The sequence below is a fragment of the Hippopotamus amphibius genome, chromosome 7, assembly GCF_030028045.1.
Source record: "Hippopotamus amphibius kiboko isolate mHipAmp2 chromosome 7, mHipAmp2.hap2, whole genome shotgun sequence".
NCBI lineage: Eukaryota > Metazoa > Chordata > Mammalia > Artiodactyla > Hippopotamidae > Hippopotamus > Hippopotamus amphibius.
This window is the reverse complement of record NC_080192.1, coordinates 71,739,626-71,809,275: the sequence shown is the minus strand read 5'-3', so window position 1 is coordinate 71,809,275 and position 69,650 is coordinate 71,739,626. Positions and strand designations below refer to the sequence as shown.

The 69,650-nt window shown below is 52.3% G+C and overlaps 1 protein-coding gene across 1 annotated transcript; it reads right to left on the bottom strand.

The window, feature by feature from the left end:
* Positions 1–9,871: 9,871 nt before the first annotated feature.
* On the bottom strand, positions 9,872–64,353 carry PAX8 (paired box 8). Its single transcript, XM_057743360.1, has 13 exons — positions 64,191–64,353; positions 63,715–64,129; positions 63,249–63,409; positions 35,353–35,542; positions 33,263–33,460; positions 31,662–31,750; positions 31,242–31,367; positions 30,818–30,993; positions 26,500–26,620; positions 25,838–26,044; positions 18,695–18,796; positions 12,070–12,156; positions 9,872–10,616 (listed from the first exon to the last, which is right to left on the bottom strand). Exons 1-13 carry the CDS (start codon positions 64,351–64,353, stop codon positions 10,540–10,542), a joined length of 2,112 nt encoding a protein of 703 aa, XP_057599343.1. The 3' UTR covers positions 9,872–10,539.
* Positions 64,354–69,650: the final 5,297 nt, after the last annotated feature.

Genomic DNA, 69,650 nt, shown 5'->3' with positions numbered 1-69,650 from the left:
CCTCACCTGGTCCCCTTCACACCTGGCACACTGGCCTCCAGCCACCGCTTTCCACTCCTGACCCTCAATCATCAAATCGAAAGTCTTCTCAGCTTCCACAGCCTCTCACCTCTCAGCGACCTTTGGCTTCGTCCACCCCATGATCTGTGGACCTCGCACAAGGCCCAGCGTGATCTGGCCAGTTACCTAGCCTCCTGTGCTTCCGTTTGCTTTTCTATAAAATGGGGATAATAGCACTACTTACCTCACAAAGTCCTTGTGAGGTTTAGGTGAAATTACGCACGTAAACAGCTCCGAACAATGCCTGGCGCAGAAGGAGGGCTGGTTAGCTATTAGTACCGGCCTTGCCGGCCTTCGTCAGGCACTCTCCCGCCTCTGGGCTCCGGTTGACACCCTGCCCTCAAACACGGGGTCCTGCTCTGAGGCTGGGCCTCTGCACTCAGCCCTCCCTCTGCCTGCACCTTGCAAGTAACAAATGTCAACTCGCACAGGCCTTAGCAGAAAAGGACGTTGTTTGGCTCTAGTAGCTGGACAGTGTGTGTCCAGGTCGGGCTCCCCAAGGACCCGGGAGCCCCTTCCTCTCTTACTCCTTTGGGCTCCATCTCCCAGGCCTAGGAGGCAGGAGCAACCCTCACGGTACCGAGGTGGCCCCAGGAGCTCCCAAGACTTCCTCTTCTTGATACAAATCTAGCACACAGAGGAAATTTCCGACTGAAGTCCAGTATAGGGCCTCTTTAGGCAGCATCCCTTGGGCCATGTGTCCATGTCTGAGCCAATCCCTAGGGGCTTAAGGTAATCAGAGGCCTCCTTCCGAGATGGGGTTGGGGTGTGGAGGCAATGCCACCCAAAGGATGGGGACTGGGACCAGATGCTGAGAAATTCTGAGTGCTAGGTCTGGGAAGGGGCAAAACCCTTTTCTGTCCACATGCCACCTCCTCCACGAAGCCTTCCTTGAGTCCTCTTCCCCTGTTATTCCCTATCACATCAAAGCCTAACTTTCTACAACCCTCCGCCTCCTGTCTTTCCTGTCTCTCTGTTCCTCCCAAGGGCAGGAACAGGGCAGGTTGTTTTCCATCGTATCCCAGGGCTTTATCCAGGGCCTGACTTCTGGTGTCGAAAAATGTAAATTTCAAAACTTTATCCTCCTTGGGCTTCTGGTACTCCGTTTTCCTGGTTCTTCTTCTACTTTCTTGCGTGTTCTTTTTTATCTTTCCTCTGCTTGTTCCTCCCACCCGTGAAATCAGCCTTTTCAGAAGGTGGAGCCTCAGGGATCTTGCCTGGCTGACTGCAGGGCTGTCAGTTTAGCTTCTGGAAAAAGCCTCCAAATCGAAGCTTTCAGCCCTGATCTTTGCTCTGAACTTCAGACCTGGAGTTCTGTCTGCAGGATGTAGTCCCTCGATAAATCCTCCTGAAAATGGTAAATTTCTATATGGTTGTTACTTATTACACGTGAAAGTGAACTTGGGATCATCTCCCCTAAACCCGTCCCCAGCTGACTGCTGCTATGACGGAGTCTGCGACAGGTCGTCCATTGCTTTAAAAGACAGCACGCCAGGATTAGGAGGAGATTTGAGCCAGATGGGCCTTTGCCTCACCTTGGGTGTCAGGTAGGAACTTCTGGTTTTCTGGTTCTCTTTGTCCCCATCTGGTGGGATGCGGACGGCGGGGTGGGGGGGGGGGGAGTACATGCACAGAGAGGTGCTGACTCCCTCATTGAGCGAATGATACCCAGTAAGTGACCATGAGAGCCCTTTCACCCGGCCACCAAGAGACTCCAGGCCGATTTGCAGCTCAGCTGCAGCCGCTCAAGACTCACTCTTTCACCCATTCTATATCTTCTGTGGTCTTGATGCTTTATTTCTTATATGTATTTGACTCATTTATTGCATACATTTCCTGTGAGCTGTCTCAAATCCTCTCTGGAACAAGGTGCGGAATACATTAATATTTAAAACAAAATAAACAAAATCTCAGCATGTGTGTGTGCGTGTGTGTCTTAGGTTGGAAATTCCTTAAGGGCAGGGACCATGTCTGTTTATATAGCACCTGGCACAGTGTCAAATCGAGGCTTAACAAATGAATTTTGATGAAGATGAGAGAGGAGCTGCCTGCGCGAAGATGCAGAGGTTTAGACCTCACCCTCCAGCAAAACCCCACCCAAACCCCCTTCGCGCAAGGGGTACCCTTCCTCCGGCCCCACCCGAACCCTCACCCTGTTCCCGATCATCCAAGCTCCTGCCTGTCACCCCTGCCCATCCACACTCCCCATAACCAACCCCGTCCTCCCCCACACTCTGCTCTCACAAAACGCTCCCCTTTCTCCCCAGCCATCCCTCCCTCGGGGCTTCACCCCAAAACACCCAGCCCACCCTTCCACCCTTGGACCCCGTGCCCCAGCCCCACAGGCCCTTCCCAGGCTGGACCGCAGCACATGGGGCTAGGAAATGCCACCGGCTGCGTGTTCGAGGTGCCGTCCCCACGCGTGCCTCGGCCCCGTGGGGGCCTGCAGCCAGGCGGGGACCGGGCAGAGGGAGGGGAGGGGGTGCGCTGCCTCAGAACTCCAGATGCAGCCGCTAAGAAGAGGACAGAGGCAATGATCCTTAAAATTGCCACATCTGTATAATCTGCCTTTTATTTTCTGCTTCATGAAGTTTTATTTCCTATTATTTATTCACCGCCCCGCCCTCGCCGCCCCCGCCCCCACTCCTCCTTAGCAGGCGACATGCTCAGATGGGCCCCGAGCCGCGGCCTGGGTCTCGGCCCACCCCCACCCAACCCCCACCCTGGGCTGGCTGCTGGGAGAAGGCACCTGCTCTCCCTCCCATGACTCCCTCTCCCCCGCCTTCATTGTATTTCAGCCCCTACATGTCCCTCCCTCTATCCTCCAAGTAGAACTTGGGAATGTGCGTGGAGGAAGGGGTCACGTGGGTGAGGCCTGTCCCCAAGGCCTGGGTCCCTGTCACCACCCTGAGCCAGAGCTTAGGAGGAGGAAGAACTCAGGAGAGGAGATGCTGAACTCACAACCAGATGGTGTCTCCACCCCACGCACTTTCCGTGTGCCTCCTCTCCTGGGCCTCTCCCCGACCCTCTCTACCCAGGACCTTCTTTCTCCTCTCGTCCCTCCAGTTCTTGGACCTGCGGTCAGGGAGCTGGGCTGGGCCCAGCCTGGTGCAGGGGGTTATTGAGATGGGGAGGAGGAGGACCAGCTGGGATTGCAGGGAAGTGAGCTTTCTGAGGCCCTGAGCATCCTCTCATGCCCACCGCCCACTTCACTCCCACTGTAGGAACAAAGATGCAGCTCAGAGAAAGACCCGGGCCTGCCGGTCAGGTTCTAGTTAGCCGTGGCGGGCAGGAGAAGGCGGGCCCACAGTGGCTGCAATGGGGTGAGAGGGTGTTTGGGAAAAGGCGCTTACACTGAGTCTTCTTAACATGGAGTCTTCTTGCCTAGGGCCCTCTTTGGCCTTCCCTGGGACACAGAAGCTCAGGACAATTGCCCTTTTCCAGGAAGAGGGGTCCGACTTTTAGTGTCTGCCGTTGGTGTTCCTAGAGGCTGCTTCTGGGAGAAGCTGTGGATGCTTGAGAAAGGCCTGGGAGGGGCATGAGGGATTTTGCAAATCTTATCTGGAACTTTTTTTTTTTTAATTTATTTGTTTATTTTGGCTACGTTGGGTCTTAATTGCGGCACACAGACGCTTAGTTGTGGCGTGCGAACTCTTAGTTGCAGCATGTGGGATCCAGTTCCCCAACCAGGGATCGAATCTGGGCCCCCTGCCTTGGGAGCGCTGAGTCCTACCCACTGGACCACCAGGGAAGTCCCTGACAGCACTTTATATCACCTCTCTTTTGGCTTTTATCCCGTTCCCATCTTGCTCTGTAGTGACTTTTATAAAAGTCTGATTTCTAAGCTCTGAAGTTTTTTGTTTTTATTTTAGGTGACAGCAGTGGCAGTGGTGTAATCCTGTCCAGCTCATCTCGTATCCTGCTAGGTGCCTATTACAGCGTCTGGCCCAGAGTACGTGGTTAGAGCTACTTTCGAATGAATGACTGAATCAATGAATGTGGGACCTTGGCCTTCTCACGGCCCAGCCTGTATTAACTGTGGCGAATTCGCTTCGCTCTTGTTTCTGATGTCTGCTGCAGCCTGGAGTCCTTTGGCCTGGCCTTAGCCCAGCCAGCCGAGGCAGGACCCAAGTGCCCTGGGTGGGTGGGGCACCAGAAGCCACGCCACCCCCACCCCAAACAGCGACTGGATTCCACACATGGAAGGTGTTTGCCTGATGGAAAGTTACCAGGGGAATTTGGGAGAAAGACGGCTTCATACCTGAACCAGTCAGATGAGTCCCGTAATGCCTTTGACTGCCCAGGTGACCACTGAATCACAGTGTTAGGAGCGGACATCATTCTGGCCCGAGCCACGTGTTCTACGGCCGAGGAAGCTGAGGAGTTCCTTGGGGTTGCCAACCGGGAGGTGACCGGGGCAGGGACACAGCCTCACACCCAGGCCCTGGCTCTGGAGCAATGCCGCCGTCTCCCAGGGGGGTAAACAGAGATGTTATGATGACCATACTGACAGCTCCAGGGACCCCCACAACTTCAGCCCCTAGAATGACTGGCGAGCAGGACCTTTCCTTCGTCATCAGCAAAGACGGTGGTTCTGGGAAGGGCATGGCTGTCCTTTCAACAGGCACAACCTCCGTTCTCATCAAGGCCAACAAGCCTTGTCCTGCTTCCTTTTTTCTTATCCTCTTCTCTTTCTCTTACTTCTTTCCTTTGATGGAGAAATAAGTTTCCATTCATATCAAGCTCATCCGTATTTATGGGCAATGTCTTTCCCGCAGCAAAGTCCCCTTGGGGGGCACGTGGGTGGATTGGGGGATGCTCTCTGAGCTGAGCCCACTGGGGTGCACTCCTCTCCCCAGGGGATGTATGGGGGGAACCAATGTTGCTCCCAGCTGGGGGCCTCCACTCAGGGCTCCCCAGGAGGCAGGAGTAGGATGTGAAAATTGGGGCCTGATGGCAGCAGAAGGATGGGGTGGAGGGGGTGTGAGTTCCCAGGCCTGGGCTGTTAGGAAAGCTAACTAATGCCCCCTTCCGCGTAAAAAAAACAAACACATCTAAAACAAACAAAAAGATTTATTTGTAAATGAACACGGCTCTCCTTCAAGGCTGGAGTTGGGGCAGCAGGCGGGGCTGTGTGTGTGACTGTGTGCACGCACGTGTGGGCTTGGGCTCCCGTTACAGGGGGAGGATGCCTTGGCTGGGGAGGAGGGGAAGGGGAGGCCTCAGAGGAGGGCGGGGCGCTGGGAGGTGCGGTGGGGGGCGGGTGTTGGCTCCATGCTGGTACCAGTTTGATTTATCCCTAATGAGTTTCAGCACACGGCTGCTCCCGGCTCACTCCAGGGGCCAGCGCTGCCTCCCGCGGGCCCCAGCCCGCTCCCGACTCCAGAGCAGCCGCCACTGGCTCAGAAAAGAGCCAATTTCCACACTGCACAGTCTGCTTCACTCAAGGGGAAATCACATTTCCCTGAGAGAGCCGGAGGCAGCGCTCCACTCCCCAGCCTGGCCGGCTGCCACCGTGCACAGATGCGGAGGAGCCGGGCCTCGACCACCCTTCTCCCTCAAAACAAAGCCCCCCTTCCCGCTGCCCACCAGACCCGGCCCTCGCCCCAAATCTCGGGGCAACCTCTCGGCAGCTGGGATTAGCCTTTGCCACTCAGCGAGAGAAGGAGGAAGGGTGATGTCCAGGGGAGGATGCTGACCGGGAGGGGACCGGCCTTGCCTGCTTCCTCCAGCTTCGTCCGAGGAGCCAGGCACCTGGTTTTGTTTGAGGGGCTTAGAGATGTGGAGGTGGGGTTGCTGGGGGGGGGGGGGGTGTGCGCGTGTGCGTGCGCGTGCACACGCGCGGGCGCTGGGGCAGAGAGCGGTGGGGAATTGGGATCTGCCATTAGGAGATAAGAACCTCCAGCATCCGTGTCCCAAGTGCCCCCAAGAGCCAGAGGAAGACAAGAAAGTAATGAGAAGAGAAAGAAACCAGAAGGAATGGAGGGAGGAAGGAGATGCTTCCAGCATTTCCTGAACAGGTGCGGGGAACTCTAAGTCCTCCCGAACACTCACTGGAGACACAAAGACCTCTCAAAAGAATAACTGTTTCAGACTCAGCAGAAGAGGGGCTGGAATAAGAAACTAAAAGAGGTGGGAAAAGGAAAGAGAAAGGTGAGAGGGAGAGAGAGGAGGCGGCCTTTGTGAGACGGGATGCTTTTACCACAGTCACAGCCGTGGGCAGTGAGGCTGGATCACTCCCTGTCTACGGGTAACACACAACCTGGGGCGGAGAAACAGGCAGATCCCCTGCAGGTGGAAATGCTTTAGGACTCTAAAGGCTGGAGATCAGAGGCTGCCAAGGGACGGCCTGGGGGTCGATTTAGGGTCAAGGATGGAGGCTCACCCAGCACTCTCCTCTGGCCCCAGCCCTCCTTCCAGACCGGTAGGCTGACCTCTGGGCCTTTCATCCTGGGCTATTCCCCAAGTTTGGAGTGTGTGGCAGTGCCCCAGGCGGCCTGATGGGAGCCTGAGGTTTCTGCAGAAGCCTGGCTGTGTCCAGCTATTCAAGGCCTTAGACTGGGATACATATTTGGTCTTAGATTAGGGGTCAGGCTCCGGTCCCAGCTCCTCTGAATGACCTTGAAAAATCAAGTCACCTCTTGCTCTCAGGTGCAAAATGGCCCAATGTTCAGAATCGGAGACAAAAACGGATTTGAATGAGTTTCCTAAAGACAGAAACTAAGCTTAGTTTCTTAGGCTTAGTTAAGGTTTATTCTAACTTATGAGGATGAGGGAGTTCAGGGAGGCCCAGGGACGGAGCCCCAATCCCCGTGAAGCTCAGGGCACTGACTAGGGGGCCCCCGAGGTCTCCAGCTCCCTTGTCCTGTGCCCACCCCCAAAGGGCGCGCCTAAGGAAGGCTTTGGTGGGAAAAGGGGTGCGTGTTTGGGGAGGGAGGCAGGAGGATGGGGAGGGCAGCGGGAGAGGGGAAACCTTCTCAAGACTCTCACCTTCTCCGGCCTCCTACTTCCCCATCTGTAGACTGTGGCCACACACCCCCCTCCCCTGAGGCTGTCGGGAGGGTCAAGTGTGTGTCTGGCACACGACGGGCAGAAGGTTCACGACTTCTAGTAACAATCAATGTCAAGAATATTGAGAAGCGACGCCGGAACCAGCCTGGGGGCTGGGCTTGGAGCGGGACTCCCAGCTGCCTCCCGCCGCCCGCAGGCCCTGGGGTGGGGGCCCGCAGCTCCAGCCCACCTCAGAAAGATGGGTTCCGCCCCACCTGCTGGGCCCAGGTAGGGTTCTAGCGGCTCTGTTTCCCAGCAGGAAACCCACCCCGTGCAGGGGTGCCTGGCCCACACAGACGCCTGAGCTCCAGGCTAGGAGGGCAGGGGGGACTGGAGGAGGAAGGGTGAGGATGGCGGACCGGGGAGAACGGCCTGGAACGCTGAGGAAGACTCTCCACACGGGCAGTGAGAGGGAGGGTTCCAGGGTGCAATGGGGGTGAGGCTGGGCCCTCACTGCGCGGGGAACACCTCAGGCCCAGGCCTCATCTCCAGTTCTGCCAGCCCACACACTACTCCCACATGCCTTCACAGAGACCAGGGCCTCGACGCTGCTTCAGAGGAAAACACCCCTTCCCACTTCCCACGCAGCTACCCATGCAGGCTTCCCACACTCCCCAGCAAGAAAGCACCTTCCTGTTCATCTGTGCCCCCCCACCTCCAGCTGTCCTCCCATCCTTCTCATACTCCTTCACCATGACCCCCTCATGTACCTCCCCAACTTGTCCCAACACCACCCCTGATGTCGGGGCACCTCAGATGGTCCCTCTCTCCCAGCACATAGATGGCTATATTTTCCAAGCCCCGAAGGGGGACCTGTGGTTTGACCATGGACAGAGTGTCTAGAGAGGTACTGGCCAGGACCTGCCGCACGTGGGCATGTCACACACTCACTGCCTGACACCTGCTCTGAGCAGAGTGTCCTGGGGGGTTTAGCTCACCTCCAAGAAGGGGAGAGCTGAACCATGGTCACCCAGCAAAAGCACAGCCCAAGTCCCCCTGTCATGCAGGGCTTGGAGAGGCTGCCAGGGCACCGACTGTTCCCAGAAACTCGAATACGAAGGATCGTTCTGTAGGCTCCTGGGGGTGCCACGCATCTCAAGGTGACTCCTGGGTGGGGGCTGTCTTAGGGTGCTCATGAACCCAGAAGTTTGGGATCGTGAAGAGCCTCAGATATAACGGGATTCAGTCCTGCTGCCGAGCTCGTGGCTGGACGGAAGTCTTGTTATTGAAAAACGAGCCTCATCTCAGATCTGCTCAGAAGACACGGGGACCGGTTTTCTTCGTGGAGAGGGGGGTCCACTCTATCCATGCCATCCTCAGCGAGCACTCCTGGCCTCTTCATACTTCAGCCTCTGCCCTCCCAGCCTGGGGGTCCCTGGTGGGGAGGTGATGGTGAGGAATCCCTTCCTCCACCTGACCCGAACCCAGCTGTTGTCTGCCAGCTGTTGGCATTAACCCGGGCATCCTGCCCCCCACCCCCACCCTGGCTCCAGCTGGGTTCCTCTTGCAGAGGGTCCACGCAGACACCAGGCAGCTGTTGGTGGGCCACGCACCCTCTTGGGGCAGAGCCCTTGCAGCCACCATTGCATCTCCCACCTTGTTCTGCAAAGTTTTGCAGAAGAGGGTTGTCCTAGGTCCCTACAGCAGCTCCCTCACCCCTTCCTGGCCCCAGCGTCTCAATTGCACAGTCTGGCCAAAACTTAGGAACCAAATCAAAAGAAATTAGAGTGTCAGTGGCCAGTCCCAGAATCTCCCTTGGCTCTAGAAGCCCCTGGCATCCCTGATGGTGTTGGGTGAAAGTGCTGGGCTTGGTAAGAGGACTTGACTGAATCTACCACCTCCTGCCTTGGACAAGGTATTTCATTGTTTTCTGAGCCTCTGGTTCTCCATGTGTAAGATGGGGGTGAATTCCAGCTTAATTAATGTGAGACCCCCACACAGCAGAGCCTGGGAACTGTCTGCTCCCTTCCCTCCTCTCACACCTCGGGGATCCTAGGAGCTGTTTACGTGCGCTCCAGTGTAGAGCTCTTCCCGGATCTGCCACCAGCCTTCCTGGCTGGTTCTCCGGCTTCTGCTGATAACAGCAGCAACTACCTGTGGGGAGTCCGCTTGGCCAGGCACCGGGCCACGTGCTGATTTTGTGCTTTGTATTTACTCAGAGTTGGAACAATCAAAGCTTGGGATACGTGGTTGGCCCGGTGCTGAACATCTCTCTGGGGCAGAGGGCGAGTGCTAAGTCGGGGCTCTCTCAGGCATGCACGGTCCTTCCAACGCCCGGCCCCAATGTGAGCTCACTGGCCACTGGGCTCTGAGGTTCTCTGGAGAAAACCCAGTCCCGGGATGCCACCTTCCCCAGCCAACCCCAAAGCCGGAGACCAAGAGTAATGGTTTATTGAGCTATGTGGCAATGGTGGGTTGTCTTTAAAAAAAAAAAAAAGAAGCATCAAGGAGAAAAGCCCGACATGACAGGGAGACGATTCACTGAGAGGAAAAGGGCAGCGTGACTCAACAGAGCCTCATTTACAGTATTTACAGTCAGGCCCGGGGGGCAGGAGCTGTGGGGGCCAGAGAGGGAACCTCCATGGCTGGCTTTGGGGGGATGTCTCAGCGTCTCTTCGGTAGCTGCGGGCTTGGCAGGGCTGCTGGGAGCGGCAGGCGGGTCCCCAGCCCTTGTACCTGGCTCTGCCCTGGGCAGGGCTGCCCCCCACCCCCAGGAGCCCGGGGTGCTTTGGAATGTCTGTTTCAAGCTGTAAGAGGCTGGGCTGCCTGCCAAGGGGTGCATCCACGGTGGGGCGCACTTGGGAGGATGGAGCTAGTGCATTCACAGCAGGAGGTAAAAGGAAGGCGGGTGACCACCTTGACCACAGGGTGGAGCTCCTGGTTGGCTGGACCCAGTGTTCAGCCCATGGCCAAGAGGCAGAAGCAGGAAGAGTCAAGCAGGCTGCATAGAGAAGGTGGTGCCTCTCAAGGTGGCGGCGAGGGAGCGCCTTCACGCCCGCTGTGGCTTGTGGGCTAGACAGAAGCGCTTAGAGCCCACGGCTGCTAGAGCGTGTCGGTGATGGAGCCAGAAAGGCGCCTCTGTGTGCCCCTGACCCCATCGTGGGCCCCGTGTGCCATCCCTCTCCAGCCCCTGGCCGTCCCCTCTTCTCTCCACATTTCTCCTCCAATTCTGTCTCTTCGCAATGGGACGGTTCCATACCCCTGGGACTCCTGCCCCTCATTAAGGAGTCCTGGAGGACAGTGTGGTCTTCTCCAACATCGTTCTGTCTCTCACGGTTCATTAAATCAACCACACAGGGAGGGAGCCGCGGTGCTGGATTTGTGGTTATTTTTCATGTAATAAATAAAGATTCCTTTGTGTGACTCTCTGGGGCCTGTCCCAGGCCGGGTCCTCCTGTTGCTCGGTCGCTCCCACGGTCCCCATGGCAACTACAGATGGTCAAAGGCCGTGGCGGTGGTGGGCGGCGCACTCGGCCTTGATGTGGAACTGTAATAATACGGGGGACCTGGACACAGCGGAGAAAAGAACAACAGCAGTGCTGGTCAGAAGGGGAAATTGCCCCACAGCCTCCCCCTGCTTTTGCTAACCTTGAAGACAACACAAGTTAATCATTGATCCCTGGGCCTATCTGATCATCAAAGATTAACTCCTCTCTGGCCCTATTTCCTCCTTCTCTGGCCTCACCTTTGAGTTTCTGGCCAGAAGGAGAACAGTGGCTTCTAGCCCCTCCCCCCACGACTCCTTTGACCTTCAACACCGTTGCATCAGGGAGAGGGCAAAAGAGAGTCGTTACATTTGGAACCCTGAAGAACCAAGTACACGCTGGGGGATCCCTGGGGCCTTCCCCGGCCCTGCCCAAAAGGTAGGCTGTCGGAGGATCTTCTTCTTAGGAACCAGGGCGATTGGGTCCTGACTGGTCAAGGGGGATGTGCCTTTGAGGGCCTCCACCGGGTGGCTCTGCACCCCTGCAGGATAGGCAGCCTGGGAAAGTTCCGTGGGAAGGGCACGTCTCAATGCCCTCATCCTTTCGGGCTAAGCTGAACTCATCTGGCAAAGATAGCCCAGGTCAGCAAGCCTCCTAGTCATTTCTGGAACATCAGGAGGTAATGGGAGGAGATGGGGGGTCTCGGGAATGGACAGTCCTGCCAGGCCTGTGATGGCGCCCTTGGGGTTGGCCGCACGGCACTGTGGCTTCTGTCTGGTTCAGGTCTGCTCCGAGACCCTCAAGGTCCTCCCTCAGGGAGACTCCAGGGGGATCCCTCACGTTCCCCAATTATGGGGCTTGGTCTTCTGAAAAGCCTCTCTACCTGGCCCAGGCCCGGGGGAGAGAGAGGTGATGAGCAGCCCCGCAGCTCACTCTCTGGACCTCCATCCTGAAGGGTGTCTGCATCTCAAGCCAAATGTCAGGAATGTGGTGGAACGGAGGATTTCTGCGTAAGGGCTCTGGTGCTGAATCATGAGTATTTCTGAGTCACTGAGATGGTTAATGTGGGCAACGGGATGGCGTTGTTTGCAATCAGCACGCTCCCTGGCAGGAGGGCAGCTGGCCCTCCCACAGGCGCCCCTGTGTCAGTGTCGGCAGCTGTGGGACTGTAAGTCCCTGAAGGCAGGGAGCCCCCTTCAAGACTTTTCTGGAGTCCACCGCCCCCCACCCCTTCCACCCCCAGCCATCCCAAAGCCTGAGCTCTGAATTTTACGCAAAACAAAGATTTAATAGACATGGCCTTGGGATGGAGAAGGGAGAGTGATGCACAGAAGTCTCTCTTTTTTCTGCCTCTGCCCCCAGGCAGCCTGGTACCCTGCCTTCCCTCTATTTGCTTGGATTATGGAGAACACCTGTCTTCCAGGGCCCTCCATCTAACTGGGACCTCCCAGCTCTCAGATAACTTTTGGCCCAGCCTTGCACCCCGCCTCGCCCCGCACAGCAGAGGGCCTGGGCGGCCCCAGAGGCGACTCACTCAGCAAGCTGGAGTTGGGGAAGCGCCAGGCCTCGCTGTAGGAAGAGTAGGGGGTGTGGCCGTAGGCGTTGCCAGAGTATTCGCTTCCTGTGGGAGGCACACAGGTGAGAGACACGTGAGGTGGACACAGCAGTGGAGGGCTTGGGATGGGGGGGGAAGGTCTGCATGGCTGGTATCCAGCGAGTCCTGCGGGTCAGTGGGAGCTCAGGAGGCCCCTCCATCCACCCTTCAGGGGCCCCTCGGTCTGCATCATTTGGGACAGTGCCTTTTCCGTCAGGGACCAGAGGTACTGCCCTGACAAGATCAGCCCTCACAGGAACCCCCTGAGGTAGATGTTATTATTACACCCACTTTCCAGATGAGGAAACAGAGGCTTGGGGATCTGCAGAAGCTCACACAGCTGGAGGGTTTGGTGGAATTTGGAAGCTGTGCTGTGACTCCAGGGCCCAGGTTCTAACCACTTCTGCTGCTGCTTGGACCTTCTGTAAAAAGGTCCTTCCAGGACGGGCCAATGGGAGTGAGAGGGGTTAGAGGCCATGGAAGGACTCAGTAAGTATAAACTTTGTAGCCTCCCTAAATATGGTTTGTTAGGGAGGGATATGTGTCTGTCTTAGTGGCGGGGGGGGCAGTGCTGAGGATGAAGGGGAGGAGGGGGAGGGGCCTGGAGGGCATCTGTGTCCTGGAACTTGCTCCGAAGAGACTCTTGTCCCATCTCAAATCTTCCACTTCAAGCAAACTCAGTGCACGATTCACACAAAGCAATGAGGTCACCTCTTCCTGTGAATGGACTCTTGGCTTCACCAAAGGAATCACTTACCAAAGAAATTACCTAAGAATTCCCTTAAATAACAAAGCAGACCACCGCAGTTATCGTTGGGACTCAGGACGGACTTAAAGTTGGCAAAACACTTTCCCACACACCATGCGCCTCTATTCTCACAACCTTCCTACGAGGCGCTCATCAATACTTGCCAATTTATAGAAGAGGAAATTGGAGTACAGCACGCGTGAGGAGCTGGCCTCAAATCACACAGCTGGGAAGTGGCAGAGCAGAAGTCGACCTGAGGACTCTTAACTCGAAATTCCAGATCATCCACTTATGTATTTAGGAGACCACTCCATCCGCAAAGCTAGGTTCCTGCCAACCCTGAGCTCCGGTGGACGTCCATACCGTCTTGCAGAACCTCATCTGCTGTTGAGAACCAAGGGCCTTCTATGGCTCCTGGTTTCCTTCCCAGACTCTGGAAGGGAGGCTCGAAGCTGCTTGGCTCTGGAGCTGGCCTGCCTGGAGCCAGATCCCCGTGACCCACTTCCTTGGACAAGTTACTGAACCTCTCTGAGCCTTGGTTTCCTCATCTATAAAATGGGGCAGATTACTGTCCCTATCTCATGGAGTTCTGGTGAGGATTCAGTTTGATAACACACATCAAATGCTTATGAGTACCATGCTTGGAATGTAAGAAGCAGTCAAGAAATGCCAGCTTTTATAATTTTCCCATTAGGTAGGCGCTAAAAGAAAGCTCACTGGTGGACTTCCCTGGTGGCACACTGGTTAGGACTCTGTGCTCCCAATGCAGGGGGCCAGGGTTCGATCCCTGGTCAGGGAACTAGATCCCACATGCATACTGTAACCGAGAGTTCGAATGCCACAACTAAGGAGCCGGTGAGACTCAACTAAGGAGCTCACCTGCTGCAACTAAGACCTGCTGCAACCAAATAAATAAATAGATATTTAAAAAAAAAAAAAAAAAAAAAGCTCAATATAACCTGACAGCAGTCATCCAACCAGTGTTAAAGCCTGAGTTGGGGTCAGTGGGGGCTGCTTCCCTGCCAGAGAAGAAGGCGATTGCACAGGAGGAATAGAAGCAAGGAGGAGGAGGAGCCTGAAGCAGAGGAAGGCTCCTGGGTCCTTGTCCAGGGAGTCAGTGATAGGCAGTAACACATGAAGTTCCTTAGGGGCAGGGACTAAGTCTAACATAGGTCAAATACACAACAAATACATGTAAAAAAAGCAAAGGGATAAAAACAGAAAGAAGAAACTAAGAAATGATCTCAACCAACCATTCACTTCACAAATGAAACTGCTGTCTAGAGAGGGAAAGATTTTTGCCCAAGACCACATGTTCCATTAGAACCCGTGTGAGGACCATGGTCTCTAGCATCTCCTCCAGCACTCCTTCTTGTATTCACAATGTGAGCTGCTCCATTTACTGCTGTTGTAGCCCTCACCTCCCTGGTTTCAGTGCATCCTCGGAGGAAGCCGATTCTACCTTGGCCACACAGCAATGCCCTCAGGCCTTGACCCCACCCCACCCAATGCCAACCTCAGCCGGCTCCAAAGGACAGGAAGAGAGGTGGAAAATCCAATGTATTTGCCCTCTCACTGTGTCACTTGCTCATGTATTCACTTATCCAACACACACTTACAGAGTACCTATCTGCTTTGGTCACATAGAGGCTGGAGTAGGGGTGGGGGCTAGGGAGGTGGTACACCCCTGGGTGCAGCATCTTCCCACCATCAGATCCGGCAACCCACCTGCAGCCACAGCAGATGAAACATCCCTGCACCCATGAAAGGCCAACCCATCCTCTTTACTCTGCATCCCACCCCACTCACCTTTCCAAGGATTTGGGCCCTACCATTTATCCCTTCTCTTTATGCTTTATCACCATCTCCCTTTCCAATCCATCACTCCCTTAGCCAGCAAACGTGCTCTGCCATTTTCTCTTTTAAAAATCCTCTTCTTACCCCACATCTTCTCCAGCTACCAGCCCTTCTCTGCTCTCTGGTCTCTGCCCTCACCACCTCAGCCCCCTCCAATCAGGCCAATGCTGATCCCCTCAAATCCCCACACCCTCTACCCCAATCACTTCAACCATGTCCATCACTCCCCTCAACCTCTTAGCCTACTTTGATTCAATTCATCACTCCCTCCATGCCTTTGGGTTTCATGATGCCAGTTCTCCTGGTTTTCCTCCTAACCCAAGGGCCTTTCCTACTCACTGGCCTCGCAGGTTCCTTCTCTGCTGCATCTTTAAATGTTGAAGAAACCCAGGGCTTAGTTTGTGAGCCTTCTGTGATTTTCCATTCACATTCTTTTCCTAGTAATCTTGTGTAATCCCTTGGCATTAAATAACAGCTCTGTACAATGGCTGAAATTTATGCCCTCGTCAGGATTCTTTCCTGACTTCAGACCTACATCATGGGCTTACTGACATATTAAACTGGTTATCTAGGAGGCGTCTCAATCCTAATATGGCCCAATAGGATGCTCGACTTCCACATGCCAAATACTCTACCTCTTCCTCTTCTAATCTCTCTAACATACACTTGCCACCACCATCCAGGCTGTTCTCCAAGCCCCAAACTAAGGAATCATCCCTGTTTCCTCTGTCATTGAACCCCTTCGGCCAATTCACTAGTAAGTGCTGTTGGCTCTACCACCAAAATACACCCTCAGTGTCTCTTTTCTCCTCCTTCCCTGCTACCTCCATGGCCCATGCCACTGTCATGTCCTGTATGAACCACTGCAATTGTCCTTCAATTGGTCAACTGGTCTCTGTGCTTCCTCTTTTGACTGTCTACAATCCGTTTTCCCAGGGACCTGAGTAGTCTTAAAATTTGACTCATCCACAGACAACATCTCCTCATTCTGTAGTGCTTTTCCCACTCACTCACTGTTCTCAGATATACTCACCCTCTTTCTGTATGTCATCATGCTAAACTAGTTCCTGCCTTGGGGCCTTTGCACTTGCTGTTCTTTTGGGCTGGGGATGGTCTGCCCCAGTTTATCAGTTGGTTGACCACTCTGAACACCTTCTCAGAGAGGCCTCTCCTGATCACTCGATCTAAAGTAATCTTCTCTCCCAGTGGCTCTTTATTGTATCATCCCATTTTATTGTCTTCTCAGTGTTTATCACGCTCTGACATTATCTTGTTTATTCACTCATTGACTTGTTTACTACCCATTTTTCTCCACTATTAGGCTGTAAGCTCCATGAACAGAGGGACCTGTCCTGTTCACTGCTATATCCCCAGCATCCCATAACACAGATCCTCAACCACTATTTGTTAAGTGAAAAGTGGTGAATGGATGGAAGGTTGCAAGGATGGTTGAAGGGGTGGATAATGGACAGATGAAAGAATGGATATATGAAAAGATGTATGGAAGGATGGATAGAAGGATGGAGAGATGCAAGGAAGGATGGATGAAGGAAGGATGAATAGAAGGATGAATGATAGAAGGATGGGAGAATGGATGAGAAGATACATGGATGTATGTCAAAATGTGTGTAAAGACGAGTGGGTGGAAAGATGGAGAGGTGAATGGGTGGATGTATCTATCAGAGTTGTCAGTTCAACTCCAGAGCTGGTAAGAGGGTCATTAACTGTATTAACAGGACAGGAACAACAACAATTAGAAGGCACTACAGAAGATGAATGGACAAGAGAAACCTGTGCCCTGGTCCAGTTCCTACGTTGCTCTCCTATAGCCTGTGTCGTGACTTCTGGTGTGGCGGGAGGCAGCGTAGTGTAGAACGCTAGATGTGAAAGAACGCTAGATTTGAAATCAAAAGAATTGTGTTTGAACAACCCAGCCACTTAGTATGGTTATGACCCCGAGCAGACCACTTGGCTTTTCTAAGCTTGCTTCCTCATCTACATAAAACTAAGATCATACCAGCTTCCCAGGCTTCTGGTGAGGATTAAACGAGAAATAAACTTGTATCTATGAATGGCCAGGTACTCAGAAAGTGCATGACAAATGATCTCTTCTTTCCTTCCACAACTGATGGAAGAATGTCATTGGTATGCCTTTCTCTGAGCGTTCTGTATGCATCTAGCACACAGCAGGTGCTCAGTGAAGGTTTGATTTTAATGGACGGAATCTCCCTTCAGTCAACTAGGAGATTGTAACCACCAGTAAGAGATGGACAAGTAGTTTTTCTACCAAAGAATTCCTTAAGAATTCATTTACACCTTGGAGTTACTAGGAACCAGGGCATGCATTTAAATAACACTGCATTTCCTGAAAGCTGTTTTGCATGTAACTTACTGGGAGCCCATCCACCTCCCCAGGCAAGCCCCTTCCTGGAATTCACTTGCACTCTCTGCTGTACTTGTGTTACTTCTTTTTCTTTTTTCCAGAACACCCACTCAGGATGAGGTCTTTATGGAAACAACCTGGGGGCCTTTGATGAGAGGCCCAAGCCTTCCAGCTACCTCACAGGTCAGCTCCGGGCCCCAGGCACCCCTTGCCCCGGGCCGGCCCCGGGGAATGATTCATAATTAAGAGAAAAGCCCTGTACTTTGCGTCTCTTCCTCCTCCTCTCAGCAGGCGGCGGGGAAAGGTGCAGAGGTTGGAAGGGGGTTGGGGGAGCTGAAGGGAGCCTGGGATTTTGATTGAGAGGCCTCATTATCCACACTCTTAAAAAAATAACCGCATCTTTTCCTTTTTTATCTTGACCAATCTCATTTCACGCTCCAGAAGAGGAAGGGAGGGAGGGAGGGAGTCTGGGGCCAGGAGGGAGAGAGGAGTCGGTATTCTGTATTTTCAACGCTGCATTAAGCACATTGCCACGGTAACCGGGCAGCAACAAGTGCCAGCTCAGCGGGTTCCCAGGGAGCGCAGGGCCTCCTTCCCTCCCTCACTCCTCCCTCCCCTCCCTTTGCCCAGGAGAACCCAGCCCACCTGCCTTGCACAGGGCACTAGAGTGGGTGGCTGGTAAAGAATAACCCCTGCCAGTGGGGCAGGGAAGCAAGCCTGGGTGAACGCCTTGAGTCTCTGGAGTCAGGGCCGGGGAGGCTGGTCCAGGGCTGGCAGGAATGTCACAGATGCCCTGATGCAGAGCCCCTTCCAGGAGCTCCATGTCCTCAGGCCTCTCTGGGCAGTGCAAATGGCTCTATTCTACCCTATCCATCCTTGGGTCCTTCCTATATGGTTCCTAAAAGAGTGCGACTCGCCCAAAGAAACTCTCATTGTCCTCACTTGTCTAGACCTTGATACCCCAGGTCACTGCTGCGTGGTGATCACAGTGGTGGACAAAGGGACCCAAATGACTGGCAGGGAGTATCCCAGGGCAGTCCAAGTGTTGACAGAGAAATACTCACAGCTCGTCTCATCTGACACTCTGTAGTACCCACACTCGGGCCGTGGGTCCTGCCCACGCAGGGTTGAGCGAGTGTGAGGTGTGAAAAAGGATATATTTCAACCATCCTCATGGCCATCAGCACCAACACCATTCAGACTCAGAGTTTACAGAAAGGGTAAACTGGGATTCATCAGGGATAAATAACTGGGAGACCATGGGTTGCTTAAAGGTTGGGCTTAGGTTTAGCCCAGAGGGCTCTCCATTAGGGCTCATTGACTCCCTGGAAGAAGTGGCAGAGCTCAATTTGAACACAAGTCTGTCTCAGCCCCTCCCTTTTCCTCATGGTGGATAAAACGGGAGCATCTGGGAAGAAGGGGGCTGAACTGAGGAGAATGAGGAGCCAGGAGTGCACTGAAGTCTTTTCTCCAGGCATTGACGAGAAGATGCAGCCCTCGGTCCACCCTTCATTGCCCTTCGGGAAGTCTACTTCCTCTTTGCAATGCTTCCCCTCCTGCCCGGCCCCTCCCCTTACCTGCCACCATGCCTGCGATGGCAGAAGAGGCATAGCTGCCCTGTCCACTGGTGGGGATGTGGGGTGGGTATCCAGGCAGCGTGGGCCCCACCATCTCTCGCCCTGGAAAAATACAGCAAAGCATCGTCATCAGGTGGGCTGTTGTGGGCTCTTGTACTTACTGTCTTGCTCCTCTGAGGCTCAGCAAGCCTTCCCTCTGCCATTCCCACTCTCTCCCAAGCCAGTCTCCAAACCCACATCCCCCCGTCTCCTTCCTCCTCTGAGCCCAAGCTCCTCTCTCCTCGGCTGGCCCTGACCAGGCCACAGGCTCCACCACGCAGGGGCTCCTGGTTATTGCAGTCCTCTGCTGTGCCCTGGTTTCCAATGATTTTATTTACATGAATCTTATTCATCTATAAAAATGTCACGGTATTGGGGGGAGGCTGGGTCTCTGTGGTACTCCACGGCATCCACATAGCAGCCGGCACAGCTTGGCCTAAATAAATACGTTAGAAGCCACTGGATTCACAGCTCACACCCTTGCAGCCCCAGCTCTGAGAACCAAGAACAAGGCCCTATGAGGGGATGGCAAAGGTGCCACCTGTTGGCCCAACACTCTCCTTTTCCGGACCCGTGGCAGACATTGCTAATCAATCACAGCACTCTTTGCTGCTGAGCCAGCGGGAGGTTCCTGCTAACTCAACCTGGCCTTTCAGGTGCATACAGCCTATCAGAACTGCAAGAGACATGAAACGTATTGCCTATTCCCGACCTGGAAAGGAGATGTGGGCTGACAGACAGTGTTTACACATGCCCATGAATCACTGACATCTGTCCATGACATTCCTGAAAAGAACCATTTTCAGCAAAACATCTCTCTGTTTATCTATAATTTGTGGGTAACACCCCGGCCTTGGGGTCACAGAGCATGCTCTGTGAAGTCCTGATTTCCCTGGCCCTGCCTCTCCTCTGCATCAGGTGTTCAAACCTTCCCATTCCGGAGACCCCGCTTGACCTGGTGAGTTTCTCTACAACTACACCATGTCCCACAACCACAGTCCTCCACCCACATCCCTTCTTCCATTGCCCCACCTCCTGCAGGCCCATGAGATTCTCCCTCACCCAAGGATTCTTGGCTAGGTAACAAGACATCCTGTTCTGCCCAGGTCTGCCCAGGTTATGAACACTGTCCCAGAATATTTATCAATAATGCCCATTTCACTCTCAAAACGCCCCAGTTTGAATGATGAAATTATTTGCTTGTCCTCGTTCTTGGTGATGTTTACAAGGTTTCTCAGCCTCAGCCTTATTGACAAGTGGGGCCAGATAATTCTCTGTGGGGGGGCTGTCCTGTGCATTATAGGATGTTGGCCGGCATCTCTGGGGTCTACCCGCTAGATGCCAGTAGCAGTTCCCATTTGGTGTGACAATCTGAAATGTCTCCAGATATGGTCATATGTCCCCAGTGGGGCAAAATCACTTCTGAATGATAACCACTGTGTTAGATTATCACCATTTTACCTTTTTCACACTGGGGGCTACCTTTCCTCCTAGGAGTTACATGGGCTCCCTGTGAGTCCCTGTCAACCAACTCACCAAGTCCACCCCTCCATGGCACTGCTTGTCCAACTTTCCTCCCATTGGTTCTCTCTGAGGTCCTTCATATCTCAGCCCCTCCAGCGGGTGACTAGTAACAATGGAAGGGAAGGTCCCTCACATGGAACTCTATAAATTGTCAATACAGCAGGAAGTGCCTCCTTATCTCTATTTCTAGAGATTCCCTGGAGAAAATTCATTCATTCGACAAACACTGATTGAGTAACTCTGATACCCGAGGCACTTTTCAAAGCCCTTGGGGATACAGCAGTAAGCAAGAATGCTAAGTTAGCAAGGCTAGGCACTAAATCAAGATGAGGATAGACTGGGATGGGCATTGGAGCCAAGTCCAAGTCGGAGGCGGGGGTGGTCAACGAATAAGCCCAGGCCTACTGGACTTCTGCCCTTCCTTGGAAGGGCAGGGTCTAGGAACCAGAGGACTTTGGTCCTTATTCTGCTTCTACAACTCATTTTCCAAGTGCCCTTAGACCAGCCACCTCCATGCCCCAAGCCTCAGTTTCTTCACATGCAAAACGGGGGGAAAAAGAAAAGCCTTACACCTTATTACTATTACCATAATGTTGTCACCAAAATTCAGAGCTAAGGTTTCACACCACAGGTGCACGTTGATTCGCCCAATGGACACATTCCATAAATTGTTACGTGTCAAGGGAAACCTTGTAGAATAAAACCTATTGGAAAGGGGCCATGGGTTCATTATTTAAATCTGTGTGAGTATTTTGGAAGAAATGAACACCACCCCCTAATTTCCTCCTTTGTTTGAGTATAACATCCAGCGGTGGTTGGTGCTGGACCAAACAGAAAGGAACCCACTGGAATTCGACTGATGGGTTCAGTTCACTTGACACAGGCCTGAACAAATGAGGGCTTGGCAACACAGATGAGGGAAGGGGAAATTTAGTATATTCAGAAGGAAAGGGAGAAGCAGGCAGAAGATATACCAAGGGAAAATCTGATCTTCCTTCGAAGAAGACTGCAATACGATCAGCTCTCAGACTCAGCCCCTGGTCAGCGACCAGAGCCCATGAGAGGCCAGGAGTGACATGAAGTCTGTGTGGGCAGGACAAGGACAGAGGGTGGACGTGACATGAGTAGGAGAGTGATCGAAGAGGGTGGTGGCTAATTCAGGCCTGATGCCTTTTCCCTTTCCTCTTCCCTCCCTACTTCAGAGACAGTGGCAGACAGACACACAGACAGACAGATGGACAGACAGACATCTAGGTCCAGATTGTGGCTGAGGAACAAAGTACTTAATCTCCCTGACCCGCATCTTCCTGTCTGTTTCATGAAGAGCTAGGCTAGATGAGAGACTATAAATTGGGTTCACTTTAATTAATATTTGATTGATTGGTAGGGGCTTCCTGGTTCACTGTGTTGAGAAGGATCCTGAGGCTGCATCTGTGTCTGCCGTGACTGGGGTTGGTGGACTATCTTGGCTCTCAGGCCACCTATTGGCTAGGGCTGGCCTAGGTGCTCTACAGGGCTCTTTCCTGCCCTGGAGCCCTGTGGTCCCACATTCTCCTTCATTCTACTCTTACCCTGTCCCTTTCCATCACCTGGTCCTTCTGCTTCTTGAGCTCTGCAGCTCAGCGGGCAGGGCCTCAGGGCACAAGCTCCCTTCAAGCCACAATTTAATTTAGTTACAGTTGCCCTCACGGCTCTCGTCTCATGAGAGCTAGTCCCCAGATTGCACTTGGAAACTGAATTCATCGGCCTCACTCCCCTGTATTCTGAGATTTTTAATCTTTGTCTCCCTTTAGTCACCTAATTTTCTCCCAGCGAGATGGAGGTTTCTGAGTCAGATGCTGGAGTAGGCTCTGGAAGCCTTCCTCCACTGAAACTTGGCCCCCTTGAAAAGCCTGCTGAAGCTGTCTTCAGGACGCCCTTCACCCAGGCTCTGTACCAGCAACTTTCCCATCAGTCCCACGACTCTGCTTCAATCCCTTAAATATGTGCTTTCTTCCCCCAAAGCCAAGGACTTTGCCACCTTCTTCGAAACGAAACCACAGAAGCTATAAGGTAGAAGAACTCCTTCACAGCCTATTTTATGGACTGAATTGATTTTTATGGCTCTTCACCATAACTTTATTTTTGGTTTGTAATTCCATCTCCTCTGCATTCAAATATACTTCCAATATAGTCCTATTTTTAAGAAGCTGATGTAGACACAGGTCTATATGGATGGGCTGGGAAGTGGGGTTCTAGAAGAAAACACGAGCGCCCCAGAAATATTGGTAAATATTCTAAATATCGGCAAAGGCCAGGATCAGAAAACCAGGACTTGAAGGAATTCTGAGGGTAGAGGTGATTTCAGACCATTTAATCGGTCCCCTTTGATGTTCGCCCTCTACGTGACCTCTTTTCAACTCCTTATCTTGCTCTGATAGCAAGGAGAATTTATGGCAATCCAGAAATCTCTTTGGCAGGATTAAATATAATTTTGCACAAAAGGATGGAGGCGGGTAACAGGCTCTTTGATGATAAAACCAAAGCCAGGGCTTTCTCAGCAGCTGGAGCAGCCAGGACAAGGGCAGCCTCAGTATTGCTCTCGGCCAGCGTGCTGGGACCGCAGACGGGGGCATCTGATGGGAACTGGGAGGAGCGTGAGGAGCAATCCTCCTGGTCCCCAAAGCCTGAGGTTTCTTCTTTCTTGGCTGATTAGGGAGAAGCTGAGACCCAGAAAAAAACCGTCCCAGAAATTGCACTAGCAGAGCTGCAGGGCTGGGAGGGGACTTGACCCGGGGAGGCAGGCAAAGACTTGGAGGGAGGCGGCAGGGTACGTAGGAAGCTACTCAGAGGAGGAGAGCTGGGAGGGTTCATGTAGGTGATGGATTATGGGATGAAAATCTACCTAGTCTTCCTCCCTCTCCCCTGTCTGCAGCACCATTACCTCGGATTACTCAGGTCTTGGCTCCCTTTTTTTTCTCTCAAATTCATCTCTTACTCCCTTGAATAGGTTTCTAGCCCCAAGACTCTTGAGATCATTCCCCTCCTTTTTTTTTTTTTTTGGCCGCACTGTACAGCTTATGGGACCAGAGGCTGAACCCAGGCCTTCGGCAGTCCTAACCACTGGACCACCGGGGAATTCCTAGATCATTCCCCTCCTAATCTGCTTTCTCCCTGCCGTGTTCCCCCAGTCTGCTCACCGTGGCTCAGCCACATGGTAGGTATTCAGGTCCAATCTTGACCAGAGGCTGCAGGGGGACAGTCTTTCCGGAGCTCCAGGCCAACATCTGGGCTCAGCACGGACACCAGCCATCATGGACCTTGTGCCTGAGCCACGGGGCAGGCCTTGACTTACCTCCTGGTCCTGGCAACCTCCTGAACCTGGCCCCTCCAAGCTTGGGCACTGCTTGCTCTTCTCAGAGCCCCTGCCTCTGTGCTGCCTCTTCGGCCCTCAGGCTGGGCTCCACAGCCTTCACGGGGTCACACCCTGCACATCAGCATCACCTGGGCCTAGCTCTGGGGGCCACCTGCCTGAACGACCACCGGGTGTCTGCTGCCCGCTGTTTCGTCCCACGGGGGGATGACTATCCAGTCCTGCAGCCGGCCTGGAGAGAGGGCATGTCCGTTAAACTAAGAGCTCAGAGAAGTTGGGAACATCACCCCTGATTCAATTGCACGTTGGCTGGGGGTTGCCTGAAGCCCCAAAAGGGTGGCAGGGAGTGGGGAGAAAGTGTGAGGGCTTTCAGGCAGGGACTTTGCCCTGGGCTGTTCCAATCAGACTTCACACCACCACCCAGGTCTGTGCTCTACTATATCTGCTTCCCACTGCCCTCTGTCCTTCCTGCCCCTCTCTGGCTGGCCCTGCCAAGCCTCTCGGAGCTTCCACAGTAATTGAAGAACGGCTCCCCATCACCCCACGCTTCACTCACACCCTCATCCCTTACCTGCCTCATCATGGCCCTCCCGGCGCCGGCCCACCATGCACACGAAGCAGGCAGCCTTGCCCGGTGACGGGCCAGTCCACCCCACAGTGGATATGAGTCTCTTCTCCTCCCCCCTCCCTCCCTCCCCATCCCATTCTCTCTGGCTGACATCACTTCACTCAGCTCACAGATTTTTCTTCTTTAATCACTTTGGTCAAAACAAATGACCCATCTCCGCTGACTTCACCCTCTTTTGAAATTCTGCACTGAGTCAACACTTTCCTCCTTGCTTCAGACCCTTAAACACTGCCTCTCTGCCCACACACTGGGCTTCCTTTATGAACCCTTTGCCTCTGTGCCCATCTCTTCGAAGAGGACTTTCCTCATTAGACGCAGGGATGCACAGAGGAAAGGAAAAAAACCCTAGGTGCCAGACAGACATAAAATGTAGAGACAGTTATAAGAAAGGGTCAATGAACTTGAATAAGATGACCTTGCGGTCCCTCTGGGCGGGCAGAGGTCTGGTTCTTTTGGTGCAGTGATTTTCAAGTCCAAGGGCTTTGTGTGGGCAGAGCCCCTACTTCAGACAGAGCAGCTCTTCATTTGTCTGGTTTGCATACCTGGCTTCTGTCAAAGCTTTCGTTTCCAGAGAATGTTTCGAGGCCCAGCAAGTTTGAAAACCACTGGTCCAACAGGGCTGGCCCACTCCTGGCTTCCTCCATGGGTCCTGGTTCAATGCCTGGACCCACATCTGAAATAGTCTCATGTCTGTGGCGGCCCTTCAGATATCTGAAGACTGTCAGGGGTCTCTGCCCCCACGGCCCCACCCCTCACGGCACCTCAGGCCTTCTCCCTGCCCAAGCCAAAGAATTCTGACTTTTTCAGCCACTGCTCAGACCCTGGCTAGACAGGCTTTTGTCCTTCTGCCAGGGAGATGCAGTTCTGCTGGGGTCTGACCCACAGGGTGCACGCCAGCCAGTCCTCACCGTGGTCCTCTTCAGGGCCCTTGGCCAGGCCCTTCTCCCCGGGTCTGCTGCCCATCAGTGCAAGGAGAGATTTGCTTTACGTGCCCCTAAGGTGCCTCCAGCTTTAAATGTTTTGAGTTGGCTGAGGTTCCTGATAGGAGGTCCCTGCTCCCCCATCTCTTGGTCTGGTGAGTCACTCTGTTTGAGTGTCCTCCAAGGGTGACACTTTGCTGGGCACAAGGAGAGTTACACTATCGAGACCCCACTGGGACTGACCCTCTGTCTTTAGAAATTTGATCCAGAATTTGGCTCTCAAAGCCAATGCCTCTCTCCCTCCAAAGTTTTCTTTTTTTCTTCTTTAGTATTTTTTACCCAGACCAAGGATTCGGGGCTTTGCTGAGCCTGGCTCCTGGCCTTAGGGTCCCGTCTCCGCCATGGGGTCTTGGGGCGAGGTTCTGGAAATCCGCCTGGCACCCCACTTCCGGGCACCCCCAGAATGCCTGCCCCTCCCACCGCCTGACTCTGCAGGCTCAGAGGACCGCATCTTGGCACCTCCAAAAACTGCCGGAGGAAAGCGGGAATGGGGTGATTGTGGAGAGGAATGGGGGCCAGAGACTGGGCTGGACCCACAGCAGGGCACCGGCGGCCGGCCCCGAGGACCCACCCTCCCGCCCCCCGCGATGGCTGCACGGCCCGGGACCTCCCTGTCGTACCTGAGAGGAGGGCCTGGCCCGTGAACTGCCCGTACACGGAGGCAGCATGGGGAAAGGCATTGAAGGGCGGGACCGAGGCACCGGCTGGGACCCCGGAGCCGACTTGCTGCAGATCCAAAAAGGCGGAGCTAGATAAAGAGGAAGGGGTGGAGCTAGAACTGGACACCTCGGGGGTTTCCTGCTTTATGGCGAAGGGTGAATGAGGATCTGCCGGAGGGAGGGAGACAACAAGGAGAGAGGGGTGTGAGATGATGGGGTGGAAACATGCAGAAACCAAGCCATGAGATGCGAGAGGGGTGCGGCGGCGCGGGGCGGGCTGGCGGGCGGACTCCTCCCTGAGGCGGGCCGTGGGGGGCGGCGGGCGGGGCTACGCGGTGTCCCTCTGGTGGGTGAGGAGGGGAGAGGGCTGCTCTACCTCCCTGCTGTGCCTCTGCGAGTGTAGACGCGGGCTGCGTGTGCCCCGCGCTGGGGGGCAGGCGGAGGAGGCGCCGTTGATGGAAGGCGAGACCCTCTGGACCCACCTGGAGGCCCAGCCAGCACAGCTCCCTCTCCTCTCCAGGCCCGGGCCCTTAACACCTTCCTCCTCTCCATCGGCCAGCTCTGCCCTCCAGCCCATCCTCGCAGCTGGGACCACATGGCCCAGGAGATTCTGGGCATCGTACCTGCCACCACGGGGTAGGTCTGATGAGTGGAGAGGTTGCGCCCCAAGGGTGTATTGGAAGGGGTCAGGGTGGCCTTCCCGTCGTCCAGGGCGCTGTTGAGCAAGGGCAGCGGGTAGAGGCCCTGGAGAACAAAAAGAAGTCAGCGCACAGAGCCCTGGGTGGCAGGCCCACCTAGAGACCCCGCAGCGCAGTATCTCCCCAGGAAACACTCCCTTCCCCTGTCCCCTCTTCCCACCCAATCTCGCCTCCACTTAGCCTGCTTAATTGCCTCTTATTCGCTGACTCACAGCCCTTCTGTTTTTCTCCCAGCCCCAGGCTCAGGTCTTTCCCTTCTGCAGCCCCACAATTCAATGTCGGCTGGTGGCGCGCGGGCCAGGCACAGAACAGAGCGGTTCCTTCCAAGGACCACGCCCTGGCTGGACGCTGGGCTCCTTTCTGGTCTCCTCACCCTGTCTGGGCCCACAGAGAACAGGATGCAGGGCAGGGGCAGTTGGCACGCGGGACTGTTCAGGGTGCTTTGTTGCATTCATTCATTGACTCTTCTCCAGATCGGAAATGCAGGCACAGAGAGGTTAAGAAACATGCCACACTCCCATAGGGGACAGACCCAGGATTTAAACCCCAGGGGTCTAGCTCCAGGGCCCATGGTCTCAACCGCTGCTCTGCGGTGGATACCATCATGACCACTTCTTATATTTGCAGAGAGTGGACATTAGACTTTGCCTGTGTTATCCCGATCTGTTGGCCCCAGCAGCCCTGTGATGTGGGCGAGCAATATTATGTCTGTTTTATATGTTAAGAGCCTGAAGCCCAGAGAGGTCAATGTCCCAGGTGTGTATGAGACAGGGACTAAACCGAGGACATCAGTTCCTGACCCAGGTGCTTTCTCCTTCAGTAAAATGACAGACCTGATACCCTAGCAGAATGCATGGGTTTCTTCCCTTCTCTCTCCACATCCAAGCAAATATAAATGTGCACATTCAGCTTGAAGATGATACTTGGGATTAATTTGTTTAAAAACTTCTTTATCAGGTACCTGGGGGCTTTCTTTGTTAAGACCTCATTTTAGACTTCACCCAGCCCTCCCCTGACATGAGCGGGCCATCTCCTAAGATGCTCCCTCCAAGAAGAACTTGTTCAATTAAAGGCAAGGTACATCACCCCTCACCATGACTCCCTCCCACCAGGGCGCGAGACAGCACACACCTGCTCCTCCCCCCCGCCCCCGTGTGAAACACATATGTCACCAGTGCGCTATGTGAACTAGTATGCACAACTGAAATCAAGGCTTGCTCCGTGGTTACATAACAGCTCCTCTAAAGGGAATTGCTTTCAACGATTTCCATCGAGCCGGGTTCTCCAAGGAGCCACAGCACTTTCTGGTTGCGTGCCGGGCACTTCTGGAAGCTGCAGTCAATAATGGAGGCCACAAGGGCACCGTTATCGTGTAGTGGCAATTACTGACTAAATGGTGCTCTGGTTCCATGCCTTCCGAGGGAGCTTCCTGCTTCTAGGCAGGATGTAGTTGCTTAGAGCCTGACTTAATGAAATTGAACAAAATGCCTGATTTGTAGAAAGTGTAAGAAAAGTTTAAAATGCTTTATGGATGTGTCAATTTGATGCCAAATACCTTCTCAAGATCCTATAGCTTTCTAAAATCTAGGCAATTCAGTGAAAAACAGACAAACCTATATAGTCAGACATTTTGGTGATGTGGCACTGAATGGCTTAAACATTCCCATGATGACTGGATTTCTCACTGGGATTGAACTTGAATTGGGGTGCGGAGGGCACAAGGCTTTAGGACTTGGATGAGTTTGAGCCCTGGTTCTGCAATGACCAGCCAAGTAGTCTCCTTGACCAAAGCTGATGCAAGGATTAAATGAGATTTTATACACCTACATTAGTCCAGGATGCTTGGTAACACACACACTCAATAAATAGCCATTTCAGAGTTCTGTGAAGTCATAAGCTCCCCAATTCTGGAGTCTCTGTCTTCATAATATTCACATTCTGTGGATCTGCTTCTTGATGCACTTGTAAAATAGAGTAACGAGAGTTGTGCAGACTCCTAACTATGCCTGGTGGTCAAATAGCAGCCAGAAGTGAGGCCATGGGAAGCTTCTATTAAACGCTTTGCCCCTTGTTGATTTTACAGAAGAGATGGCCATGTCTTCGCCCCATCCTGGGGTCAGGTGTGAGGATCGGTGCTTCTCTCTTGGCCCCCGAGGCCAGAGGGCCTTCCTGTGCCCAGTGAGAGAACACAGAGTGTTCCTTTGGCAGCACTGACAGCGCCAAGGGCGGGAAAGGCAAGGAGCCCCGAGGACAGGCTGGGTTCTCCCTGCCCCTCACCACTGAGCAGGGTAATGAATGAGGGAGGAGATGATTAGCTGAGGGAGGGAATGATTCAGTGATGGGGCCTCCAGCTCCCATCTGTAGGGTGAGGGGTCGGAGTAGTTCCATGGTTTTCAAGCGCTCTTTTTCCAGTCTTCACATAAGAACTCACATAGGAGCACTGTATATAAAGCAGGTGAAGTGGACCATTCTGAATGACACCAGGGCCTGCAGGTCTGAGCTCCACAGCCGTTCGCTTCCCCAAGCCCCCTCCACCTTCCTGGCCCTGGGTCATCTCCACACAAATGGAAAGACTGGACTGGGTGGACCCTGCAGGCCCTCTGGCTCGAGACTCTCCATTACACGACTCCCCGTGTACATAGGCCAGCTTGGTGCTGGGTCTCGGGGAGCCTTGTCATCAAGCAGGGCCCCTTGGGGGCTCAGGAATGGAGCCAGGAAATGGCTCTGCGACCCAGCGGGTCTCAGCGGCAGGGTTTCTCTACTCTCCCAGGACACTGGGTTGTGCAGGCTCGGTATGGCACAGCGGGTTCCCGGCAGCCCCGTTCCCCCTGCCCTGCCCCCACCCGCCCTGGGGGGCCATGTGCTGACTTGAAGCTGAGCGCCCGGGGCCCTCTCCCCAGGTCTGCTGACGGCCAGCTTTCTCTGCACCCCTCCTGGTTGCCACAGCCCCGGCTGATAAAATCGCTGACGCAGTTTGCCTGCCCAGCTGCGTTGCTGGCACGGGCCCAGCAGCCCAGACGGTCACTGGCAATGGTTCAGCTGATTATTGGCGTGTCACCATTGTCCTACTCGGATCTGAAAGGTGTACGGGCTCGCCCGACTCCTGGATCAGATGACAGCGTGAGCAGAGAGGGGTGAGCAGCCAACGCCCTAGAGAAAATGCTCAGCTGGTTGACCTGATGGGCTGAGGGGGGAAGACATTGCAACTGCGGTGTCGATAGAAGACAACGAATGAGGAGGCCAGCAGGCCTGGATGTTCGGGCAGAGGCGCGGAGTCTTTGTTGGGCTCTGGGGGAGACCTCGGACACTTCTGCCAGCTTTTCATAGAAGTCAACCTGTGATAAACCATTTCGCCTGCCCTGAGCGCTGGAAATAAAATGTCCCTTGTAACCTGCAGTTGATTGTGTTGGATTTCTCAACGCATTCGCTCAGTCTACCTTTGTTGAGCATCTATTATAAGAGGGGCGCAATGTGAGGTCCTGGAGATAAAAAAGATGTCTTGAGATGCTACCCTGTCCTTCAGAAATCTGCTGTGTCTGTACATCTCTGTCCACTAGGCAATTACACCACCCCGTGAGTTCTGGGGGGCAGCCCGCTGGACACGCAGAAGCATGGGTGAAGGGGAGGTGAAGTGTGTCTGAGGGGCAGGGAAGGATTCATGGACCAGGTGATGCTTGAGTTGAGTCATAGTGGCCGAGCGGTATTTTTCCAGGCAGAGAAGTGGGAGGAAGAGAGGCATTCTGCGAGGGGGGCACTCCATGTGCCAGGGCAGAGAGGTGTGGACGAGAGTGGTATGATGGGGAGCGTGAGCAAGGCAGGCGCAGCGGTGGGCAGGCGTGAGTGGCCCGAGGCGGGGCTGGAGGTGCCGGTCGAGGTCACGCTGTAAAGACCGGAGCTGCGGCTTTGTTGCTGTGGGACCTGACCCTGCCGTCTAGGGAAGTTACTGTGGCAGGGGGATGGAAAGGCTGGTTGCCTTGCTCTAAGCTCAGAGGCTATGGGTGAGGGAAGGCAGAAGGGCTGGGAGGATGAGGAGGAAGATGCTAGCGTCTGGTGAAATAAAGCCCCTGACGGCCTTGGAGCTGCAGGAAGCACGTGCCCTGTGCCTATCAAGCAACTTCTAGTTGCTTCTAGAACTGTAGGCAGATGAGGGAGTTTTCAGAGCCCATGCCTTGCTCCGGCCCCCTCCTCCGCCCCCCCCGCCATGGGCTGTCTGCTCACCTCCCACGCCCGGCTGGCTCCTCACCTGCTCGCCTTTGGTGTGGCTGGGGGAGGCGTAGGCCTCCGGGTAGTGCTGCCGATCAAAGGGGCACTCGAGCGGCTCGAGGTGGTGCTGACTGAAGGCGTCCGTGCGAAGGTGTTTGCGGGGCCCGCTGCTGCTGCTCTGGGAGTCGATGCTCAGCCGGCAGCTGTCCTGGTCACCTGGCGGGCATCCCCAGGCAGGGAGAAAGCTTTCAGGGGCCTGTCGACCCATCCCCCAGGCCAGAGTTGGGGAGCAGACTCGCTTTGCTTGGGGGGAGGGAAAGGACCAGACTCCCGGACTTCTGGGCCACAGCAGCTTAGAGACACGCCACAAACTCCTGGGCCTGAGGGAGCTTCTGTCCCATCGGAGCCTGAGCAAACTGCCCTCCTGCACCCCCAGCCTGCCCTCTGGTCCCCCCAACACTCACTGTCATCCATTTTCCTCTTGCTGTCGCTGCCAGGCTGGGCGATCCCCAGAAGCCCATTGATGGAATACGTTGAACCCAGAGAATCCGACTGGGGAGACTCTGGGGGCGTCACGGCTGAGCTGGGGACTGCAGTGGGGGTGAGACAGAGGGTTAGGACGTGGGACTGACACCCCTCAGAGCCCCTGCTGCCACCCATGGAGGAGTCAGGGGCCCCGGATTCTTGCCTGAGATGTTTCCAACCCTAAATATTTCAGAGAATCTTCCCTGGCATCCCAGCAAGGCTTTGTCCCAATGGAAGGGCTCAGTCCACACACATGGGTGTGTCTGTGTGAAGGTGTTTGCATGCAACTCTGTGTATATGCAGATGGGTGTGTGTGCGCAAAAGGGGCTGAGTGTGCCTGCAGGACTCTCAGCACTCACTCAGCGTGTGTCCTGGGCTCAGGGACTTGGTAGCCACGCAGCTGTCCATGGGAAGGTTGAATGGTTGCTGCACTTTGGTCCGGATGATTCTATAAGGAAGAGAAGAAAGGCCCTTAGGAGAGGAGGAAACAGGGCTCCTGGCTGCCCCAGATCCATCCACATTTTTAAGATCCCACTTGGGGTGGGGAAAGAGGGGAGGGTTGGGGGGTAATGAATTGGGAGACTGGGGTACCAAATTGTACGCTCTAAATATATGCAGTTTATTGTATGTTAACTGTATCTCAATAAAAGTTCTAAAAAAAAAAAAATAGCACATTAAAAAAAAAAAAGATCCCACTTGGGTATCTAAACTCAGCCTGTCCACACTCAAACCCACAACTTTACTTGTCACGCCTGGTTCTTCCCACTGTTCTCATTTCATGATTTGTCCCCCTGGCCACTCAAGGCAGAAGTACAAGTGGGGCTCGGCATCTGCCCCCCTCCCTCCTCCATCGAGCCCGTCATCAGGTTCTGGGGGTTTGACCTTGTAAATCTCTCCAGCATCCATCCCTCTCTGCATCTCACTGCCACCACCAAACTCTCCCTCCAGGATCACTCGCTGGCCCAGCCCCATCTGCTCGTGACCCTTTCTAATCTTTGCTTTCTATTGCAGCCACACTGGACTTTCTGAAATGCAAGTCAGCCTTATGCTTAACATCCGCCAAGGTTCTCCCCATTGCTTATAGGTCAGAGGCACGGTTGCCAACCTCTGAAGGGCAGCCTTTGTTCACTTCTCCACCTCGGCCTACCTCACGCTCCCCTTCCCTCTACCTACTGGCTTTCTTTCAGCTTCTTGTATAAGATCCTATTAGCCACAGGGCCTTTGCACATGCTGTCTCAGAGCTCCTTTCATTCCCCCTTTCAGCTGGTTAACTCTTACTTGTTATTTCTTACTCCAGGCATCTTTTCAGAACCTCCATAAATGAAGTCACCCTATGCCAGCTCAATACCCTCATATTTCTCTCCTTAGCTGAACTTAGAGCTGCATTTTTACAGTTCTTTGCACGGGCACTTGACTAGGACTTGATTAGTGTCTGTTTTCCCACTGGACTGTACATGCCACATGGGCAAGGACTGGGCATCCCCGGGGCCTACACGTGAGTGAACGATGTGAGAATGAATGAGTGAGTGGGCGAGTGAGTGACTGATTGAGGTAGTGAGTGAATGACTGAATGACTAAACAATGAGTGGACACTTGAATGAGGGCCAGGTTAGGGGTCTTGTGCCTTGCTCAGGAAAGATCAATTCAAGAAGAAGATTCTTTTATTGAATGAAAGAGGATGTGGTGTGTGGAGAAGGAGACTGCAGTGAGTACAGCCCGGGGAGTGGGCCCAGGGCGGGGTGAGGTGGGGGTGGGGTGGGGGTAGGGGTGGGGGTGGGGTGGGGATGCCCCATGGCAGTGAGGAGGCTGGAGGGGTGGTACCTGCCCTGGGCCCGGGGCACTTCCGGCCTGACTCTTCACCTTGCAGTCCCTTCCCAGGCTCCGTTCCACTCAAGCCAGGTCTCCGTCAGGACTCCCCCAAAGCCCGGGCGCCACGGCCCCTCGCTGCGGTGTCCCTCACCTGTTGATGGAGCTGACACTGGGCACAGTGTCGTTGTCACAGACGCCCTCGGCCAGGAGCCGGTCTCGGATCTCCCAGGCAAACATGGTCGGGTTCTGCCGCTTGTAGTCCCCGATCTTCTCCACCACCTTGGGGGTGGCCACTTTGGGCTTCGAGCCCCCTATCACTCCAGGCCGGATGCTGCCAGTCTCGTAGTACCTACTCCAATAGAGAACCCCGCAGAAGTACCCAGTAAGCGGTGGGCTCTTCGGGCAGGAACTTAGCCAGAGACTCTCTTTCCCCTCTGAGGCTTCTGGGGAGGGGCCTGGGGGTGAATCGTGCCCCCAGGGCTGGCCTCCAGCACCATGTTCCCAACACTGCCCGTTTCCCTTGCATGGGTAGGTTTATGCTGCTGCCAAACCAGAACTCTCCTCAAAAGACCTCACCCTGGGACACCTGGCTTCTCTCTTTCCCGTTGTCCCTCTGGCCAGTCTCCTGCTTCTGAGCACCGACAGAAGCCACCTTTCGGGGCACAAAACATCTCCCATCTAAGAAAGGGCACTTCGACGAATGTGCTCTGTGTGTACACACAGGTTCACAGTGGCGGTTTGCTCCGTCCAGCTTTTCTTGGCCGAAGCATGACTTACTGTTCTCCTCGGACATCCTGGTGTTACCCGTCCCTCCCCAGGAAGCTGGCTGGGGTCATTGGGCCCTCTGCCCTGTCTTGTTGGTTTCACCTTTGTTCTCCATAAAACCCCTCCACCCCCCACCCCACCTCACAGTTCTGGCCACTGGTTTTCCACCAGGTTACACGGTTCAGGTTGAAGCTGCTCCTCATGGACTCTGGAACCCAAGCCTGGCCTGGAACCTTGGAGCCTGGTCCAGCTCCCTAAGCTGAGGCTATTCTCCCAGAATTTCCACTCTCCCTCCCCCACATTCCCCCAAGCAGCTGCTTTGGAAGATCAATGACCTAAGTCAGGATAGCCTGCCTCCCCTCCTTGGAGAAAGTCTGGTCTCTTCTGCCGTGAAATAAAATCTGGCTCTTTAAAACTCCCTTTGCATGTCACCACCCTCCAATGCTCAGCGCCTGCTTGGGATACTGCAGCCCATCCCAGGAACCCCTCTCCTGACTCCAGCCGGGGACCACGCTTTTCCCTGATAACTTCGGCCAGGAAAGTTCAATTATAGACCAGGCCTTGGTCTTTTTGAACCAGAACGCCTCCTGAATCCATTTACAGGTTGAGTAAGGGAGACAGGTACACTGAGACACAAAGCTCTGAATCCCCTCCTGCGCTGTGGGCACTTCCACCGGAAGTGGCCCTCCAGACTAGACCACACAGCTGCATCAGCTCAGAGCTTTGCTGTTCCTGGTCCCTCCTGAACCTTTAGGCTGCATAAAATTAGCATCACTCAAGGAGGGCTTAACACTCTACCAAAACTTGGGCTCCTTCCCCTAAAGTTCTGCCTTAATTGGTATGGTCTGGGGCCTAGACATCAATTTCTTTCTCAAATTAAGATTCCCCAGGTGACTCCACCGTGCAGCCAGGGCTGTGAACCACTGCTCTGGGTTTAGTGTTGGTGTCACCTGGTCATCTCATAAAAATCACAGCATCTGGGGCTGACTCCCAGAGAGGCTGCTGCTGTAGGCTTGGCCTGGGGCTTCAGGATCTGCATGTTGTCAAGCAACCCCGGTGCATCTGTTGCAGGTCCTCTGGGAGTTATGGTTTGAGAAACACAAACTCAGATGTCCCTCATGCTGGACTTAGACCTCGGGTATCAAATCTAATTGCGTGTCTCCTCCCTAATGGCTCCCTTGCCCTTGGTCTCAGTGTGGGGAGGGCCTTTAGGGAAGATTCTTCTGCTTTAGGGACAAAGAAGCCTATAGAAAATGGGACATGGGGCAAAGGAGACCAAGGGGGAGGGAGAAATGAAATGGAAGAGAAATGGACAGAGGAGGAAGGAAGGGCAGGAAACCACACAAGAGCAGCAGATGGGGGGAGGCCCAGAAGCACCACCACATCCTGTTCAGGTCCTGGGACCCAAGCTGGACACCGGGAGCAGACCCGAGTCCCCTGGGAGGGAGGGTGGTGAGGGGTGAATTTCATGCTTACCTGCCAAGGATCTTGCTGACACAGCCATGGCTGACTCGGAGCTGGCGGGAGATGTCGCAGGGCCTCACGCCCTGGTGGGCCAGGTCCACAATGCGCTGACGCACGACTTCAGGCAGGGGTCTGCCGTTCACAAAGGCCCCTCCCAGCTGGTTCAGCCCTCCATGGCCTGAAAGAATAGTCCGGGGGACAGCTGTCAGGGCCACCAGGAAGAGAATCAGCCCGCATGTAGGAGTGGATGTTGAGAGCCCTTGAACTTGAACTCCCACTATTGGTCACATCCTCTGGTTCTCCCACTGCACCCTCTCCTGCTTCCCACCTCTGAGGAGGGCTAGCTCGGGTTGGGGGGGTGGGGGGGTTCATGACGCCACAGAGGGGCACATCCCGCTCTGGGGACCTTTTGCATTTGCTCAATCTCCTCTAGGGCCCTCAGCACCCCACTCCAACAACCCTACCACCTCCCTTCCTCCCTCTGGAAAATATCTAAAGCGTTGAGGATTCAGGGTCTTCCTTCTCTGATGCTGAGCTCTGTGACCTTGGGAAAAATCCCGTCTCCTCTCTGCATCCCTGTTCCACATCTTTAAAATAAGGGCAAAGGATCAAATCAGTGGTATTTAAGTTTCTCATTCTCATTCTTCTTTTGAACCATAGAGCCAGAGTTTTAAGCACAATCACGTTGAGAAACACAGACACAAAAGAATAAAAGCAGAGCGTCTCTGGTTGAGCAGGGACAGAGTGGGCCCTGTCCTTGGGCTCCTGGCCTGAATGGCCTGAGCACTCTTAGGAGCACAGAAAGGCAGGCAGAGACTCACTGGCCCAAATTCCAGGGGTTCCAGGAACACATGGACATGTTGGGCTGTGGGCAGTGGTGCAGAACATGGACACGCCGTGATGTACGCCTCTCCCCTTAGCTGCCTTCCTGACTCTACCCTCTGGCCCCAGCCTCTATTTCATTCCACGCCCATCCACCTATTCAACACATACTGCCTACTACGTGCTAGGTGCTGTCACAGGTGCTGCGGATGCTGAGGTGAATAAGGCAGATGTGATCTCTGCTCTCGCCTCATGGGGTTCAGGTGAGGATCTAGACCAGCCAATGACCGTACCACATGGCCACTGCTGGGACCGGGGACATGCACGGGGTTATGGGAACATGATCTGGTGATCTGGCTGGGATGGCAGAGCCCCAGGGGTGGGAGTCAGGGGGAGCGGGAAGGCGAGGAGGAGGAGCCAATGCCAAGCCTTCTGTGTCAGCCGATAAGGACTATTTACAGCCGAGGGTGGGATGCTGGGCACACCGTTCCCATTATGGCCCACTGACTTAGCACATTCAGAACTGCCTTGCAATGTCTCCTCAGGGGCCCAAGCTGTCTTCAGTAGAGCAGTCAATATCTGTTTTTTGAAAAAAGAGTCTATTAGTGCCTCTGGCCTGGGCACTAAGTCAGGAGGAAAAGCCCGCTGGCCAAACACTCAGCGGGAGGGACACAATGATCCATCTCCCTGGGGAGATGATTGGGTGACCTTGGGCACCGCTTCCCCCTGTTCTGTTCTAGGCAACTCATCCACCAGGGCTGGGAAGACATCCCAGATGGTCAGCGGAGGGGTTTACATCCACTCTTGAGCCCACTCGGCTTTCCCTGGAAAATGGCTCAGCCCTTTGACCCTCACTCCAGCCATGCTGCTTTTCGGCTCTTTTGGGTCCAGACACTGAACACAAGGGGGAGCCAGACAGCCACCCAAACAGACAAGACCTCGAACCTCCCAGCTCCGTCCTCATCTTCCAGAACGTACGCTCCCATGTCATCCACCGAGCTTAGGTGTTCCTGTTAGGCCCTCTCTGTCGAGAAGCAAGGGCTCCTACAGGTGGAGTTCTTCACCCCTGGAAAGGTAGCAGGTTTAAAAAACCAAACGCCATTTTTTGGTGTCATGAACGGGGAATTGTGCCTTAAAAGCAAATCTACCCAGTTTCTCCACTGAAGCGGTGCAGTCCATCGTCCTAAATCATTCTAAAGAGCTGATCAGGATCCTTAGAAACCCAGACTCTCAGGAACCCTCCTGAAAGGTTATTGATTAGCCAGCATCGATGTGAAGGAAAAGATGTAGTCGTATCTCTGGCTCCTAAACTGTGAAGTCTCTCGTGCTTTATTTTATTTTACTGGCTTCTGAGTTCTTTGTGTTACTGGTCAAAGGGCGTTGGGCCAGATTCCTACATTGACTCTGCCAGTTTTAATTTTCTTTCACCAGTTTCTTTTGTTCTTAAAGTCACGGGAGGGAGGGGATATGGGGATATATGTATAAATACAGCTGATTCACTTTGGTGTCCCTCAAAAACTGGTACAAGAGTGTAAAGCAAATATATTCCAATAAAGAGCTTAAAAAAAAGTTGCTTAAATTCTTTTAAAAGATTCTTTAAATCTCCTCTTGAGGAGTAATTTCTCTTTTTCTTCCCAAGGCTTACTATTATTATCATTAATTTGTTTATCCCTCCATTTTTTAAAAAATCATATAGTCATTTTTTTTACAGTAGGTCCTTGTTGAGCATGTGTACATGTCAATCCCAAACTCCCAGTTTATCCTTTTCCCTATCCTTCCCCCTACCAGTAAAAATAAATTCATAAATTCATTCTCTAAGTCTGTGAGTCTATTTCTGTTTTGTAAATAGGTTCATTTGTATCATTTTTTTAGATTCCACATATAAGTGATATCACATATTTGTTTTTCTCACCATATATTTTTTAATACAATTTTTTTAAAGGTTACACTCCATTTACTGCCTGTTTTCAGTTTATCGTTTGAGTAAGTTGGGGTTTTTTTCAATCAGAGTATTTCCATCCACTGAATGGGAGCTAAATAAAACTTCTTGCAGTGTCTGCTGCTGACCTAGGGCAATGGCAGGTAAAGGAAATTTCAGAGAATAACTGACTACATGTACACCTCCCACTATAGCTCCATCTTCTTAGAATAATAATTCTTATTGTATTACAGTTTTCATTGCTTTTGATCTCAACACATATATACCGAGTACCTACCATGAATCAAAGCACCAAGGACATCACCTTAAACAAGGCAAGAAACCTGGCTCTTGAGGACCTCACAGTCTTTGGAGGGATGAGATCAGATAAACTGGGAATCACCACGTTAAGGGAGAAATTTCTTGAAAGAGGGAAGTCAGATGCTAGGGGAGCCCATAAGTGGTCGGACAGAAGTTGCAGGGTGGAATGACTATGAGGTAACTGGGTGAAGAAGCTTCCACAGGAAGAAAATCCACACACAAGGCTATGGTGCTCTCAAGAAACGGAAAGACATTTACTGTGGCTGTCAGAGAGGCAGAGTGGAGGGTTTGGAAAGAGCCTGCTGGCTGCAGATGGAGATGGGGCCTATGGTTTGAGGTTTGGAGCTGAGTCCCCGTCATGGAAGGGCTTTTGTCCCTCCTGTGTCCGGTGTGGGGGAGTGGACGCCTTTGGTCAAGTCACCACCAAACGCCTAGAGGTGGGTGCATCCTTCCTTCCTGCTCCAGGGAGGGCCTGGCCGCCCACCGTGCTGACCACCTATCTGTGCGGCGGTGGATGGGGTGGGCTCTGAGGCCAGAAGCCAGGGATGAGTGGGAGGAGGGAGGAGGTGTGACCCAGGAAGAGGTTTGATGCTCCCTGAACAAAGGCCCTTTGTATGCTCTGGAGGGTCATGGGGGTGGAGGAGGAAGCCCAGACGGCCTGGCCGGACACAAGTGGGTTCTGAGTGTGAAGTCCGCAGACAAGGGCATGCCAACTTGCCTGGGAGCAGAGAGCACTGAGCCCACAGAGAGGGGATTGAGTCTGCAAAGCTCTGGCTGAAGTCTGCTGTTCAGAAACGTATACTTTGGAAAAGTGACCATTTGGGGTGGTCTTAGGCCTTTCTTTGGTGATTCTTCACTACTTACAGGGCTCTGAGGAGTAGGGATGGTAGGAGGACAAGAGAGAGGTCATTGCCCCAAACTCTTGTTACATGCATGGATACTCAGACCCTAGAAATGTAGAATAATTTCCCTGTGTCCCACATAATCCTTTTTTTAATCTAAATTTTATTTTATTTTTCTTGGTCGTGCCACATACGTGGCAAGTGGGATCTTAGTTCTCCTAACAGGGATTGAACTGACGCCCCCTGTGGTAGAAGTGCAGAGTCTTAACCACTGGACCTTCAGGGAAGTCCCTCTGCCCCATAATCCTTTGCCCAAGTCTCGGTCACAGCACTGGTTGCACCGAACAGTACCTTGATCTGTTTAGATTCCTTTATGAATTCTCAAGGGCAGGGGCCCCATCTCTCTCTATCTGGCACTTGTCACAAAAGTTTAATTAAAGTTTCAGTAAATACACATGGCAGAAAAATGCTTCACAAATGTGAGGGGCTATTGGACTCCCCATCGCAGGACCCTCAGATCCCGTCTTTGGATATTTTCCCCTTTTACCTTCTGTCTGAGTCCTCACATCACTGCCCAGTCCGAAAGTGACAATGATTTAATGTGTTGTGCTGTGAAATTTTCCACTTAGCTACCTGGAGATTTTTGTTTCAGCCCTGAAGCATGTCAAGGTGAGCATCAGAGCTTTGGCATAACTACAGTGGAGAGTGCAGTGGCTGCTTTGGGATGTCCTGTAAATCTCACCCTGCCTACTCGCCCTCCACCAAGGAATGGCTGTGCCAGTGCTACCCAGCCTCTGATAATCTCAGCCCATGGTGTTTTCTCCCCAACACGCTCACCTGCCGGCTTATGATTTGTTGTAACCTCGCAGCTGCTCCCCTAGGCTCAGTGCCTTTCTGGAATAGAGGCCAGGGCCTCTGCCTCAAATCACTCCTAAAGAAAATGCTCCAGGACCCTGGAAACCCAGTGTTCCAACCTCTTGTCCCACCTTCCACCCCAAGTCCACATGGCAGGTCCCTCCAGCATCTATGAGGTGATGGGTTACCTGGACACATTAGGCCCTTGGACTGGGACAGAGGGGCTGGCACGCTGAGAAGCAGCTTTTGTGCATCTGGCTTTACCCCCGACTTGCTGCGTGACCTTGGTCTCTCTGCCTTGCACTTCTCCTCCCAAGAGTAACCAGAGAAGAGGGACAGTCAGTCGGTAAAGCTGTTGCTTGTGCTTCTCGTCCCTTTCTCATTGATTGCTCATCCTTCCAGCTGTTCTGGAACCCTACTCCACACACCATCCTCCCATGCCTTTTATATTAGTTACTTTTCCCTTCTTATCAGGTCCATCCCCTGGACCTACAAACACAGTTAAATCTATCTATGCTGCCTCCCCAGACCCTGCTTACAAAACAAAAGGAAACCTCCCCTTGACTATGAAACTTTTTCTTCCTATTGTTTTCAACCAAATTTCTCAATAAATAGTCATATTTGGCTGTTCCTATTTCCTTCCTTTCCTCCCTTGCTGTTCAGGGGTCACCTCACGACATGCCTCATGCTTAGCAGGTGCTCAGATGCTAGAAACTAGGTGGATGGCAGGGGGTGGGGGGTGCTAAGTTCTCCCTCTTAAAGAGGCTTCCATGACAAAGCTTGGTCCTTGGTCCTGGTTCCTGGTGTTTCTTTTTAATGCAGTTCTCTTCTCTCATTTGTTCTGTGATGTCTATTTTTTTTCCAGGCTTCTCTCACATCCCAGTGCTGAGCTCACTCTACACCATCATCCTTGGTAATCCCACTCACTCTTATGGTTTTAGCTACCACCCCTGTAGTGATGGCATTGTGGGCATCCAGGTATCTCCAGCCCAGATCTTTCCCATTTTTATATTCAACTTCCTATTGGAAATCTCTGGGTGATGGAGGCAACTCCTCTAGGATTGTCTTGGTTGGTCACAACACCAGCTGCCATGCAAACATACAACCTGCCCTTCAGCTTCATCGCATTTCACCTTCCACCACACTCTCCACGTTGCACATTGCACACTCTCCTCATTGTGCATGACCTTGGAGCTATCAGTGTATCCTCCTACCTTGGGGCCTTTGCACATGCTGTTCCCTCTGCATGGCTTCTTTCTCTCTGAAACCCTAACATCTAGTATAATGCTTGATGCACAGTTGGTACCCACTAAAGGCTGGTTGAGTTAATTACTGGAAGGGAGGAAAGAAGGAAGGAGGGAAGGGAGGGAAGGAGGCAGGGAGAAAAGAAAGCAGGTCCAAAGCAAGCTGAATGAAGCCCACATATTCTTTGCCCTCAGCAGAATTCTGTCTCTTTCGAAGACATATACTCTTAGGGTTGTTTAAAAAAGGAGTCCAGACATCATGGCATAGGAAAAGAAAGGTTTACCTCCTTCTGCAGGAGCCATGGGATGAAAGCAGGGGCCTTCCTGTTGGCTTTTACATCAAACCTTCAAGGTCAACATTAAATGTGTGACACTTGTCAGGCTCACACCTTTGCAGGGAGCATTACAGCCCATGCACTGCCTTGTAGGTCTGGCCGGAGCACTCTGCGAGGTGAGTGCTACTGTCACCTGTTTATACTGATGAGAAGACTGTCACCAACTTGAGTCTTTGGGTTCCAAGTTGGGAAACATTTCCTTCTAACCCTGGCCATAGATGGAGAATGATGAGGAATTTATAGCTCCGGTGGGGAGATTTCAGCGTGCACAGAGGGAAAGTATCATGAGAGACAGCTCCAGCTAGGGAGGACACGATTTAGTAGCAAAAGCTATCCCTCCTGGGAACTCAGACATCCCAAATTCAGAGACCCATTAGACAAGTTTCTGACTCAGGGCTGTGGGGCGATGCTACCCCTTGATGTCTGCCAGGGTCCTGTCAGTAAAAAAGGAACTGATGCCCCAGATCTCACTGACAAGGAGCTCAGCACTGTGTTCTGGGTTCAAGGCCAGGGACACAACCAACCAGTCTTGGAATCCAGTTTCTTCAGACCTCCTCTGGCATTTAAGTAGAGCATCAGTCAGGGGTCGGTCAGAAAACACAAACCTGTTTCTAGGTATTTCAACAGAGGGGCTTTAATAGAGGGACTTGCTTATCTAGGCATTGGAGGCTATAAGAGTGCAGAGGAGCACTGGGGTAACCCTGAGACAGTAACTGCTGAAGAAGCCACTGTTCCTAGGACCTGGGAAGAAAGGGAAGAGGCTGGAGTTATCAGAACATTGATGCTTAGAGGAGGGGCCCAGGGAGCTGGGGCTTGGACCTCTGAGTTGATGGCACCTCCTGGCTGGTACTAGTACATCTGAGGGGCACAGGAGGCTGGTTCCAAGAGAGCTGGTCTCTGGATCACCTGCTGCTGAGGCAACACTGACAAGAACCACATGCAACAAGAGAAAGGCCCTGTGCCACCCTCCAGCCTTCTACCCCTGCCATGTGGCCCATTTGTCAATCCCTCATAGAAGCCCAAATGGATAAGCAGCCTGCAAATCTGTCCTCTTGTCCTGATGAGTGGGCAAGGTTCATTTATTCATTTATTTTCATCCACTGAAGCTGTATAGGATAGAGGTTAGAAGAGCAGACTCAGGAGATAGACTGCCTACATTTGAACCCTTGTTCCACCTCTGACTTTGGCATGAACTTCATTTCTCTCTGCCTCTCTTGCTAGGTATGTTGTGTGATCTACATAACATGATGCACATATAGCACTTGGACAAACATTCTCCATCAGCACTTGACCATGCTCCCATGCCAGGCATGGCTCCAGGCTCCAGGGATACACAGAGATCAAGACAGGTGGGTCTTCACCCTCTTGGAGGTTATAGCTCTATGGGAATGGTTTCAATCTAATGAACTTATTTTCTTAGCAAGTGACAAAGCTCTCCCACCCCATCTACCCCATCTTCCTGTCTGGATCATTTTCTGCTCTTGCTCTTCCAAAATCCTTAGTGATGAGAAAAGGGCAAGGTTCTGGAATGCCCTGAGTGTCAGGAAGTAATCCCAGCTCCTCATTCCCCTCCTGGGCTCCTTGTTAGGTGGCTATTCACTGATTCCTGGGCTTGTTCTTGTTGATTTGTTCTCCTGGTCTGTTGGCCACTGCCCCTCTTGTGAGGCCTCCATGCACATTAATTCAGCTCAAGAGACCCCCAGGTTGTGAGGCCATGAGGACTAGCTCCCAGCCTCCTACACTCTGAAGTTCTGACAGATCTGAGTGTCCCCCAGAGCTCTTGGAATAATAGGTAGTTTGGCTTCCTTGGATGCTCTTGCCTTAGATCAGCCCAGAGGGTGGAAGGGTTTAGCCCTATTTTTTCATTCCAACAGGGAGAGAGGGCTGGCAGGGGTGGAGGGAGGGAGACAGAAGGGGGATAAGGAAGATTCCCCTGGACTAGTCTCTAGCTGCGAAAGAACCAAACTTGTTGGTATTTGACCAAGATTGGACTTAAGAGGAAAGAGAGGAAGGAGGAAAGGAGGAAGGGCTACTTTCAGTATTCACCCCCGCTTCCCCCAGGAGTCAATGCTCCAGAATAAGACTGACAGCCAGGGTGGTGGGAGGGGCTCACTCTGGAGCCAGGCTGAGCTCTCTAAGTGCATCTTCTCATTCAGTTCTCATAACAGCACATTCTCCCCATTTTACAGATGAAGAGATGAGAGCAGAGACCGTCTGTAACTTTGCCCAAGGCTGCATCGTTACAAAGGGGCAGAACTGAGACTCAAGCTGAGGGCTCCCGGGTGCCCCTGGCATCACCCTGAGCAGCATGTGGTTATTCTGGATGGACAGTCAGACTCTTCTCTGAGGGCAAGTGTGTCTTCACATCACCTACCAAGCATGAGTGCATTGTGAAGCCCACTTCAGAAGCCTCTCTGGTCATCATTTGGTTGGAGCCAGATTTTTCCTTTGTTATGATTTTCTTTAGCCAGAGAAGAGCCGAATTCCATGCAATTTCCACCTCTTCCACGCCGGTTTGCCCTCCTCTGTTCTTTTGGTCGCCATCCATCTCCACTCCTTTTCTGTCCAGTCTTCGCTCCTTGGGTTTTCATTCCTCTGTCCTCAGTCTCCTCTCATTGTCTTGCTGGCCTTTACTTCCATCCCTTACTGATCGCCCCTGCTCCTCGCAGCCCCTTCCCCAGTCCCCTCCACTCCCCTCCCCTGCACCTCTCCCCCACCCACTCACCCTGAGTTTTCCCTTCTCTCTACCTCTCCCCCCACCCCCGCCCCTTGTTCCTTTGGCCGATCCCCCCTCCCTGTGTCTTCTTTATTGCCTGCATGACTGCTCTGGTTCTTTATCCCATCTTCCCCTCAAAGGCATTCGCAGCTCGGCTGTTATTCTTGTATTAGCACTGAACCCATTAAAGCTAATTTGTTTGCCCTAATCTCCATTTATTTTTCCCTAGTTGATATTAGATTTCCCTTTCTATTGCTCCAGCATGATTTTCTCTTTGTCTTCCTAATGGTCTACCCCCCTCTCTCTTCTTCTATTAATCTGGTTGGCTTCACTGTGTGGTTTCAAGGCCTTTCTCCGCCTCCCCCAGCCCTTAGATTAACCCTGTCACCTCCCTCCCAGGAAGGGACCCAGGGCGTGGATTTCCAGGGATGAAGCTGTTGTAAATGTCAATGGACCTCTATGCTCCCTCAGAAAAGTATTTGATGAGAGGCCCTGCCTGGTCCTGAAAGTCTGGAAAGCTCGAGAATGTGGGGGCAGGAGAGCTGGAGGAAAGTGGGATGAAACGTGCTGTTCTGAGCCCTGAGGGGTCACTCAGCCCAAAGGTTTCCCGTCTAGATTCCCCTTTGGGGCTGTCTCAAAGGTTTCTGGAGGCTTCTGCACACTTCTCAGATCCCACAGATTGTATGAGGAGGCCAAACACCATTGGGCCACTTGCTCCCTGTGATTAATACTGGGCACAGTCTCTCCTCCATCCCTGTTTCCCAAACTGGAGACACACTCCCTCCCCTTCCTGAAGAGGGGAAGGCTCCTCTCTGTGGATGTGGCTTTGGGGCAGCTAAAACGCACCCTGCATACTGGCCACCAAGTTTCCGAGGACAGAAGCCTCCCTGGACCACCTCTCAGAAACCTTCACTATCCCCTACCTTCTTCGCAATGACCACCCTGGTCCACAGCCCTCTATCTGAGCCTCGTTATTGGCCTTTCTTGGGGCCAGTGCTCTGCCTGTTCCCCTGGACGCCTAGCTCCTCGAGGGCAGGTGCAATGTTCTATCTGACCCTATAAGCTTGAATCGCAGGAAGAAGACTGGTGCTTCCCGCCCTGGCTGCCCGCTAGAATACCTGCGGCGTTCAGAAACTTTTCATCCTGTCAGTTCAACCAGAATCTCTTGGCGTGGTGTCTGTATTTTTAAAAAAGTTCCTCTGGAGTTTGCCCAGAGTTTATATCCACTCAGTAGATGGTCAGTAAATATTTATTGAAGGCATGAATTAATTGATTAAAGAAGAACTTCCAGTCAAGGGCTGCAAATGGAACTTGCTGGAAGTTTCCTAGAGGTCGTTCTCGACTTCTTCCCACTGAGCCTCTTGGATGTCTCCAGTCTCCTGGCCTCACACACCTGGGGCTGCAGTGGGAAGGGCCAGGGCCTCTGCATTTGGGGGAATGGGGGTGAGTGAGGCAGCTATGTCAACACCCACTGAACCCACACTCAGAAGCCCAGCATCTGCACAAATCACTGTGCTGTGACTTCAACTCCCCCTGGGGTCAGAGGCCTGTGGATATTAATGCTGTTCTTTAAAAAAACGGTTCTACATTAAAGCAATTTTCAGTTCATTAGATTTCAATTCAATGAGCGCCCACTCTATGTCTAATAACATTCCAGGCTGTGTGTATGTGGGTAGACAGTTTCTGAGTTGAAGACACAGTTCTTGCCCTTGAGAAACTTACAGGTTAATCATCTCTGACACCTTATAGAACCTTAAAGTTTTAAAATCCATTCATAAAAGCATTACCCCCTTCAATTCTTTTACAACCCCATGGAATACCTATGGTGGGGTGTATGCACACTCGTGTGTGTGTGTGTGTATGTGTGTGTGTGTGACTGTTCGTGTCCCTGTGGGGGTGTGTGTGGGTGTGTGTGTGGGTGTGGATGTGGCTGTTCGTGTCCCTGTGTGTGTGTGTGTGTGTGTGTCTGTGTCTGTGTGTGTGTGTGTCTGTGTGTGTGTGGGGGGGGGGGGCTGTTTGTGTCCCTGTGTGTGTGTGGCTGTTCTTGTCCCTGTATTTGCATGTGTGTCTGTGTGTGTGTGGGGGGGCGGGGCTGTTCTTGTCCCTGTGTTTGCATGTGTGTCTGTGTGTATGTGTGGGGGGGCTGTTCTTGTCCCTGTGTTTGCATGTGTGTATGTGTGTGTGTGTGTGTGTGTGTGTGTGAGACTGTGTGTGGCTGTTCTTGTCTCTGTGTGTGTGTGTGGCTGTTTGTGTCCCTGTGTGTGTGTGTCCCTGTGTGTGTGTGTGTGTGTGTGTGAGAGACTGTTCGTGTCCCTGTGGGGGGGTGTGTGTGTGTGTGTGTGTGGGTGTTCATGTCCCTGTGGGGGTGTGTGTAGGTGTGGGTGTGGCTGTTCATGTCCCTGTGTGTGTGTGTGTCTGTTTTTGTGTGTGTGTGTTTGTGTGTGGGGCTCTTTATGTCCCTGTGTGTGTGTGACTGTTCTTGTCCCTGTGTTTGCATGTGTGTCTGTGTGTGTGTGTGTGTAGGGGGTGCTGTTCTTGTCCCTGTGTGTGTGTGTCTGTGTTGTGTCTGTGTGTGTGTGTGTAGGGGGTGCTGTTCTTGTCCCTTTGTGTGTGTGTCTGTGTGTGTGTGTGTGTAGGGGGTGCTGTTCTTGTCCCTTTGTGTCTGTGTCTGTGTCTGTGTGTGTAGGGGGTGCTGTTCTTGTCCCTGTGTGTGTGTGTCTGTGTGTGTGTGTGTGTGCGCGCACGCGCGTTGGGTACAGAGCCCTCAGGCTTGGTTGTGGGGGCAGGAGGGGGCCTGGCTGCCCTGAGGAGCCAAACAGGTAGGAACAAATGAAGAACAACCGGGCTTGTGCACCTGACACGTTGAGCTACATCTGTGACAAAACTGTGTATCTGTGGCTGCCACACCTGTGGAGAGCTGCTTCCCCAGAACTGGGCACCGGAGCAAAGTGGATTATATACTCTCGAAGCCACTCAAGGCTGCCTGAGGAAACAGGAAGGCACAGAGGGCCAGACTCAGCCTGCAGGCTGCGGTTTTGGGGAGGAAACAGGGAGGGGGTGGGTGGTGCTGAGAACTAGGAGACCTGGGTCCCGCCCCATCTGGGACCCTCCAGCCTGCGCCTCGGTTTCCTCATCCGGCTTGAAGACCATAGATCATCTCTACTGTCCTTGTAATCTTAATATCCACACCTGGTCCTGGTCCTCTTATCAGTTTGCTTGTCATTTGATTTTCTTCTGTGGGGAACACAGTCTTGAAGCTCTTTTCTGTGGGTTCTGGGTCTGGGAAGCCCAGTCACTTCCTCCTTGGGAGCCTGGGCTGTGAGCAACAGGAAAAGCTCTCGAGAACATGTGCTGTTTCTCCTCTCTCTGTCGGTCCCAAACCAAAGCCTCTACAGCTGGTGTCACTCAGACCCGAAGCGGCTAAAGGGCTAAGCGGGGGTCTGAGTCGGACCCACCGCCTGCAACACTCGGATCGTTATGTGTTGAATTGTGTCCTCCCGAAGCTCACATGTGGAAGTTCTAGGCCCCTGTACATCAGAATGTGACCTTATATGGAAATAGGGCCTTTGTAGATGGTCAAGTTCAGATGCGGTCATTAGGGTGGACCTTAATCCAATGTCGCTGTGTCCTTTTAAAGGGGGACATTTGGACACACAGGGAGAAAGCCACAGGAAGGTTGGAGCTATGCTGTCTCAAGCTGTGGAACACGAGCGACGGCCAGCATGTCACCAGGGGAGCAGCACGGAACAATCTCCCTCTCAGCCCTCAGAAGGAATCAATCCCCCTAACACCTTGATCTCAGCCCTCCAGCCTCCGGAACCCCGAGCCAGTACATGTCTGCTGTGCAGCCCCCTAGTCTGTGGTACTTTGTTATGGCAGCCCCAGCAAACACATGCACAGATCAACGAGGTTCCAGCTCTGAACTGGACAGAGGAGGCTTGGGGAAGCCCCCTTGGGCTCCTCTCCTGGATGTCTGGCTGCCCCTCCAAGTGACTTTGCAGTATAAGGCAGGCTCGGTCACAGGCAGAGAGCAGTCACTTTCTAACTTCTGACCCTCTCTACGTGTTCCCGCTTCCCTCGACACCACCGTCCTCCCACAGAGCCTCCGTCCTGGTCCATTCCCGATCTTTCCAACACGTGGCAAATTCTTCTCTAATACAACAGTATCAACACATCAGCACAGCAAAGCCTCCTGTGGGCATCCATCACTCTCGCCCAGCCAGGCCGTGTTTCCCTCAAGTATACCAGGACTTCCAAGCTTCTCCTCCTTTCACGAACTTTCTGGATCCAGTCTAAATGTGGTAATGAACTCACCCAACATTTATAGAGCCCTTTCAATGTGCTGTCAGGTAAGTGATTCTGAAATTCAATTTAGCACATATCAGTTGGGATTTGGTTGTGTCGGGGATGGATTTTCACAATAATTCTATGGCGGTGGTGGGGAGGGCTGGCACTTTGAACCCATCTTGTAGATGAAGACACCACCTTGGGAGGTTAATGGCGTGTGCACAGCTAGTTACGAGCAGAGCTGAGACCACACCTGAGTCTGCCCCACTCTCGTCCACAACCAGATGGGGAATCTCTGGGTGGAGCGGGTGCTGGGCAGGGAGAAGGGCTGTCTTTTCAGAAGGCTGGCATGAGAGATTCCACATGGGATTGACCTCTGGTTGGGACTCAAGGTGGGCTGACTCCAGATCCGTGGTTCTCCTCTGCTAACTACAGCAGAATCACGAGAGGCCTGTAAAGGATGCAGATTCCAGGGCCCCATACTGGTTAACAGAGCCCCAGGAGCTTCTGATGCTAGAGACCACACTTGAAAAATGTTTGTAGAAAGCAAATTTTCAAAAAGGTTCTTTCATTTAGCAAATATTTATTAAGCATCTAGCATATATCTACTGTGTGCCAGATATTGTCTCGGGAATTTTATTCCCAATCTACAGAATCTTGTAACTATTGGTCTTCACGGATGCATCCTAAATCCGGTCAACCACCCTGCCAAGCTGGTACCCAAGTGTCCACCAGAAAGGCCCCCTGCTGGACCAGTCTTGCCTAAGCCTGCCAGTGTTTGCCACTTCCAGTGGTCCCTTCTGCCCAGCCTTGCTACCCTGCATCTGAGCCCAGGCCAGCAAGATGCTCCAGGACCAGGGAGGCATCCCAGTGTGGCAGTTCGGGGCTCAGTGGCTGCCTCAGTTTCCCTAAATGGCTGCTTTCTTTCTTTCCTCAGTCCCATAGTGGCCTCTTACTATAAAGAAAATAGGAGAGTAATTACAGCAATATCATGTGAAAAGATCAAGTGTACTTCAGGTTGGGAAAACTTCATTTACAAAATTCACATGTACAAGTTAGGTCAACTAGTAAGACAATGAAACGTTTTTGGAGAATTACGTGAAAACGACCGTCACGGAGATCTGCGGAGCCCTCCCTCCCTTTCGGGTTTTAGGAAAAGTCCTGGGGATACAGAGAGAATTAAGAGTTCTTACTCGAGCTCAGAGGCAGGTGCAGTGGGCCGTCGGACGGGGCGGTCACTAAACGTGAGGATATCAGAGAGGGTCTGATTTAAGGAAGTAGAACTTGAACAGGGTTTTGTCAAGGGGGTGGGGGCGGGGATGATATTCCAGGCACTGAAGGGGCAAAGGCACAGAGGTGTGTTTTGGAAACAAAGACGACTTGGCTGGAACATGGCTGTGCATGCGGAAATAGTGGGAAACAGGGTCAGGGGAGTGGGATCGAAATGTCTCGGGTTGTACACCAGTAGTTTGCCTACAAATGCCTGTTAACGATTGGATTAAAAGGGAGGGCGAGTGGGACGCTGAGATTATTTCGGAAAATCACCAGGCTCAGATTCTCTGGAACAGAGTGGGGAAAGGCGGGAAATCAGAACATTTTGATAATGTGAATCATCTAGCGATCACAGATTACTGCCCAGCTGTTCCACTTAATAAAAACACCACAAAGCCCAAAGAGGGCAGCGTAAGTGGGCACGTGGCTCTAGCAAGAGAACTAAAAGGAATACAGAAACTGAGGATGGCAGTTTCCACGCGCAGTGAGCGAAAAGCTACTCCCCCACCCGCCACAACATGCACAATGAGTGCACTTGACCCAGGCTTCCTGACAACAGGGTTAGCGTGGAACCCTTCATCTGGCCTCTCTGGTCCAAGACCCCTCTGTCTGTCTGAACTCCACCTGTCTTCCCACGGCTGTCCCCTTTGCTCAGGGCTGACCCTTGGTGGGCCCTGGAACCTACACTCCTGGGATGTCACGTCTCTGCTCCTGCTGGTCCTTCCTGAGTCCCCTGATGGATTCTTGCCCTTGTCTCAGGTCAGGCTCCCACCCCGCACCCACTCACAGCCCAGCTCGCCTCCCCCTCCCACTAGCTCAGCATTTTGTGTGTCTCTGGACTGAAACATTTCCTTTCTCTCCTCGCTTGTAGCTAAAAGTCCAGTTTGCTACCCTCTCTCTCTAGAATGTCAGCATGAAAGCAGCAGCAAGGCCTCTTGAGCCTGTAACCCTAAATCCTAACTCCATGCCTGCCATACCAAAGGGCTCAGTGGGTGTTTACTTACTGAACTGAATATTAGAGTAATGATGCCCTTTGAGACAACTTGGAGTTAGCACTCCAGACTTCTGTGGCCAGGGGCTGCATGACTGGGGGGAGCACATCATCAGACCTGGGAATAATTGAGCATGGTTGGTGGGGTGGGGTGAGAGACATGTGCCGGGCACTGCCAGGCTGGTGCAGGCATGCCGGTGAGTTACAGCCAGAGACGGAAGGGACACCAGATGCTTCCTTAGTGGCTGGAGTAAAACTGGAGGTGATCCAGGCACAGCGTCCACTTAGGAGAAAACAGTCTAGGAGGAGAGGAGACAGGTTGGTCCTAGGGTAGGGGGTAGAGGGTAGGGAATAGAAGCCTCTCTGGATAGTGGGCCACATGGTCTGTGCATCCGAAAAGGAGGAAAATGTCATGATTTCCATGGCTGGTGTTATGGGCTGAATGTTTGAAATGCTAAGATTTCATACGTTGAAATCTTAACCCCCAATGTGATAGTATTTGGAGGTGGGGACTTAGGGAGATGATTAAGGTTAGAGGACGTCATGAGGGTGGGCTGCTTGTGATGGGATTAGTGCCCTTATAAGAATAGGAAGAGACTCCGGAAGGAGCTGCAGGAGGGAGGGAATATGGGGATATAGGTATAAATACAGCTGATTCATTTTGGTGTACATCAAAAACTGGCACAACATTGTAAAGCAATTATACTCCAATAAAGAGCTTTAAAAAAAAAAAAAAGAGTAGGAAGAGACACCAGAGCTCTCTCCCTCTTTCCAGGTTCATTCACTGAGGAAAGCCCAAATGAGGACACAGCGAGGCTGTCTGCAAGCCAGGAAGAGACCTGACCAGGCTGGCACCCTTACCTTGGACCTCCAGCCTCCAGAGACTGAGAAACAAACATCTGTCGTTTAAGCCACCCAGTCTGTGACATTTTGTCATCATAGCCCAAGCTAAGACAGGTGACTGGAATGGACACTTCAGAGGTGACAGGATCTTCAGAGAAAATCTCAGGCAGAGGTGACATGGCTCTAGGTGTGCACAAGGGAAGCTGAGGATGAGACAAAGGGGCAACTGCACATGGTCTGATGAGTGAGCGGAGGCCCAGCAAAGCTGAGTGACAGGAGACCAGATCCAGTAGCCTACCTCTTCTGTGTATGTCCTTACAACCCACAAAGTGCCTGGGTTCCTTAAATGACCAACGCACACGTGCTATATTGTACCATGTGCCAAACAAAGGAGGAGGTTTGTCGGGAAAAGTAAAGATGAGAGGAGGAGGCACAGGAACACAGCTCCTTTTTATGGCAACATAAATTCTCCATGATGGAAAAGCTCAGGATGCCTTCTGATGCAAGCATGGAGACCCCATCATTTCACAGTATTGGGGTATCACAGCCACTAGGATATCAGGTAAGTCCAGCCTCACAACATTTGATGGGGCACCTGGAGGGTCCCACACGGTGTTCTGCCAAGAACGCCACAAAACAAGTAAATTTCAACTAAGCAAAAATTAGAATGTGCTGCTAAATTTGACCCTAGGTCCTAGGAAAACATGAGGTAGTGGCCTCATGTTATATATCTTTAACTCAAAGGTATTTTTATCCACAAATGTATTTTTCCTGGCTACCATTATTTTGTTTCACTATATCAATGAATGGGCACCTCTGCCTGCTCAGCAGGGAAACATTATTTGAGAATCACTGATTTATGCAAGTTATACAAATATTTGTTGATCAAATGCACAAAGTATTCCCAATGCACCATGTGTTCCCGCGGTACTGCAACAAGTATGGTGTTGTGTCCACAAGACCGCAGTTCCTGCTCACGTTCCCCCTGCGGGTTTAGTGCATGGGGTGTGTGTGCTCTGCCCCCCAGGGCAGGGCTCTGGGGAATTCAGATCGAGGATATTCTCGTGGTCTGAGCAGGGGAGCCCACCAGGGACAGCCCTCAGCCACTTGCCTTCAGGTTTGCAATCCTTGGTGGACCAAGAGGCTAGATTCTAGAACAGGAAAGTCTCCCTGCTGTTGTCTGTCCTCTTGGTAACTCTGTCCCCACCTGGGAAGGGTCGCCATGAGCCCCAGAGCCCGCGCGTTGCCAGCAACTCTGACACTGGCCAGACAAGTGATCCATGCAAATGACTGACTGTCCCTGGGTCTCACTTGAAAACAAGATCTCTGCAGGGCCCCACAGCCACTGATGTCCCATGACTTAAGTGGTGGGCCTGCAGGGGTCATGGCTGGACAGTGGAGTTTCTCTGCTCAGACCTCAAACCACAGGTTTCAAGAACAGGGAGGTCACAAGTCAGTGACCCCATGCTAGAGGGACCATAGTTGATCCCCATATCACAGAGCAGCCTCCCCGGACCTCCTGGATCTCGCTTTCCCTACCATGTCCAGTGCTGTGGTCAGGACTCATCTATTGCTCCTGTAACTTCACAGCTGTGTCTTGCAGGGTGTCTGAGAGTAGGAACTTCTTCAGCAGCCTTTTTTATCACCCCCAGACCAAGGACAGTGTTCTGTGCACATGCGTGTCTTCATGTGTGTGAGAGAGTGAGTCTTGTATGCATGTGTTCATGTGTGTGTGTGTGTAAGTACACATCACCCACGTGTGTGTGAGTGTGAATGTGACTGGGTAGGTGGGTGCATGTATCACAGATAGCGGACCACGGTGAGGACAGCCAGGCACCCAGGGTACAAAATTGAAGGATGCGCTTGCTTGCAGGGCCGATTCTGCCCTTTAATGAGCCCGAGAGTGGGGGCTTCCTTAAGTTTTGCACCCTGGGTGCCTCACCTGAGTCCCAACCTTGGTGTGTGTATGCGTGTATAAGTGTGTATCTCTGTACGTTGGTGTATATAGGAGTGTGTGTTGTGCGTGTGTGTGCGTACGTGTGAGCGTGTGTATGCACGCATACATGTGCGCACTTGTATCTGCGTCTTGGCACTTCTTACTGGGCTTTGCCAGTCCCTTCAGCGGCTATGGGGACTCCTCTTCTCAACCCTCTGAATCCACCTTCACTCTATCCCGCGCCACCCTCCAAAAGGAGCACCCCGTCACGGAGAGCCCTGGTTATACTTGTGGGGTCTGGGGCCAGGCACAGCTCTCCGGGTCTCAGTTTCCTCATTGGTAAAATGTGGTGTCACGGTCTCGCCCTTCTGGCCTTGAACAACTCCGGGTCCAGGAAGTCTACTAGGTGTAACAAAACCTATAAGGCTCCTGTGACACGTGATCCTCAAGTCTAGAAGGTGAGAGGCACAGACATGGACATTCCTACACAAAGTAGGCTGTAAAACATGCCATAAAAATAAATCTGGGGGAGGAGGAAAGGAATCCAGGAAGGCTTTGGGGGGAGGCAGCATTGAGCAGGGTGGGCTGAGCATGTCTGGGCTGTGTGCATCACAGACACAAGGTCTGTCAGGCGTCCCAGGAGCCTGCTGAGGCAGGGACCACAGGTCTGCTTCACCTGTGAGGGAAACGGCTCCTGAAGTCACACATGCGCACGTGGCTGAATGGGGATTCAAAATCACGCATGTCGGACCCCCAAAGCCCCGCCTCTTCAGCCACCTCCATTCAGGGGGAAAGAGGCTCCTGGGCCTCAAGACAGGCATCATTTATGTGGGGCAGACTGATGAACACACACAAAACGGTGTGCAAACAATAGAAGGCTGTGAGCAATCGTGTGTACACGGCGGGACAGCGAGTGACTTCCAGGGAGGTGGGGACAGAGAGCCACATGGGCGGGGGCACGACACGCTCCTGTCCTGGCTCTTCCTGGGAGGTGGACGCCTTCCAGCCAACCTGACCCAGGCAGGCTCCGAAGTAAGCAACTGTGACAAAGCAATCGGGACAGCAACTGTGTGCCTGCCAGCAGGACACTGAAGAGGGTGACGCTTACAAGAGGGTGAACCCCGAGGCCCCAGGGGCAGGTCTGTCTATTAGGGGGCACCTATCCAGCCGGCTCTGAGGTCATCAGGAGACAAGGGGCTTGTGGGGCTCGGGATCTCTCTGGTATGGGGTGTCATATCAGCAGAGAACATGGGGACGGGAAGGACCCAGGCCTTGTCACACTGCCTGGAGGGGGATGTCTTATAGAGTCTGCAAATCTCTGAAGATATGTGGGTTAAGCATCGGGTGTGTCTTGCAAGGGTTCTGAGTTGGCCCAAGTGGGCACACCTCCACAGGACTTGCAGCTACAACTCTGCAACATTTTGCCATGAGCTGGGCAGCCATCCGGAGCCCTAGTGTAGACCATCGAGGAGCTGGCTGATCCAACACAGCCCCACATGCTGCCTTTCTGGAACAGCGACTTCTCCAGGGATGGGTCAGACTCCATAAGGCCAGATGAATTTTATCTGTTATCGGTAGCTACATGGTTGTGCCAGGGTGGCTGCTGGCAATAAATGACCTTTGATGGTCCCACACCCGGGTTGTTAGTTTGCAGCCCTTGTCCCAGCACTGAATTGTTTTGTCTGATTATCTCCCCTCCCGCTACTGTGGGTCTGCCCCATTTGAAAGGGAATCACAAGACTTCAGCTCCCTGCCCTAAGAAGGTGCCTCTCACCCTTGTCATTTACCTGGACTACCCTGGCAGCGGATGCCACCATCACTGGCATGACACCCTGCACATGGCAGGTGGCATCCACGATGGCTTGTGAAATTGAATGAAACCGCTGACCCTCAGATTCCAACTTGACTCCAGCTCGCCTCCTGGCCCAACATCCTCCCTCCCAGCCTCTTCCTCCAATTGGAAGTCACAGCCAGATGCCCAAGGACGTGTCAGGAGATCGCCCTGTTCCTGCCACCACCATTTTGATGGTCATCAAGAACAATCTCAGGTTTGAGGGAAAGAGCAAAACAGATCTAGGGTCAGGGATTTGGTGCTCAGCTAATCCCAGACTTTTAAATGTCAACCAGGGTTTGCTATCGTGCCAAAGTTGGATTATTATTACACAAAGTAGGAAAATATAAGACAGGAGGTGGGGGTGGGGCTGGAGAGAGGGAGAGGGAAGAGAGGAGAAGACAAAAGATTTGTGGATTTTTTTTTTAAATAAACATATGGTTCTGTGTCAGTTAAGAACCAGTACTCAAGGCATGTCTCCCTGTGGTCCTTTCTCAATTACACAGCATAGATGCATGCCCACTCTAGCTCATTCTTCCTCTAAGATCAATTCTACCAAAATCCTAGAATGTTCTGGATGCCAACATAAAGTCCACAGACAGCCCATTCTATCGTGAGTCTACTGCTTCCTCTATGATTGTGTTTTCGGGTAAAATGAAATAAGGAATCCTCTTCCAGACTGCACTGGGGTAGCAGGTGATCAGAGCCACAGGGCTCTGAGTCAGCACTTCCCATGAATCCTTTCATTTAATCCAATACCCCGAGGCTGTACACCTACTATTTGTTCTGGGTGGAATATTAAAAGGTCTGTCCTAAACCTTAATTGGAGCAAAATTTTGACCCTGGGTTTCAAGTTACTCATAGAGAGTTTCACAGGAAATACTAAGACAATATAATGTTTGGACATCTGCCCTGGAGAATTTTGGGAGACTCTCCTCCCTGGGGACCCCTGTATTGGAGCAGGAAAAATTCTTAAGTAGCTGCTATATGCCAGGTGAGGATACTGGTTTCACTTTCAGTATTTCCTGGAAACCTTGCAATATCCCTGTATTTTATACAGAGGAAATTGAAGCCCAGAGAGACAACTGACTCGCCTAACATCACACAGGGAGAAAGCAGCAAGGTCTGGTTCACAGGCAAAGCCTCCAAGGCGTTGCCCCTCCAGCTGCCTGCAACGATGGGGAGGCAGCCGCAGGGCCTGGTTTCACAGTGACTTCAAAAGTTCCTCGCCCTCTTGACACCTCATGGCTGCCCCTGAGTTCATCTAAGGAATAATAGTTCTTCCATAGAAGCTAAGGAATCAAAATGCAACATGTACAGTGGGCTCTGGGTGTGTGCAAACATGCAATTCACACGATGACAGTAGATTAAGCTGTTTCTCTCTTCAATGCTTCACCCCACCAGCTCCCAAGCCCTCTTCTGTGCTGGTCTGACGGCAACGATACATCCCAGTGGACTAATTAAACTAACGACTCAGGTCATTTCAAGGCCACTTAGGGAAACAAGTGCAGAAGAGGACACAGATGAGCACTGGGGCTGAGGACAGAAGAAAGAACAGAGTTACAAAAGAAGAGAGGGAAGAAGTGGTTTTTCTCCCTCCATCTCTTTCTGTGCTTAAATCAAAGATGGGTTTGCATTCGAGAAATGCAACCAGCCAGAAGCTGGGTGGCTACTCTCCACAGCGAAAAGGGGCAACATGAAAATTAACCCCCTTTCCAGGTTCTGGTACAAGTGGAACCTTGGCAGAGGATCCACAGGAGCAGATGACTTGATTTGGAACCCCTGAGGAAGAGGGACCCCCAGGAGGCATCAGAGGGAATGAATCTCAACTTGGGGAAATGAGATGCAGCATCTCAAGTGCTCCCAACTTGCTGCCCGTGGACGAGGTATCCGGTGACAGCCCCTGACTTCATGGGCGGGTCTTCCCAGTAACATTGAAGCTCTTTCCATCACATCCACTAACTTCAAAGTCTCTGAAATGCACCTAGGTAGGGAGGCCCAGTGTGGTTTGAAGATATCAAGGAAGTAACTTCCCTGCTGACCTATGAATTATTGAGGTGCCTGTGGGTAGCTGCTTTTTTTTGGTACAGGTGAAAACATGGCAGCCTGAAGGATGTGTTAAAAGAAAGCTCCCTCTCTTTGCCTTTTCTAGTGACTGACCACCTCCTTCCTCCTCACAGCACCCCCAGGAGGGACATCCAGATAGGGACCACTGCTCCCACTGTGCAGATGGGAAGACTGAGAACAGCCTGTTTTAACTGAGCTGGAGCCTTAGGGACACTGATGAGGAAACCAAGCTGACAGACTGAAGGTCCTACCTGTCGCTATCAGTAGGAACCCTTGAGCCTCCTCACCAAGGATGCTGGCCTGAGTTGCCAATGGAGCTGCAGGCATGAGCCCATCTGGTGCTACAGGGAGTTTTAATGAGCTGGACTTTGGGAAAGGGGGCAGCTGGAAAGGGAGCTGAAGTCAGATCAGCCTCACTTGAGCATCAGTTCCCTTTTCTGCTGTAAACACAAACATAACAAACCTGCCTGGTAGACTCCTGAGAATTAAATGGGATAATGGTTGTGTCCTCTCCCTGCAGAATTCCACACCTATAACAGCCCTCGGAGATAATAATCACAGCTTCCATTTACTGAGGGCTCACTAAGTGTCAGGGTGTGTTGGGTCTCTGTCTTTGGATATGAACGTGTCATGGCAGAGCTGGAGCGGCTGTGGGCAGGCTGTACTGAGCCTTGGCAATCCTTGGCATTTTATACGGCATTCAGGACTACGGGAGGATCCTCAGGAATTAACATAGAAACAGGACCCAGATATCCCTGGGGGACTCCTGAACTTCCCTCCCCTTGATCTGGGACATGCCTCAGGAGGGAGACACTGGTTTCTACCCAGGCCCTTTGTCCTTCCTGGGGAAAGAGCCCCAGTCTAGGTAAAGCCCAGACTCAGTGACATGAATTGTGGGTTTAAAATAGAAACCTTCTCATGAAGATTTTTCTGATCCATAGCCCAGGTAAGAGACATTTGCTCACCTGGCCCACCTGGCCAAGGGAGGGATCAGGAAGGATTTTCAGAAACCCAAATAGACATGTCAGCCCTAACTCTGGATTCAGGACACAATTACAAACCCTCAAAGATCTACTTAAAAGTGCCACGACTGCAGGTAAACAAGGAAGCCTGGATACCCCTGCCCACTCTACCCTGACCCAGAGAGTCTATCCCAGGGTCGCTGACCGTGGACTGGAGGAACTGGGATTGGCCTGGGTGGAGGGGGGCGGTGAAGGTTTCAGGAACCAGGATTCCCTTGGACTATTTTTCTCTGTACGTTTCCCCCCAAAGAGAAACACCTAGCACCTCTGTAGGAAGAAGGCATTGTACATACTTCCTTGGCAGACTGTCTTTTAGCTCCACCTTCAAAAGAACCTGGGCTAAGGTGTTCCAGAAGGAATCACTCCTCCAAAGAACTCTCAGCGGGGGGTTGCATTCTCCTCTTTTTAGAGGGTGATTTACACCCCCCAAGTCCTTTCTCTGAAGGGAGTGCGGGCTCCTGGGGGCTGGTGATTCAGCCTTTTCCCAAGTCTCAACTAAAACAAAAGCAAACTGCAATCTAGAATGGGGGCACGTTCCCCTGCCCCTTCCTTTTAAAATCATCTTTTTTTTTTTTTCTTAAATGAAATTGTGTCTTTTATCTTTTGGCTCTTTGTGTACTCAGAACCTCGGAGCTCAAAGCTTTCTCAGTGCAACTGAGAAGTCGGCACCTCTTGGATTGATAAATAGAGCAGCTTTAAAATGCTTAGAACTGAAGACAGACCAACTGTGGCGAGAGAAAGTAAACACATCCCCGCACCAGTCAACCCTAGCAAGCTCCTCGCTGAGATTACAAACTACAGTTCCTGCCTGAGCTGGCAAGGATGCTGGCGCAGGCTGGGGGGGTGGGGGGGGACAGGGCAGAGCCACAGAGCAGCCTCCTCTGCCTCAGTGAGCTGTGTCCCAGGGGAGATGGGTCACCTGGGAGTCCACTCAGGACCCAGTTTGGATGTTCCTAAGCATGGCTGACTCTGCCAATGTGTTCCCCAGTGGTTTCACGCCTGGAAATGTCCCAAGAGAAGAGGGGACCAGCTTCATTCTTTTGATCTAAAGGGGGTTCCTCTCCCTTACCCCCATGCTCTCAGTGTGCAGGTGAAATTTGTCAGTGAGATAATTGGGATTTTTCACAAAAGACTGTGATCACTACATAATTTGATATGAATATTTGAGGGACTTTTGCCATGAAAAATCCATACTTTAAACACTACCCCCCTAAACACACACACAAATTGTTTTTACGAGAACCAATTAATAAATGCTAATTCGTCCAGGCATATCTCCACTAAATTACTGTTTCATTTAATTGCAGGGGAATTTTCCATTACTAAACTCTCCCTTGCTGATTTTTTTTTTGCATTATTTATATATTTTGTTCAGTTTCACTAATAGTGAGGTTGGTATGCGATATTATCTGCTGTTTGTACGTCTTAAACTTCGTTTTCATTTAAAATGTTTCCTCATTCTTGCAGCTCCACGTAATCCGGGAGAAGCATCATTAAAAGCAGACAAGATTTTATACATAAATGATGGAAACAGGCACTGGCTGAAATGAACCTGACAGGCGAGTGTCTTGTCTGATAGTGCCACTCTGATTTCAGGCGTGCATGGGTGTGCAGGAGCGTGTGTCTGCACTGTGGGTTAATGTGGAAATGTTTTCCTATGTCAGTGAGTCACAAGTCAATTCACGAAAAGATTGTGGGTACACAAGTAGGAATGAAGATCACAGGGGCTTTAACAATAAAAATAAACAACACTCGGATCTCTTTATAAGCCGCCAGAGGACAATGTGTATTTTCTTGTTTCCTTTTCATGGACATCAAATCCAAACGTTGACATCTAGACACCCAAAATCCAAACCAGCCAGTCCCCAAAGATCCTGCCTTTTTTATGCACAGAAAAGTGGGGGGGGGTGTTCCAGTAATTGCTAGGGGTGGCTTAAGGACTGTGGTTGAGATCACATTCAAAAGGATGTGCTTTGAAGTAGAATTTTGATTTCCTTATATTGAATGGCAAAACTCTCATGCAACTGGCTACCACCATTTCCGAAATAAGTTCTTTCATTTTTTTTCTCTCCAGCTACCTTCTTACCCTCTCTTCTCCCCTCCCCCATTGCCTCCTTTCAGTGTCTTTCTTTTTCTTTTTAGTCTTTCCCTTCTTCCTCTTTCACAGTAACACATTCTGGAGGATGTGAATGATTAAACTGTTTACTCCAAGGTTTGAGGTTTAGGTATGAAAAAGCTTGTCACCGTAAGTAAAGTTTCACCTTTATACCCAACTCTATCAATAATTACAGAACAAGGATGACTATTAGTAAATCTTTCTTACAATTAGCTCTTACAGAAATGATGCCATTTGATCTGAGTTCTATTGATCTCACTTTTCACAAAAATTAATTACGAAGCTGAGTAACCTCCAAAATGAAGTCAGCATATAAAGGGATTCTGAGTATAGCCCTGAGAAAATGCATTCCCATAAAACATGTGCCACATTAAAATTCAAGATTTGAGGCCATAAATAGAAAGTTTTGACATGCTATTATAATAGTAGATGCTCTCCTTTGAACCAAAATATCTCTTAATAATTAAAATTCCAGGATTGATTTTTGTGTTGTTTTTCTTCATTTCCTTTGTCCTCTTCAGCAAAATTAGGTAGAGTCCTTTCGGGTATAGACAGATAAAATTAATTAACTTTCCTTCCACCCCCAAAATGTCCCAAATAAATGCTTCCAATAGACATCAAAAAAGTGTCAATTAGAAATAATTACTTCTTATCAATCAGTGGGGCAATTAAAGTGACAAAGCTTGAAAAGATACTTATCTTAAAACTAATTCACAAGGTAGCTAAATTATCTCCTAATTAACTTGTATTGAGGACAGTGGGAGGACGGATCATCTTGAAACAAAGATGAATTGAGGAACCCCAATACCTCTTTATGTTCCTCAAGACTGTTTCTCATCCCTAGACCTTATTTTCAATCCAGGCAAGAAACCTGGGAAGAAAATAGATCCTTGGCTCCTTTTACCCCTTTTTAAAACCAAGAGGAGGGAACCCCATGGGGCTTTATATCTGTGATCTAAGAAAGAAATACGTTCCTCCTTGATCTAAAGTCTCCTTCCACTTTTTGAATAACCTATTTTCAGGAGCTGGGGGAAAGGGTTTCTCAGGAGTTATTGCGCATAACTTTTAATCACAACCTGCATGCTTTTTACTAAACTCTCTTCTTCACGGATATAGTATTATTTACATTTTAATATGTATGTGGCTTTTCTCGTGCATCTTTGACTATTAAAAAAAAATTCCTGCTTTAAAGGATCTTTGTTCCCTGATGCTACAAAATTCCCAGTAGATTTTACAGACCGTTCATTCCATTGCTGACCATATGCAGGTCAGAATCATTCACTCTTTGCTCTCCACATCCTTTCAGAATTTAAAAAAAGAAAAAAAAAATTTTTTTAAAGATATCTCTGTGAAGCAAGATCAGCCGAGAGCGAGCCGAGGGTGAGCTGCGGCGGCCAGGGCAGCAGAGGCCGCGCAAAACTTTTCTCCAGCATCTCGGATTATCGGAAACGGTGCGCTTGGCCTCGCTCCCACGAAAAAGGCCCGAGGCTGCCTTCGCCCCGGATTCTGCTCCACGGAAAGCTTCGAGGGGCGCTCTCCAGGCAAAGTTCAGGCAAAGCCGAACTCAAATGGAAGTGGGAAAAAGACGTTAGCCTCTAAGACCTAGGAGAGAAATGGGCTTATAAAAACAGGAGGGCTCCGTTTATCAATTTAGCTCTAAATATAGGCGATGGTGTCAAGTCAACTGATTAGAAAGACACAGGGTCTCTCGCTCAGGTTTGCCTAGAGAGGGTTTAGAAAAGAAACAGGGGACAGCTTTGAACCTTTTGAGCTATGTTTTAGGCAATTTTCTTCTGTTTTATTAGCATTAAATTAAACTAAAAGAGAAAGTCTCACCCGCCCCATCTCAGATTTATTTATTTTTTATTTGTTTTGGGGAAAGAACAGATGAAGCCCCCCTGGATCCCTTAGACAGAAGATTACCTCTGTCCCAGGCCCTGCCAGAGGGTGGACGGCTCCCTCCCCAAACCCAAGGGCGAACTGCCTCTGAGCTAATGGAAAAGCAGTGTCTCCTCATCTGGGTCTGTCGCTGATTAAAAATAAAAATAAATTGTGTCCTTTTTTCTTTCCTTCTTTATTTCCATTTATTCTAACGAGTGCTTCTGTAATGAAAATAGGTAGTGAAAACAAAATTAAGCCAACCCGAGGGACCGTGACATTGTCTTATTTCTCGAGCAGCGACATAGAGGAAAGGGTCTGGTCCAGCACAGTAAATTCGAGGTCTGAAAGCACCCACTCCTGTCACCGCCAGAAAGGTGAAGGGAAGGTCGGGGTTAGGTTGGGGGTGGGAGGTGAGAAAGGAACCCAGAGTGGAGCAGAAGCGGCCGGGACCGGCCTGGCGTGGGATCGGGGACCTGGCGCCGCACTCTCGGCTTCGGACACGGTCCTGATCCCGAGGCGAGGGCGACTTCTCTTGTTATACCCCCGTTTGGCTAAAGACTAAGGGACTAAAACCGGGTCCTGGCCTCAAAAAGTGGTCAAGGAGCTTGCGAGGCGCCCGAAGGCAGTGGGTAAGGGGTTCCAGGCACTTCACTGGGTCCCCTGGCTCGCCGACCCCGCCGCTCTCGGGAAGGGCTGTGAGGTCGCCACTCCGCGCCCCTGGAGGCCCTGCGCCCGCAAAGGGCGAGCAGGATGACGGTGGCCCCACTCTCCTAGGGCCACCGGGGTGGGGCGGGAGCGTGCTGCTGACTCCGTCTCCGGTGTTAGAGCGAACCCGAATGAGAAACCTACCGGCGCCCCCCAGGAGGGGATCCTCTGCGCCTCTGCAGGTGGAGTCTCGGCCCCCAGACCCGAAGCAGCGCGGGCTCAGCTCGGACCCGCGGCGCTCCGGGCTAAATTGAGATCTCAGCCGCGCGCCTCGCCCGATCCGACCCTGCTTATTATAACAAATGTCCCGTTTGCCGGGCGGGACTTCATATTCGCCGAGAATTCATCTGAAATATTGATTTCCTCTCACTCCACCAGCCCAAATCGATAGCGCTGCGCCCTGGCCCCATAAATCGCCTTCCCCGCGGCCGGCCCGGCTCCATCCATCACCGCGGGCCGGGCCGCGCCTCTGCCCTCCGAACACACTTGCCCAACGCGCCGGCCGGCCCCGACCCTGCGGCTCTTTCCCGGCCCAGACCATCCCGGCCTGGGCCAGGACGTTGGGGGAGCGGGCGTCGCGGCCAGGGACCCTGAACGCTTTTGAAGGCCCTGGGCCCGGGCGCCGGTGGGGAGGGGGGTTCGGCCCGCGGGGGACTTAGTGCTCGCAGGCCAGACGCCCAGAGCGCCCAACCCCGCCTTCCCGGTGCTGGGCAAGAAGGAGTCCGAGAGCACCCCAGTGCGCTCACGGCTCCCAGGCCCCGGACCGCGGGCTCCTTTCCCGTTGCCTGGAGAGGTGAGCGAGGCTCACGGTCCCGCCCGCGAGCCACTGGCAAGAGCTGCGCGCACCCGGGGACCAGGGCTTAGAGGTCGGTGGGCAGGGGAGCTGCAAGTCCAGCACGGGCGCGGCGCAGGGCCTGAGAGCGCTCAGGATGCCCATCTGATGGGCCAGGCAAGACGCAGGTGGGGCGCGAAGGATACCCCTCTGGCCACACGCGGAGCTCCTGGCCATTCCGGGTGGTCCGCAGAAACCCAGGCCTGCGGAGGGCGGCTCCGCCGGGCCGAGGGGGACCTCAGGGCCCGAGAGCGGCGAGGCGGCCGCCACGGAGAGCCAGGCCCGAGGCGTCCCCTGCTGCGCCCCCCACGCAGGGGGTCCGGCGAGCGGCGAGCCTACGCTCCCCAGCCCCACCGACCCGAGCGCACGCACGGACGCACGGCGACGCGGGGGCTCGGGGGTCCCGGCCACACGCCGCGTCCTTACCCGATCTGATGGAGTTGTGCGGCATCGCCGGGGAGTCGCTCGCAGCCCGCCGAGGGCTCAGGGCTTCCTCACGCAGGTCCCTGCCGCGCCCGCCGCCACGCTGCTGCCCTGCACAGACCCAGAGGCAGGGGCATGAGACTCCCTGCTCCCTGCCTTAGACCTCCTCCCCAGGCCCTACCCCTGAGGCTCTCATTGCGAGACAGGAGTCGCAGGATTTTTAGGCGAAGGGTGGTCAACCTCAGCCCGGCCTAACACATGCGCCCGTCCGGAAGATACGGCGTTGGCGTCCACTGAGCAGCCCCAAACTCCAGCCCGGTGCCCTCTGCCTCTGCCGCCCCAGCCTTATCCAGTTTAACTTGAGAGAAAAAAAAGGCTGCCGGGCTTCCTGGGACCCTCTCCATTCTCGAATCACCCCTCTCTCCCGGTCAGCTTTCAGCCAAGCCCTGGGCGGCATACCTGGCCGATCGGCCACAGGCCCTCACTGCCCGGGTCCGCCCGCGAGGGTGCCCTGGGCCCCGCGTCTCTCCTCCTTCCGAAGTTTGTTCCCATCCACCCGGCATCGCCGACCGGTTTTATCCCGCCAAGGCCCGGAGAGATGGGTCTGGAGAGGCTCGCAGGCCGCGGATTGGCTGGCTGGGTGCAGGGGGGTGCGGGAAGGGGAGGATTTTGCAAGGGGGACATGGCTGAGTGGACTCAGGAGTTAGAAACATTCGCTGGAGCTTCTGTTTCCAGTGGAGAGAGGAGAGGGAGGCAGCTGAGCCCTAGCTCAGTAGCCCTGGAAAGATTTGAGGAGCGGGTGATGGAGGCCTCAGATCCTGAGGATGAGGGAGGGTCTCTGCGTCACCCTGGGGTCCGTGACACCAGAAGTGAGAGACATGGTGCCTCTGTGTGCCCTGAGTCTCTCTTGTCACCCCTAGTCTGCTCAGGGGATCACCTTTACTTTTGTGGGAGGGAACTTTGTTTTTATGCCTGGTTCTTAAGGTAGACAGACGCCTGTTTGCAGGGCTGGAGGCAAGATGGTCTCACCTTCTCACCGCTGGCGTGGACCTCTTCCAGGGCAAAACCCTGAACAGCCCCTGAACCCATTCCTTCCATACCAGCCAGGATCCACACCTCACATTGTTAGGTTAACGAAAATGGTCACCTAACCTGTTCCCCAGGAACACCTTTCTCCTTCCAAACACACAGACACCAGCCTCCTTTCTTGCTCCCTGAGGATTCTGAACTTAGGAGAAGAGTCCAGAGGACAGGCCATGAGGGCCTAGATTTCAACTCAACGCGGAAGGGTGTGAGAAAGGGACAGGATGAGCTGACCTCTGGCTTGTCTGCAGGAATCAGCAGCCTCAGGCCAGTGCACATCTGGGTGTGGATGAGAAGGGCTCCCTTGGGGTGGGAATGAGAAGCCCTCCGTGGGAGTGGAAGCTGCCCGTTCCTTCCTCACAGGGCTTCTCTTCTGTAGGGGGAAGCGGGTATGGGGAAGATTGTGTGGGTGAACAAATGTCCTGCAGCTCCAGCAGGCTGGTGGGGCAAGGCCTGGGCACTCCCCAATCTCAGGCCGTGCTCTGGACTCAGGGTTACAGCTGAGAGGACAGTGAGGCTCCTGGCCTGGTGGGGCAGCTCTGGAATACAGAGGCTGGAGCTGCTGGAGCGAGAGGGAAAGGACGGGGCAGAGGCAGCTGGGGTGATTCAGGGGGATGTGTACGCACGTGTGTGAATACACACAGTTTTTCTTAATTAAAAAAAAAGCTCTCTCTTTCAGGTTAATCTGCTTCCTCCTCCCACCCAGCCTTGCTTGTTTCTTGATTTAGCAGAAATTAATCATTTTGTGAAAAGAAAAAGAATATGTATGTCCCAAAATGGACCCTCCACCTCTCTACGTGGCTCTAAACAAACAATTAGTGCTTTATTGATTTAAATGCGTCTCGAAGATTGTTACTCAAAATTTCTCTGTGGCTTCACAACACCCAGATATTTCACTTCTCTGGTCAGACCTCAGTGCCCTGCCCCCCCCCCAACCCCACCCCAGCGAGAGAGGAGAGAGGAAAGAAGGGTGTTGGGATGAAAGTGGACCACAGCGTAGGTCCCACGGACCCCATGGGGCACTCTGCTGCTCTGGTGCACGCCCTGTTTTCTATAGGGGCGCTGTGCAGAGGCCACGGCAGAGACTGTCCACCCAGGCTCCCCTCCCACTGGGGAAGCAGTGCTCCAGGGTGAGCCTGACAGGCCCTTATCCAAACAGTTCTACAAATCACAGAAGGGCTGACAGGTACCCATAACCATGAAAACGTCTGCATGGTTCTTGCCAGTGTTTTCCTCCTATTCAATAAAACGAGGTTCCCATCTCCCTCTTCCCTTTTAGCAAAACTTCTCAAAGGACAAAAACAGTAAGTTGTCAAGACATTCAGGTCCCAATTGTGAGTTTATTTTTTAAAACATTCATTTTAATATGAAAAGTTCATATGCAAACAACATATCCATACTCCTTGAGAGCACCCCTTCCCCAGACTGCAGGTGACAGCCGATGGCCAGGAGGAGGCTCCACAGGGAAGTTCTTCCAAAGTCTATAAGCCAACAAGCAGCAAGAACACAGTGAGCTCTGCTGCCTCTTGGTCTGGTCCTGCTTTCTAATTACAGTGGGATCGAAATAGGACCTAATTCTTTTCAACTAAGGCCACGAGAATGGTTATTAACAAGTGTCCCAACTCTTTGCAAAATGAAGAGGTTGAAATTATATATATATACACATATATATACATATATAATTATATACATATTTAATTTTTTAAAATGGCATTTATCACAGTTTTATCTCAAACAAGAAAAATTCATGATCCTTTTAGTTAAGCATAAACATCTCAAGACTTCCTTTGATGTAATTAAAATTTCCAGATAACTTCAGCATCCTAAGACACTCAGAGCAATGGGAAATTTAGGACATGCTTTTAAAAACCAACACCTTCCTTCTGCCCTTCTTCTCGAATTTGATGTCTGTAAGCCTTTCATGCTGAGACCATCACCTGGCATCCTGTGATTTAAACCCAGTTATGATTTTTTTAACAGTGTTTTTCCAAGAAAATTTAATTTGTTGCCAATATGAAAATAAATCGAGAAGAGAGAGCAACTCTGGTTTCCTTTAAAAATTTGACAGATGTGGCCACAGATCTGAGTGTTTCTTGCTAGAAATGAATAATCTTGCTTTCAGCATTCAAAGAGTTTAATATACATCCCAGGTAGCTGCCTAGCCCCAGTGAGCATTCTGTGATTTTTAAATTTTAAGTTGATCTGCTAAATCTTCAAGAGGCGGTCTTTCTTTCCACAATTTAGCTGAAATCCACCAAGCTGGTGGTAGGGTTTGTCAGGGATGAGCCCGAGGACATTCCCTAGATGTGGGATTTTTGGTGCTAAATGACCGAACTGTCCCAGTGAAACCAGGATGAGTTGGTCATGTTAGCTGACAGATCTGGGAAGGAAGGTAGTTTGGGGTCTTTTATAAGAAGCTCAGAATTTAAACTGTCTCCAGGGTGGGTGTTTAATTTTGCAGGTTGAATCCTACCTCCTTCTGGCTCAGGCCCTTGAACCTCAGCGTGGTCCACGGGCCTCTCTCCCACACATCTCCCTGTATCTCGGGAGGAGGGAACCCAGGAGCTTTCCCCCCACTTTGAAATAAAGTCTCAGACGTTTCTCTGTGCCAGCTGCCCAGAGGCCAGCCTTGGAGGAGATCCCTGCCCCCTGCCCCCTACTTACCTCCTTGCCACCTTCCCCTACATGGTAAACAATCCTGGGACTCACGTGCATCCTTTGGGGAGGAAACAGCAACACTCTGAGTTAGAAGGCTAGCATTTCAGCCCTGGCTGTGTGCAATGGGTCCATTCCCTTCCTTGGAGCCTCAGTTTCCTCTTCTGCAGGATGTGGGTGCGGGTGGGGAGTGACCTCATAGCCTTGTTGTGATGATGAACAGAATTATGATGGTAAAAGCCCTTTGAAAACTGCAGCTCTGTACAAAAGTTAATTATTATTGGACAACAAAGGCAGGGCGATACTTCCAAGAAGGGCAGAGTTAAAACTCCTCTAAAATTTTGCTGTAGATGTCGGTTTCTTTAATCCTTTCCCAGCAGTACCGTGAATTCTTCAAACAGCTATGTGAGCCACTGGGTGATGGACAGGTGAGCGCTGGAGCAGGAAGGGGCCGGTGAGTGTGTGCTGGTGCTGTGGGTGCCGGGGGAGTGTGGGGGCTGCTGGGGGGCTGGGGGTGTCCATGGGGGGAGCAATGGATAGTCTTTGACCCAGAAAGAGTGGAGCAAAGCCAATGGCATAGTGGGAGGGTCAGCACCAGGGCAGAGCTCCCGACCCCCCTGACTTCACCGTTTGCAGAGGGCAGAAGTGCTCAGGGCACCACCTGTCCAGTTGTGCCACAGCTACGCAGGATTTCTACGCTGTCCCCACACCTGAGGAAATGGCCGACAGCCCTCCCCGAGGCCCCCTGGCGTCTGTGCGAGAGAATCAATTATTAATGACCCCGTGCTCCTCCCTCTCCCCCAGGCTTTCAAAACACAGAAATAGAAATACAGGTCCTGGCAGGTGAAAGGAAAGTTGGAAAGCAGTTTGGAAAAAAACACCGGTGGCATCTGTGCATTTGCTTTCGGGGTTGGAGATGTGTCCTGGGCACAGGTCTCTGGAGATCTTTGCCCACCCCAAAGACCCTTGGTGGCTGCCACCTGGGCTGCTGGGGGGAGACCTGCTATTTTCAGGATTGAGAAGGAAAGAGCCTCATTGGGGAATAGGAAGGTGACAGAGAGGAATGGCGTGATTTATAGAGGGGATAACACAGGTTAATTTTCTTTTTTCTGCTTTTAATAGTTTTCTAAAAAATTATACATAATGACCTAGGCCTCTTTCCAACCCATTTTGCAGATGAGAAGACTGAGCCCCAGGAAAAGCAAGTACCAGATCTGAGTATCAGATTTGAGGTTACCCAGCTGGTAGGTGGCTGACTCGATGTCCAGATAAGCACTAGGGACCCAGGCCTGGCCTTAAATGTTGGAAATTCT

Coding starts and splice junctions, on each gene's coding strand:
- PAX8 (XM_057743360.1), bottom strand. CDS start 64,353: ATGGCCAGGAGCTCCGCGTGTGGCCAGAGGGGTATCCTTCGCGCCCCA. Junction 26,621..30,817: donor GCCACACCAAAGGCGAGCAG/GTGAGGAGCCAG, acceptor TTTGTTCTCCAG/GGCCTCTACCCGCTGCCCTT. Junction 18,797..25,837: donor GGGCCAGGCCCTCCTCTCAG/GTACGACAGGGA, acceptor GTATTTTTCCAG/GGCGAGAGATGGTGGGGCCC.